Below are 64,948 nucleotides of genomic sequence, written 5' to 3'. Positions count from 1 at the left end.
GTCAGATTTTTCTTAATAGAGAAATAAGCCTTTATTCCCACCAGTTTATGCAGAATGAACTTCTCCGATGATATGCCAGATCTTGTCATGTAGTACCGCGCGCTTTACCTGCACCAATCTGCATAGACCAGAATCGAACGTTTAGATGATAGCAATTCATTCTTTCGAAGATGAGCCGTTATCTTTTCCGTTGTCAATCTTTGTAATTAAGACTAGTCTTACAAGGATCAGTAGTACCGCTTCTCTACTTATATAAATACAAGACAGTAATGGATCTTTCGGAAAAAGTGTCGCTTTATACCAGACCAAAGCATGATTGTACAAGTGATTAAACGTTCATACATCCAAACAATGTAAATTTTTATTTGAACCTCCGATTAGCTGCACTGGCTAGCTGCTGCTACACGGCTGCCAGTGCAACTGAGCACTCCCCAAGTCTCCACACTAAAATGAAGGATGAAGGATCTAACAGGATACAGGAACGTAGCCCCCTACCCTGTTGGAAGGTGATCTCGGCTAATCCAAGATTAATCACGAGATTAACTAAGAAGCTAAGTTTGGGTCCACCTGCCAGCTACCTATCCAACTACACAAGTCTTGCCGCGATCGGCGGCAACCCTAAGGTCACTTTAGGGACGGCCCCCTGTCCCACTGCACTATATAATAAGGGGTGACGCCCAAGCTAAACCTATCGACACTTTTATTCCCCAAATCGATCAATGAGAGCGCTGGAGGGCTCAGGAAGATCCGATTCCGTCTGGTCAACCTAGTGGCATTCAGATCGTTGTGTTTCTAAGGAAACCCTAATAAGTAGTTGTTGTTCTAGCTTAAATTGAAATAGCGGCGCTATTTTCAAGCTAATGCTAAGAAATTTAGCGGCACTAAAACACGATTTAGCGGCCGTAGCTCACGTAGCGGGAAAAAAGTAATAGTTTAGCATGGGGGCCAAGGGGGCTTAAGCCCCCCTCCCACTGGAGCAGCGTGGAGAGTGGGAAGTAGGAGGGGAGGGGGCAGGGGTTCGACCAAATATTGATGTAATTTCTTGCAACAGGTTAAGTATACGATATATCATATATATACATGATGTATGTATGGAATATATATACATATAATAAAATAATCATTCTAAAATCACTCATTTTCCTTTTCCACAAACACATGTTAAGCTATTTTGTCTCTCCAAATTACTCCACACAACCAATTTACCTCTTTGCATCCTATACAACATTAAGTGCGTGATTGGTTTGCTAGATATAGGGGGTGTTTGGTTGGAGCTACTAAACTTTAGTAGCTACTAAATGATTTAGTCACTTTTAGTAACTTCAGAGTTAGGGACTGTTTGGATCGTCTAGTAGCTACTAAATTTAGTAGCTTTTAGTCACTTTAGTAACTTTTTAACCAAACGATATGACTAAAAGCTACTAAAAGAGTTTTAGTCCTCTCTAGTAACTCTGGAGTTACTAAAAGTGACTAAATCATTTAGTAGCTACTAAAGTTTAGTAGCTCAAACCAAACACCCCCTTACTAGAGAGGACTAGAGTCTTTTTAGTAGCTTTTAGTCATAACGTTTGGTTAAAAAGTTCCTAAAGTAACTAAAAGCTACTAAATTTAGTAGCTACTAGGCGAACCAAACAGACCCATAGAGGAGCTTGGGCCATGAGGTGCAGGATTGATTAGTTGTATGCTTGTTTGAGCCTGGTCCGACTGATGCAAAAGTACTGCTCCGGCCTGGCTGCGCAGAAACGGAGTTCAATCTCGTTTCTGGCGAGCCTGGCTCGCGCGGCGCAAGCGCGCACGTCCACCTGTTGAGTTCCTTTGCGCTTTCAACTGAAAAGCTGCTCCATTCAGGCATCCAAACAATAGCATTGTTTGTAATGTTTCCGTCGGTTTGACCTACCAAACAACTAGCTCTTGTACCATCTACGCCTGGTTCTTGCGGGCTTGGTTGGCAAGTGCAAGCCTGGCTCAACTCCACCGGCAACCAATGGCGCCCTAAGTATCCATACATTTGCGTACTCATCTCAAACTTTCTAAGTCTGACATAGGGAACTCCTAAAAGAGATGAGCGGGCACTAAGTATTAGGTAACCATCCTTCGTGTTTCACCCAAATTGGATTTGTTAGTTCTAAAAGTTGACTGCTAAAAATAAATGTTCTGGAACCAAACAGGCTTAGCTTATAGCATGGTTAACTACTACCCTTGTTCCAAGGAAAAACTTGATGTTTTCTTTTGTCCTAAGTTAAATTGTCTTAAATTTGACAAATTAACGTGGATCCGGGAGCTCAAAGCCTGGATCCCGCCGTCGCCACCTCCGCTGCAGCGGCCTCCGCGACCTTGGCCAGGGGCACCGCAGCCACCACGAAGCTAGATCTCCTTGCTCCATTGTGCCAAGACCATCTACTGTGTGACGAGGATCCATTATATGGACCAGGCGCCATCAACGTGGTCGCCGGGATTGAAGATTTTGGGTTCTGTGGAGATTGAGGATTGGTGAGTTGGGGGCGGTTGTGGTGGAGAGAATGACGGGAGAGAGGAGAGGGCATGGGAGAACAACGCGCATAATGTAGGAGAGAGACGGGGTGCGAGCTTCCTTAAATGCCACGGGGACTCCGAGGCGCGCTGGTGGAGCTGTCCACCCATGAATATATTTATTAGTGGACAAATTTTTGGTCTAGAAATTGATTTTTTTTAGGAGTGAGAAAGAGCGTATCTAGTGCAGAGAGCTTCCGTTCTGTGCGAGGTTTGAGGAAGAGTGTCAGTGGCAAGTCTTACCTTCGCCTGTACAATGCGAGGAGACCACGACTCGAACCTGGGACCTTTCGGTCACAGGCGGTAAGACTCTACTGCTTGCACCAGGGGGCTGCTACAGTATCAGCGGGCCTGTTTGAATTTTCCTTTTTTTATTTTCGGTTACTTTTTGAAAAATCATAGTAAATCATAGAAAATCATAAAATGAAAAATCTAATTTTATTGGACTCCACATGAGTAGATATACACAGTGAATATATAATACGGTATGCTTTAGTACAATTTTTTTTGTAGCTTTAGATTAATTGGAAAATCCAATTTTGTCTGTAATTAATTAGAATTTATCTATAACTAAGTTATACATAGTCTAATGAGTATGAAATTTTTACTATAGTTCAAGCATACAATAATTAGCGTACCATAAAAATTTCACCATAATTGGACCATAGAAGCTGCAGCTATGAATTATTCCAATTAATTACAGACAAAATTAGATTTTCTAATTAATCTAAGGCTACAGTAAAAATTTTGTACTAAAGCATACCGTATTATATATTCACTATGTAGATCTACTCATGTGGAGTCCAATAAAATTAGATTTTTTATTTTATGATTTTTCTATGATTTACTGTGATTTTTCAAAGATTCACCGCCGCTGAAAACCGCCCAGGGGGTAAAATAGACGGTTTTAGAAAGTTCAGGGGGTAAAACAGACGGTTTCATAGTTGAGGGTGAAGTAGACCAAGTATGAAAGGTGGGGGGTTAAGTAGACTTTTTCCGAGTACAAATTATTAATTTGTATATTACCAAATTAGTATCATTAGAGTTATTACATAACATATTTTCATTGTATATCTATATTTCATTTCATAAATATAAAAAATTTTATCTATAAGCTTTGATAAATTTAAGATAGTTTGACTTAGGAAAAAAACTAAAAGATCAAGGTTTTTTTTTTGTGGTGGTGGGGGTGTCTGGAGGGAATATTAGGTAGCCAATCGTCCAATGGTTATATCATTACTTGGCTAAACTCAGCTAATAACCGTTAATAGATTCCCAAATTACTCTTTTGTGCTCCGACCGCTCCTTTGTTTACACACTATTTTAGTATTTTGTTAGACAAAGACAACCCAGCGTTTCAACCAGCTATTAGTTGATGGAACATACAACTTCTAGCTAGTACTTCACCATTATATATTAGCTACCAGACAGCTAACTAGTATTACGGAGTAGATGCTAATGGACATACCTGTTCCTGACACTCCAGACCCATGGTTTCCGGTTGTCCTGTTGAAACCGGCCGGAGGTCTACGGTGCCTGTCTCACCGGTTAATTAAGCAGGCACGTCACGAAGCAGCTGACCTCCATTTGCTGATTCCATCTCCTACCAACTCCTTGACCTTGTTGCCCGGTTGCTACCTCAGCACAGGCGTAGGTAACCTGTTCATCGTTTGACTCGTTTCAGACTTCGATCGGTTGCGATAGTTTTTTTTTCATTGATCCTGACCCTGAATTCAGAGTCCCCCATCGCGTTCAACGTCATGCATGCATGGCAAGTCAGATTCAGACAGTCAGACAGGGGCAAGTAAGCCGGCCTCGTTGATTTTTTTTTTAATTTTAACATTTTTTCGAACTTAATTTTAAATCTAACACTCTCGGATTTTTTTTTAAAACTAATACTTTTGGCCGCGTCTATTGCTATGGCGCGGCCAAATACCTATACCGCGCCATGCATGGCGGCGCGGCAGAGGGCTGACGTGGCGGCGACCGGAAGCGCTGGCCGCTGACGTGGCAGGGCTCTGCCGCGCCACCGAACTTGGCGCGGCAGTGCCGCGCCCTGATCGGTGGCGCGGCAGAGCCAGGTATAACCTCTGCCGTGGCTAGTCCCGCTGCCCGAGCAGCAAAACGGCCTCCGCTCATCCAAGCACGCCGCGCCACGAACGGCGGTAGCCCGGCCCTCCATTGCCCCGGCCGCCTCCCTCCCTCCTCGTCCTAATTCAAGATAATGACGCACATTTTATTTTCGTTTGAATGGTGGATAGGATATTATGAATGGGAGTTAATGTTAGTAGGAAAATTATGTTTGGGAACTATGGTGAAGATATTAGTATGAGTTTGTCAATGTTAATGTTAATTATTTAGTTAGAAGTATGTTTGTCATGTATATTTTTGTTGCTATAATTATTGTTTATAATATTTTAGTTGCATTACAAATGATTACATTTTGCATTAATTTGCGTTGTTTTGATTGGTGTTTAATTTGAACCGTTTTATTAGATGGAAGACATGTTTCGGGAGCAGTTATGGCGAAAACGGGGTCGTCCTAGAGAAATATACCCCGACGAGTCTAGCAAAGATGCTCCCGTCCCTCCTGAACTCCCTGTCCCTAATTGTGACTGTGGTCGTCCGACCGACGTGTTTCAATCGAGATATCCGGACACAGCGGCTCGTTGCTTCTACACGTGCAGTCGTTTTAATGTAAGTTATTATTTCTATATATTTTTCTTCTTCATTTGTATTACTAGGTTTTTAATATTGTGTTGAATTTTTGTTGTGTAGGCCCATGAGAGGTGCCTTTTCTTTCAGTGGATCGACGGTGCAGACAAGTTTGAACCCAGGTACCTCCTTTTCGACGATTGGTGAAGAGGGCGACATCCACGAGAGCACTTCGAGCGGTGGGTTCTAGCTCCCCCTAACCCCCCTCCAATGATGGCTAAGGAGAAGCACTTAGCCACAGTTAGACGACTCGAGCAACCTCCTCTGTGCTATTGCGGAGACCGAGCCGTGATAAACCCTGACAATACGTTGGAGTTTGTGTGTCCAAACAAGCATGAAGTAAGTGCAAAGTGTATGTGTTGAAATGTTGAGCTATATGTGTCATGTACTAATGTCATGTTATTTAGGTGTATTCAATGGCGAAGTGTCGTTTCAAGGAGTGGTTGTATGGTCATAAGAACAAATGGCCCGAAGAACCTCTAAAAGCAAAACAAAAGAAGAAAGAAAGGCTAATTTATAAAGCACCACCAGTCAAGTGCGAATGTGGTGTTAATTCTAACTATGGCCTAGTCCCTTTGGAGCTTGGAATAGGCCATTATTGTGGTCATATGGTTGAGTATGAAGAGGTTCATTATTTTTGTGGTAAACATGAAATCGTATTTTGTTTCTTTTGCTAAGACATATATGATATAATATTTCTTTTGAACAGAGCACTAGAAAATGCAGGTGGGAACGTTACGATGGTCAAGCTAAGTTCTTGGATGAACTGAAGAAGATGCAACTAATTGCAAGGAAGAGGGGATATGGACCTGACTACGTCAACCTATTCGTTAAACATCACAAAGAAAAGATGTGTGAGTTTGCTAGACAGCGCGGTATTTGTAACCCGATCGATGTTGGGCTTAATAAATGGGGATTGAAGAGACGGATGATGTTAGAGGAGGAGAGGGCAAGAAAGGAGGCAAGGGAGGAGACAAGAGTACAGATGCAGGTCTTGAACGAGCATGTTGCTACATTATGTGGCAATGAGTGCTTGAACGTCTATTTTCGTTGCCTGATTGTAAATGTAATATAATCACGTTGCTAACTGATTGCATTTTATACATGAATGGATTGGATACAGCGAGGAACATGCTGCAGAGGTGGCTCATGCAAGGTACGAGGAAAAGAAGTTAGATTAGCACAGAAAGCGAGCTGTTCGCACCGTTCAATTACCGATTGTGTTGTTTGATGAGAGGGGCGAGGATGAGGACGACACTACCAGACTTAGTGAGCTAATTGCTGTAGCAGAGGCGGGCTTGCAGACGGAGGAGGATGAGGACGATACTGGTAGACTGAGCGAGCTAATCGCTCTAGTAGAGGCGGGCTTGCAGGCGAAGGAGGATGAGGACGACACTGACAGACTGAGCGAGCTCATCGCTCTAGCAGAGGTGGGTTACAGGCGGAGGAGGATGATGACGCGTTCTTCACTCAGGCCGCAGCGGCCATAGATGAAGCGGAGGCTGCTTACTACAGGCGACAGGCAGGTCAGAGCAACGCAGGTGAGCCTAGCCACAGCAACAGGGTTGTGGTTGAGGATTGGTACTCGGACGATGAGTTGCTTACTCAGTATGTTTCTGACTGAGGGTTTTTGATTGCGCCGTCTGTTAGTTCCATGATTTATTAATGATCAATGTAGCCATGTAGTAGAAATTTTATTGTGTTGTCTTATGTTCCATTTAAACCAACGATGTATTGTACCCATGTATGATGTACTCGGATTACCCATGATCGATCTTAAGTGATCACATCTGTTTGTATCATGCGTTAAAAAATTCTAAAATGAACGTAATCACTTGTCGCGCCATAGCCCACGACGCGTCTGTGCTGTACAAAACTACAGAACTACAAGCGGAGGTGGGCTTACAGGCGGAGGTGTTGTACAAAACTACAAGTGTTGTACAAAATGAACATGAAGCAAATAAATGGACGATAAGTTGCCATACAACATTTTCATTGGTTTATGAGTCTACAAGTTTTCGACGATAATATTCATTCGACATAAGTTGGATGTAATGAACTAAGTCCCACGACGTAATGAACCTCGTCGTCCGATGCAAGAAGGGGGTCATCGTACTCCACATCAAGAAGGGGGACCAGCTGGTGTGGCGTGGGAGGGGCCATCCTGTTATAAAATGATAAACAAAGGGTTGAAGTATTCAAATTAACAATTTTCAGACTAACATTATGTAGCATTGCAAAATTTGAACTACTTATTATGCAATACGAACACAATATGAAATCACTTGCTGTCTTCTATACCGGCTAGCCTTGTGGCCAGATTGTTTGCAAACGGAGTAAAGTTTCCTGCCACGGGTCTCGTTGAAATCTCCCCCGCCGTACATGTCTTCGTCGTACCCTCTCATAGCATTCATGTCCCCCTTCAGTCGTTTCTTCTTCCTCCTACCCTTCCCTACCTTCATTAGATCCGGATGCGGCACGTAGTCATAACCATTATAAGGTGGCCACTCTGTTGGGTCAAGATATGGCTCGAAGCTCATCTCCCAAATACTAACGGTGTTCGAACAGAGATACAAGGGTGACATATATGGCAGATCCTCATAGTTGTACCCGCGAACCCTGCAGGCCGTGATCATATGAGAGCAAGGGGCATGCATGATCTGAGGGACGTTGTAACTGCACTCTACCTTTTCAAGATCAACTCGGTAGTTTCGTCCACCATAACGTTCGTCGCCCAGGCTTGTGCCACCCTTACCCCGTACACTAAAGATATGGCGGCGGGGTCCATACGGCTCGACGGTGTGCTGCTTGGCCAATTCCTCGGCCTCCTTCAAATGTTTAGCTCCGGCCTTTCCAAAAACGCCCCTGCTCAGCTATATTCCTCTACGCAAGCCCCCACCTCTTCACAAAATATTCGTTACACTTATGAAAGGAGAACTCAACAATTCCAGACACATGCAACGATCGAACTCCGATGAATACACGGTTGAAGGACTCCGAGGAGTTAGTGGTCATGATGCCATACCTGAACCCCCCCTTGTCATATGTTAACGCCCACTGAGCCTTCTATTCCATCTATGCCTCTAACCAGGCATTTCCCGCTGTATTTACCATCTTATCTAGTTCTCTCTTTGCCTCCTTGAACTGGTGCTCTATACGTACATAATATAGAGCCTTTACCTTATCACATACCTCCTGCTTCCACTGATGTCATAAAAAATTAGCTGCAAAGTGTCTCATGCACCATCTATATACTAGAGGCGAGAACCCATCTATATGCTCAGCTGCAGCATTAAGAAGCCCTACGTGACGGTCGGAGATCAAACATATAGTGCGAGTTGGACCAAGCACTTGCACACGTAGAAGCCGCATGAACCATGACCACGATTCATTGTTCTCTCCCTCTGCCAAAGCAAATGCCACGGGTACTATCTGGTCCTCAAGATCAACAGCGGCAGCCATTATCAAGGTGCCCCTGTACTTTCCTATCAGGAAAGTGCCATCAACAAGTATGACTGGCCGACAAAACTAGAATGCATGTTTTGTTTGCGCAAATGACTAGAACACATGATAGAAGACATGCCTCAATGGGTTCTGAAAAAACATCCCTCCGGTGTCCACAAACCATTTCAAGCCAGGGTTGTAACAATGCATTACACATAAGATGCGGGGCACCCTGTTGTACATTTCCTCTCAAGTACCCCATTGAATTGCCAGAGCAATTTGCTTAGCACACCAAGCCTTTCCGTACATCACATCGTACCTAACAAATCTAGATATGGACTATTGTAAAGAAGACACCGAGATGTCATTGTTGTCATCAACGAGCCCCAATATACGACGAGCAAGGTAACGTGTAGTGAGCTGCTAATGATTTTCCTTCCCCCCTATTGTCTAGGCAAGTGTGGGGTTCAATAACTTTAGTTATCCTCCACTTGCCATCACTCTGTCTTCTTTGTGCATTTAACCTCCACAGACAACCGTTTTTGCATATCAAGTGGTACCTCAACTCCTGGTCTGAATGAGTGATGGCATACGGTCTACGGTGGTGCACAGCATAGTCCTGAAGGAAGAGTTTCATCTCTGACATTGTGTTGAATATCATCCCCTTCCTATGGGTTTCTGTCTCATGGTTATACAATTAATTCCTACACATATGGAGACCGGTATCACAAACTGCCATATCCGTCATGCTGACATCCCTATAGTTTGGAACGTCCCTGAAAGGTATGTTTTTGGACTTTAGTTGCTCAAGCTCAGTCGCTGTGTAAGGTGGTGGTGGAACATACTATTGCGCTTCGTTAATTCTGGCCCATGAATCATAAGGGATATCATCTGCAGCCAAATCTGTGACTAGTCTACCCTGAGCATGGACACCTTGCAAAACCTCAATTGGTACTGGTAATGGCATAGTATGTACCGGTACTGGTATGGCATCAGCCATTGTTGCCATAGCATCTGTACCTCCTTGGTCATCATCAGAATCGTCTGAATCACTGCTAACTACTTCACTGATCCTATCCTCCTCCTCCTGCTCCTCCTCTTCTCGTTCGAACTCATTCACATCGAAGTCATTGCTTATACAACCTACTGCAGTTGAGTAAAACTGCTTCTGCGTCAACTAACCGTCCAAATCCATCTTATCCTGAGTTGCTTCCCCTTTGACCCTAAATTCTTTTTTATTGCCTCCAAAACCATCAATGGACGGGCTGTCTTGAACACCATGCATCCTATACCTATTCTCCACCACCACCTCAGCCATGGGCACATTGGAACATTGGAGAACCCTAGTGTAGCGGGACCAGTGAGCAGGGTCGCGCAAGGGCATGAGGACATAGTGTGCCCTAGTCTTCTCAGTATCAAATCTCCCCTTTAGTGTGAAATCTCCACCAAACTTTATATTTAAATGGACACAAAGGTCGTTGAAGCTAGAAGGTTCATCAAACTATTCCAATTCTTCTTCCATATCCTCAAACATACAATCCTCTCTCCTAACAATTCCTCCGTATAAAAACCTAACACAACAATTCATCTGCAGAAGCATGTAAAAAAACTTCATTAAATCGTCGAAATCATCGTACGTAATGTCCATACTAACATTAATATATTTCCTAACTATAACTATACTAACTAATCAAATATTAACACTATATAAGGCATACTATAACTGTACTAATTAAACTACCTAACTTTATTACCTATACTAACTTATTATATTACGTATACTAACTAAACTATCTAACTATACTAACTATACTTTAATAATTTTACTAACTTTATTAACTGTGCTAACTATATTAGTGGAGTACCTCGTTGCAGCGCGTAAGACCGGGCCGGGAGGCACGGGTGCAGGGCAGCCGCCGTGCGTGACCGGAGGTTCTGACCGGAGGGGGAGGCGCGTCGGCGTGCAGGTGCGGCGGCCGCACTCGGCGACCGGTGGCCTGGCTGCCTGGCTGGCGCGGGGGGGGCGGACGCGGCTGGCTTGTTGGCGCGGGCGGGCTGGCTGGCATGGGCGGACGCGGCCGCGGCAGACGGCGTGCACGGCGGCGGGAAGGCGCGGGCGAAGGCGGGCGCGGCGGCCAGCCTTGCTGCGCTACTCGGAGAACGGAGACTGCTTGGGCACGCGGGCCGCGGTGGAGGTTATACCCGGCTCTGCCGCGCCATGGATCAGGGCGCGGCATCGCCCTGCCACGTCAGCGGCCAGCGCTTCTGGTCGCCGCCACGTCAGCTCTCTGCCGCGCTAGCATGCATGGCGCGGCACAGACATTTAGCCGCGCCAGGGCAATAGGCGCGGCCAAAAGTGTTAGTTTAAAAAAAAGCGAGAGTGTTAGATTTAAAATTAAGTTCGAAAAAGGTTGGCTGGCGTGGGCGGACGCGGCCGCAGCAGACGGCGTGCACGGCGGCGGGAAGGCGCGGGCGCGGCGGCCAGCCTTGCTGCGCTACTCGGAGAACGGAGACTGCTCGGGCACGTGGGCTGCGGCGAAGGTTATACCTGGCTCTGCCGCGCCATGGATCAGGGCGCGACAGAGCCCTGCCACGTCAGCGGCCTACGCTTCTGGTCGCCGCCACGTCAGCCCTCTGCCGCGCTATCATGCATGGCGCGGCACAGGCATTTAGCCGCGCCAGGGCAATAGACGCGGCCAAAAGTGTTAGTTTAAAAAAACCGAGAGTGTTAGATTTAAAATTAAGTTCGAAAAAGTGTTAAAATTAAAAAAAAATTTGCCTCGTTCGGCGGGTACGAAGTTTAGCTTGTTCGGCTTCTTTTTTCAGCCGAAACAGTATTTTTCTCTCATAATATTTTAGTCATAACAATATTTTTCAGTGATTTTCAGCCAAGTTTCAGTATCCATGACCGGTTCTTCTGGGGCCCTGCTTCTTGTCCTTGTCTAGGCTCCAGGTTCAGGTTCAGGTTCAGAATTCAGAAAGACGGAGATACCGTGCCTCCTGCAAGATTTCTCCATGATGACTGTCTTTTTTCCAACGAACACGAAGGGGATTGACATGCCTTCTTGTTCTTGACAAGTTCGTTGGGTTGCCGGATCAAGCTGTAGACCGTGATCGGTCAATATAAGGGGCTCCGCGTAGGTGTGTGTTGATTTTGTGAGAACAGAACGCCCGGCCATGTTCTTTTCTGGTACGAAAAAGGTGAGATTTGACGGCTACTTGTATTGTCACATGGAGAAATGGCTCAAAAAATCAGCATTGGATGGTGATTTGGATTTTGGAGGGCCGTTCGGAAGGATCTGGTGGACCGTTCCAGGAAATGTCTGACAAGCAGTTGATAAGTCGACTGTGATTTTTTTGAGAGAAAAATATCTTTAGATAGCTGATAAGCCGATTGATAAGTTCAACCATACAGGCCCGACGTCTTTGACGAGCGTGGATTTTTCTTGTTTTTTCTCTGTCCTCGATGTAAATTCACCAACCAAAATTCTGGGGACGAAATGAAGGTCGAAAAAAAAAAACACATATTCCAAAGCTAAAGTAGTGGTGGGATCAGCTTGCTGTTGCAGCTGCGGCTGCAATTTCTCAACTGTCAGCCACTGCAGCTTTTTTTGTTTTTTAAGTGGAGCCAGCCACTGCAGCTGCTTCAACCAACGAGTGGAAGGAGAGAGCTTAACAGGCCGGCCCACTAATAATTCACTTGGAGGCCTATGACATCATCTTCAGCGCCAATCTTAAGGTGGCTCACAGAAGGTTTTGTCGACACTCAAAGATGGCCCAGTTACCAAATTGAGCCTTGATTTTCAGCGTGAACAGTTCGTGCCCATTTTAGATGGGAAAAAGTTCATCTGAGCTACTCGACTATTGCGTGAGACCGATTTACGCTCCTCAATTAGAAAATTAATTTTTATACTTTTTAACTCTTGAAATCGCCTGATTTACTAATCTCAGCGGTTTTGGCTGACGTGGTGATGTCATGTCAGCCACAAGGTGGGTAAATCGGATTTCACGATAGTTCGGGGTTCGGGGAGATCAATTAGACTTTATAAAAAATGTAGAAATAACCTTTTAAAAAAATTATCCAAGTAATTTTCTGGAATAAATATGCATTAACAAACACTCAATTCTGGTTTAGTATCAGAAAAATTGTTTTTATTTAGAAAAATATGAAACTAGTTTTATGTTTTTTTTCTAAAATCAAGCTCCATCTTTTGGTTCCTTGCTTAGAATTATCTGAATCTTATATGGTCTTATAAAAATTAGTAACTAGATCAAATATCAAACAGAGAATGAAAATCAAAACAGATTCTTGCAGACCACAACATGAATCCACCAATATGGTGAGGTCTGGCCGACCTCACCGCCGGTGGAACCCCTACGGCCCTACCCCTCGATCTCGCTTGCACTGTGGCTCAAATCTCAGCTGGTGTGCAGCAGCGGTGCTTTGATGAAGCTGCGCTGAAGACGAACGAGAAGCACTGGCAAAACAACTCACGTTCCGGGCTCATGTTATGTGGCCCACCTCCGCTTGGGCCTAAAATCAGCCATGTAGCTACATTCATATGCGTGATACAGACATACACATTCTACAACCTATCTGGCCAACAAGCAAATAGTCACATGAAGTTGCCCATTCTCTACCCGTATCAGGAATAGGAACGATGCACTTGACACCAAATTTCTACTTACAAATTATGTCGCACTATTATGAAATATGTCAGTCGCAAAAAAAAAAAACATTATGAAATATGTATTGAATGATACACATTGGAGCACATTTGAAGCAAACATGACAAACAATTCTGCTTAGAACATGCTGCAGGACAAAAATTACTCTTTTTTCAGTGCGGATGATCACAACTCATTATACATACAGAGATATAGCTGACATTAATACCCTAATAATAGTCATCAAAGACAAAGAACTAGACCGGACCCTAAATCGTCTGAAAAGAGGGAAGCAACGAACGCCTGATGCCTGAGGAGATCCTACAGGCTGCTAGGCCTCCCCCTCGTACGACGGGATGCATCTTCCGTTGCTTTTGCTCAACCATCTTTGCTGCCTCCTTGCCGTTGATCTTCTGAATGGTGTGTTGACGCTTGATCTTCTTGGCTTCTTCGTAACCCTCACGCAACTTGCGTTTTGTATCCTCCATCTTCTTGCTCTCGTCGACTGCGGGCTTCTTGGTCTCACTCATGTTCGGTGTCATCTTCGCTGCTGGAACATACACCTTCTTGTATGCCTCGGCGACAGGGACGGTAGGAAACATCTTCGCCGGCGGGATGTGCAGCTTCTTCTTGTGTACCTCGGCGGCGGGAAGCATCTTAGCAGGCTTTACGTGCAACTTCTCCTTGTGTTCTCGCGCGTTGCCATCAGCGATCACTGCAGAGATGCCCTGGTGTGGGATCCGATCATCAGCAGGGAGCTTGTCGAGCTCCTCCTTGACTGCTGTAGTTGTGGCGACGTTGGCCGGCCTCCACCCGCGCACGACGTCGCCTACGAGCCTGCGGATCCGGGGCGAGCCATGGTTCCCGAGGGCGTCAATGGCCCTTGTGAGGTCGGTGGACGACAGCGCGCTGTGCGGGACGGGCGCCACCCGCAGAGTCTCCAGCGCTTCCGCCATGGCCTCGTCCAGCGCGCCGCAGAGCTGCTCGGCCACGCCGTCGTCCGTGGCGCCGCGGAGCAGCTGGAGGATCCGGATCCTCACGTCCCGGAACGCGGCGCGCGGGTGGCCGCCTGCCTTCTCGATCGCGTCGTCGATAGCGCCGAAAGCGCCATAGAATGGCCTCCACCTTCGCAGGGGTATTCCGCTCTCTTCGTTGGCCATGGTGGCGGCGGATGCGAGCAAGCCGGCGTGTATCGTCGGCGGGCGGATGCGGGCAAGCCGGTGGGTAGGGTCGGCAGATGCGAGCAAACCGGCGGATGCGAGCAGTGGACGAGCAGATGCGGATGGAATTGGGAAATTGGTGCGTCTTGCTATATAGAACGCGCCGATCGAATCCGACTCAAGTTCCTCTGCATTCAAGAGTGAGCATGACGCGTTTCCGCGAGCACATCGAATTGGAGCAATCCGACACCGACTCTAGCTCGGCGACTCTGCGCGCGCTGCCGTCGACTTGTGGGAAGTGTTTTACCACCATGGGAACTGCTGGACGCTGCCAATGCTACGTGCGCCGCCGCTAGGCATGGCCGCCGTCACGCGCTTTCACGAGAGCAGCTCGGCTCGGCAATATTCCTGCTGTACTGACGCAAGCACCCCCACTAAGGTAACCTCCTGCTGCTCTCCAACCCTTTTCCCCTTCCCACAGAGCCACAGTTCGACGGAAAACCGTGCGCGCCGCCGTGAACGCTTACTGCTCCGTCGCCGCGCTGTGCGGCTCCGCCGCACATGGCCGGCCGGCCACGTGACGTCTCCAGCAAACCTCCTGGAACCCCCGGGTGTGCGAGATGCTAGGGATGCTCGCTATGCCGCTACCTACCGCCGGTGAGGCTATGCCCGGCCAAATCGATGGACACCCTTGGGCGCCGTGCTCTGTTTGTGTTCGTGAAGAGGAAGGTGGAGTGGGTTCTAGATGAGAAAGTGCAAGACAGAAAGAACGTGGGAGAGGGGTTGCAGTAATTTGAAAATAGATTGGTGTCACAATGCAAAAGTGCCTTTTAGTTTTTTTTCTGAAAAATGATCATATCGGCTGAAAAAATTACATAATAAATTATAGAAATATCAAAATGTAGCAATGTAATTTTTTGTAAACTTATATTGTTCAGATCTACAAAGTAGAAGTGTAAAATCACTGGTTTGATACTTTATATATTTTATGTATAATTAGATGTACGCATTCCTTAGTGTATTTTTTAAGACATTATTTCTTGTCTTCAATAAACCTAGAGTAATAAAATATAATAAAATACGCATGTCACACTTCACGCCTAGAAAAGTTCAATTTAAGTGCAACAAATAACGAAGAAAAGGTTTCAGATGAGGAATTTGCTACGGAAAAACAAACAACGAAGCCCAGTTTGGCCCAGTACCCATCGTCTGTCCATCCACCGCGCGCGCCATCTCGCACGACAGAATCCATCCAGCCGGCTTCTCCTATCTGACTATATCTCTATCGCATCGCGGCGCGGGAACACGATGCTCAATGATAACAACAATGTTCCATTCCATGTCGACACAAAGCGGCCAAAGATTCTGGTTCTCCGTTCCAAACCTTATCGAGACCTTCTCAATGGCCATGGATCGAACGCTGGCTCCAACTCTTTTAAAGCCCGCAGTGTGCTTGCTTGCCAACCATAGCCATCGAGCAGGGCTCATCCACAGACCGACGACAACCAGCTCATCACCCCCCGCAAGTCAAGCTAAGCGCGCAGCAATGGCGGCGGCGGCACCGGGGCGGCCACTGGCGGCGGACTTCGAGGCGCTGAGCTACATCAGCAGCCTGGTGGAGGCGTTCCAGGCGTTCGACTCCGACAGCGACGGGCTCGTGACGGCGCCGGAGCTGCGGGGCCTGCTGGCGTCGCTGGGCCTGGACAAGACCGAGGCCGAGGCGCGCGACATGCTGGCGCGCGCCGACGCCGACCGCGACGGCCGGCTCAGCGTCGAGGAGCTCCTGGACGTGATGAACGCCGGGGAGCTCGGGCTGGGCGCGCTCGGGGCGATGCTGCAGTCGGCGCTGCCCCAGCTCGAGGCCGCCGGGGCCGCGCTCGTCGGCGCGGACGAGCTCGCCAGGGTGCTCGGCGCCCTGGGCAACGCCAGCCCCGAGGACTGCGCGGCTATTGTTGAGTGCCTGGACAGCGACGGCGACGGCGCCATCACCATCGAGGAGTTCAGGCTGATGGCTGATCTGCTCTAGGTCCAGCTTGCAGCTAGCCTAGGCTGTGCACGTACCGCGTGGAACGCCATGTCAAAAATTTGCTGTGTGGATCGACCATCGACGTGGGGTTAGTTGTTCATCTATGTACCGAGATTGACAATAAATCAAACAGGGGAGCTACGCGATTCGTGTGTGTCTATGCCATCGACTTAAAAACTATGTGTGAATCTACCTCGTTGGTTTTTTTAAATCTACCTATCCAGATTCAACCTTTAAATCCTCGACTCCTCGACGCAGTTGCTCTTATTATTCGGAAAAAAAGAACTTAATCGACTATGTATATACAGAAATGGGAGAGCAATTGTGCAATTAGTTTCTTTGAAAAAAAACTAAAAATGAACTATGTATGAAAAAAATGGGGAGACGAATTGTGTAATAAGTTTCCTCATTTGAACTAGAGGAGACATGAGGATACCCGTTGGAGCTCCATCCCCATCCTTAGGCTTTGTTCGACTACACTCATATGATCATATCCACTCAATCCACATGAATTGGAGTGAAAAATAATTGATTTTGTTTCTCAATCCACTCTAGCACACATGGATTGGGGGTTACGAGTGTATCTATACAAGCCCTTACCAGAGATGAACGTGGCGCTGGGATTCGGACCAAAAACCTATAGCCTAATGTGTAGCTCCTCTAATCACTCCATGGCAAAAGTCACTTGTGTCATAAGGGCATATCAATTCCCCTCGTGTTCATTTTCTAGATTTTGAAATAAAATATTTAAGAGCCTAAATGAATTCAAATGAAAAATGTTTCAGATAGAAAGTTTTAGGTACCATCGAGTATTACAACTTCGGTTTTGGTTGTTTCACAATTCAAGGTCATTTGAAAATTGAGTTTTAAATTGTGAGAACTTCAAACATAATTTAAGGACCACAAATGATTTTAAATAAAAAAGGTCATCAATTAAAAAGTTATAGTTCTCATCAAGATCTACAACTTTGATTTTGGTTATTTTTTCATCCGAGGTTGTTTGTAAAATTTGAATTTCAAAATGATAGAACTTCAAATAGAAATTTGAGATCATAAATAATTTCTAACAAAAAAAGTTGTCAGCTACAAAGTTGTAGATCTCGTCGATGTCTACAACTTTGCTTCTGGTCATTTTTCTATCTGAGGTCGTTTGGACAATTCGAATAATTAAAAATCAAAATATAAGAACTTCACATAGAATTTTAGGAATATAAATGATTTCAAATGAAAATGTCATCAACTAAACATTAAAAGTGCATCTAGCCCCTTAGTGGGTTTTGGTGATTAAATGATAACACAATTAAAGGTCTAACAAATTTGCTAAGTGTTGAATACAAAATTGAGTATATTTCATACACGTGAAGATTGGTTATCTCAACAAGAAGGCAAACTTGATGGTATTCCACATAATGTTCAAATAAAGGCCAAAACTGTGTATTGTCGTATTGGAAGATTATAGAAACAACCTAGTTCAAGCAAAAGACAACAATGCAATTAGAGTTGATGAAATGGCTTCTCTTATCTAGGAGATCATGGATTCATGTGAGAGCAAGTATATTTCGCAAATGGCAAATGAGACATAAGTTGACGAATATGGATTGGTCTCATATAGGTGGCCTGCTTTGTATGAACAAGAATAGATCAATCATGGATGGATATTGATCAAACTTAAAGTATGAAGAGTGAACATGGACAACAATGGCATTATGAAGAAATAGCAATCCAAGGAAGTCAAGTATATTGATAGTGAAGTGTGTCAAGCCAAAATGTAGAGGATACAAGGAATCATGAATTGGCTTGACTATATATATTGATGTTGATCAAGATACGTGATCAAAAGAAGATGAGGCAAGTCATGGAAGGTTTATGGACAATAATTGGAGTATGACTTAGATATGGATAATGATTGCTATTGGACTTGAAATGAATGCTTAATGTCGGTTCAAGATATGATGTGACTTGAGGATAGCTTGATAGGGTGAAGATAGCAAGGAAAGGGGCTTCGAAGGACTGAGCAAAGGTGAAGCGCAAGTGAGGGCTTGGCACCGATGGACCATGACTGTAGTGAAGAAGAGAGTACTTGCATTGAGTTGAGGTACTAATCAAGTTATGATGAGTCATATTGTGTGGAGGATCAAATCATTGTTGAATCATAAGTGGAATTTGAAGCTATGAATGGAACTCACATGTGTTGAAATGGTTCAAGTCATAAGCTCAAGGTTGAATTACTCAAAGGATTGAGACAAAGATGGTTGCAACCTCTATTGAAAAGATATTGAGAAGATATGGCATATGAGGACATTGAAGACTCAAGTGGCTAAAATAGTTTTATCATTTTGATCTTGAATATAGGTATACCTTACTATCAAGGGGATGCAACACAAATAGTTAGACAAGTCTCAAGTGCTCAAACTAATTAACCAAACCTTGAGTGCTAACATAAGATAAACAATTGCACAACACTTGCACTTTCTAATATTGGTGCTTGTTCTTGGTTGGGTTGGATATCCCTTGGAATAAGCTTTTCGCAAAGTTCCAAGATCATCAAAATTCAAGTTCGAAGTAATAATTATGGCTTTCTTTGTGAGGCCTGCTGTGTTGTTATCTCTGGCTACTGAAGTTTAGCGTCCAGACTCTAAGTCCAATAGCAATCATTATATACCCATCCCACCGGCCATTTTTGGCCCTCCCCGCATGTGCCTAGCCCGCACGCATGCCCCGGCTCGGGTCCGCTAGCCACCTCCTCCATGGCCGAGCTCGCCTCCTCCATGGCCGCGTCCTCAATGGCCAAGCTCCCCTCCTCATGGCTGCCTCATACATGGCCGAGCTCACCTCCTCCATGGCCGGGCATTGGCAAGCTCTGAGCTCGCGGCCATGGTGGGGCTTGGCCTAAGCAGAGAACGAGATGGGGAAGAAGAAAGAGCTAGGGGCAAAAAGGACATTTCATCGCTGTTCTCTCTCCTCCTAAGTAAGAAATGAATATTTTATTGGGCGTGATGTCCAGGAGCAAATTTGATAATAATGTTGGTGACTACCAGTAAACTGCTCCATTTTGCATGTCCGCTAGCAAAGAGATGTCACTTTCAGTGTCCTATAGCAAATTTGCCTTATTCATTAGGGTCATAACTAGAAAATTGTTTTTTTATTTTCTTCTAAAAAACTTTAAACAAAAAAACTATCATCACCCACTTATATATACATATATCTATGTCCCAAGAAGAATGTTCCTATATGAATATATGTAGAATTGCCTCTCTTGGAATATATGTTTAGTTGGATGCCCTACAATCGATAGGTTCTGACCTTCAAATCCTAATTCCAATCGTCTTGTTAAACCAAGAAGAATCTCACTTGTTTAAAGGCTAGTGTGCTTTGGAGTAATAGGATTATATAGCTAGCTAGGTTGATTTGGTGCCTTTAATAAACTCTATGCAGTATCCATGCCAAAAGTCTCACTCTCTCATAAACACCAAAAGGAGTTCATATGTGATACCGATCATTGTCCGTGGACTTTTAGTACAAAGTAATCTGTAGGATAAGTTCGATAACTTCACCATACACCAAAAGTCTTTGGAGAAGTATTCACCAAACCAACTTTAGTAGCATTTGTTGGACTTGAGATGATAATCCCACTTCCATTATTGTGCAAAGATACTAGCCACCCATCAGAAGTTATAGAATCTACACGGAGCGCAGCTTTCTTGTATTATGTACCCAATATCTCATAACACTTGATCCTAAAATGGGCAGTCGATTTGTGTTTAATGAAATTCTTCATAGTTGTATGATCGATTGGACAAAAGGTGGTTGGGTCACTTTTTGATAGCTTAAACTATTGCTCAATAGACTTGTCTCAAGTTGGAGTGGGTAATAAAACATACTTTGTCAATAACATGTTGTATAGTTTTGACACCAGCAACCACAAGCTTCTTTAGTTAATATTCCTCCTAATTCATGGATACGTTCGAGTATGAAGAGCATTTAGCATTCTATCCTTTAGTGCTTCCACACTAGGAACCTAAGTGTTTTCGGATGCTCTTTCCCTTCATTCATACACATCTTGTGAGCATCCACAATAATAACCAGCATGCTCACAAGTACTTGACCCATCTTTCCCTATAGCGCATCATCCGACCTAGGTTACGGTCAACTTAATCTAGTGATGTGATATCATTGTCGATAAGAGATGTAGAACAAGCTTGGAATACCTTATGAAATTTTTATACCTCTCTAAGGGACACCACAAAGGTTCCTAGGTCTTGTTTATGAGTTGACGTTACATATGACCCGTTAGATGAAATAATGACCTAAAAACAAGCTTAAGATTTTCTAGTCCTATGGGAATCTATATTAGATCAATATTCGGTGCAATCTTATTGTCGATGTTTTTTACCAACAGATATTTGGTTCTTGGGGAACCCCGCTTGGTACGAAGAACAATCATAGATGAAGAATGTGATTTATAATGGTTCGGGCCTCTGGGAAGCAAGTAAAAGCCGTACATCCAGTTGCTACTCTTGTATTGCTTGTATTCATCGAGATTGCGATTACAATGTAGCTATGCCTATGAGAGAGTCGATCCTTACAATAGGGGATATTGCTAGCTATTTATATCCAGGATCAACTTGCCCTACAAGCTAAGAAGTTGTGCCCCAGTCGGAGACTTGGCGCAATTCGGAGATATCATTCCTTGAATAGGGTCGTCGTGGGCCTTTGGGTCGTCTCTTATCCGAAGTAGGTAGTTGGCAATATGGAAGTCGAGGTACCCAGAGGTATGGCATCGACATAAGCCCCTAAGCTTGTCTATAAAACACAACTTGGTCGTCTGCGAGTAATCGAGATTGTCTTAGTTGGGTGGTTTGTAGTCTGGGTACCAAGAGGTAGCCCGAGTTACCAATAGCGACTTCAATCCTGATATCACGTAGGCCGATAAAGGTGTGCTATTGGGAGATGAGCTTGATCCAGTGCCATCCTAGGGTCATCTTGTCTTGTCAATCCCATTTCACACGTAAGCCAGAGGTGCATAGTCGTCAATTAGTCGAAGCGCTGCGTCGGCTCGGTTTCCCAAGAGTGCGTGTGGTGGAGATTTAATTCCTTTTTTTAATGGAGATGGTGGTTGAGATTCCTAGAAAGGTGGCTTGGTCCCATTTAATCAGGCCTACTCATGATGAATGTGCAACCTCCATTCCCAAATTTCATAGCAAAGATGAGGAAGAAAACTGTTCTGTAAACGTCCCCACAAAGTGCCGCATCTGCTGCTCACGTAGTCACCTGGCCAATCGGCCATGGCATCGTCGTCGAGTAGTATGCCATCGCCACCACCGTTTGTGCCCACGTCTCCGTCCTCGACGTCCTCCGGAGCCCCAGCCTCAACGGCGGCATGGCCGCTGGCGATGACGTCGGTGGCTCCAGCCCAGGGGTCCTAGGAGGGGAAGCTAGGGTCGATGAAGTCATCGTGCTAGGACCTCTAGTTGGGCTCTCAACCTAGATGGCGTCGTCAGCACCGGAGGTGGCGATCGAGCTCTTCGACGAGGACGAGCCAAAAGGCCCAACCCTATCGATGGGCACTGCTCCTGCTACCCCGGTCATCTCCACCGCCTCCACCACCCTCGACGTCCTCGGCCCCTCCTCCTCTTGCACCGCTGGCCAGCCAGACACGAGCCGTGACGAGGAGAATGTGAGGAAGCTCTTCATCGAGCTGAATCGCGAGGCCATTGGCATCCCAGGGGATGGTGGCATTGTGATCCTCAGCAGTGATGATGAGGAAGAGGCCGAGGAGGTGAAGGACGAGCTCGCGGGTAGTGGGTCGCCATCCCTCGCATCTCATCAGCAAGCGCTCTAAGGAGCTTGGTGAAAATCAGAGGTGGTACCTGCTCCGTTCGCCTTAGATTAGGGTTCTAGTTTATCCACTTGTAAATCCATCTTAGTGAATTATCAATCAAATATCTAGTCCCCAATATGAAATGTTATTTTGTGTTTATCCATGTTTTTCAAACTGTTCCGCGCTCGAATCACCGCGAGTAGAGTCGCGACGTACTTTACACATGGACATAGTCCAAAGTTAGGATAACTTTAGCAGTGTCATCCTAATCACTGAGTTTACTCACAGCCCTGTGCTACAGACTAGCCGGGCTACTCTAGTTAGGTTGGAGCTTTACTCATAATTCAGGTACAAAATATCTTAAGTGCAAATTATTCACAGGGCTCCAAATTGCTAATTTTATTCTGAGAATACAAATTATTCACACTTGGCAGCTGGGCTACGCACATTACGGCTGCCAAGTGATTTTTTGGGGGATTGTGCATGCCAAGCGGTCATTTAACCCCTCGCCTTGCTTCGGTGGCAACCATTGCGCCTATTCTATTGCTTAGCATTTCCAAACTCTACACTGTGCCTTTTCGCACTTTCCTTTGCCCCCAAATCCCCACTTTCACCACCGCCATGGCCTCAAGCTCCGAACTCACCAGACACGATGCCACTGCTCACCAGGAAGAGGCTACCGCAACGGAGCCCTGGCCCTTAGTTCAACCAAAGGAGGAGCCCGAGGACCTAGCGGAGCTAGTGGAGATAGTGGTTATCGATCAACTAAACGAATACTAGGTCCCTTTGACAACATCAGAGACAAATTTGGAGACGCTGACGATGCGCGGTGTGCTTCTAGAAGGGTACGTGTGGACTGCCACCCAAGGTGAGAAACATCTGACCCCGAACACCTTCCAAATCACCACCTTTACTGCGCATTACGAGTGCAGATTTGGAGTGCCACCATCCAAGTGCTTGGAGCGAGTTTGTAGGCACTATTGGATCGAGATTGCTCAGATGCTACCAAACACTATTGCTATGTTGAGTGTCTTTACCATTCTGTGTGATGCGTGGCTTGGAATCGAGCTTATCTCGCCCTATGGTGCCACTTCTACTCGGGCATGTATCATGGTGCCAACTTGTTCATGGGGTCGGCTAGCTTCTCTCTTAGGAAGAAAGGAGAGTACATTGTGTTCCCGATTAAGTCCTCCTGGAAGGGCTTTGCAGAGAAGTGGTTTTACATTGATCTTTGATAGAAGAATGTTATCAAGGCTGATTACAGGATGCCTGTAACCAACGAGGCTTGGTACTCACCCCCCATCATGATTGAAAAGATGAGGGGCCACATCGAGCGTGTCCAGGCTCTCCGGGAGGCCAGATTGACTGTTGCACACATAGTCGAGACCTTCGCTCGGTGGAGGATTATTCCCTTGAAGCGCAGGGATTTGGCCTGCACCTACTTGGGGGTTATGCACCCGAATAGAGAGTCAAGAGAAGGTTAGATACCTCAGCCCAATCTTGCTCTCTACTCAGAAGCCTTAATCCTTTAGTGCTTAATTTTAACCTTGACTCGCATTTTCAGAAGTGTTAGAGGAGGAGATCTCTCGTTGGGTGAAGTACATCCTTGGCATGGACCGAGCGGACTGGGAGGGTGTCTCCTAGCCATATTGTGCTAAAAATCCTCCCCCCATGGTGACTAGCTTAAACTTCTCTAGGCCGTCTTCCTTAAACAGTCAGGTTAATTTTATTTCTTGTATCTGTTAGGTGGCCCCCAGAATTGGCATCGTCTCGGGGAGTGTTGCCTTGAGCCATGATGAAGGGGATGTCGTGGAAGCTCCCCAAGCCCTAGCCTCTAAGCCTGCTAGTGCCATGGACAAGCTGGCACATGAGATGGCAGAGATTGGGGCAAAATGTACCCAACAGCAGATGCTAGTCGGGGCAAAGTAGCTACAGGAGCAGGCTCCTCCCAAGAAGACCCCTATGCCCAAGCCACGGACAACTCTGGCAAAGAAGAAGATGGGAGATGCAGCCCGAGGGCCCACGAAGCCCAAGAGAGCACCAGCCACCCAATCGGCCCCTCAAGTGGAGAAGAGGAAGCTCCAATCGTAGGGGGAACCCGATCATGTCACCCTCCCCGAAAGCAAAAGAGCTAGGAGATAATCCAAGAGCCCTCCGCCTAGAGAGGGCACGAAGGCTGTGCGACTCAAGCTGGTGCTAGCGAGGAGCGCTCGATTAGAGACCCACCTCGTAGACATGACTAGGTATCCACTATGATCGTCTTTGGTAGGCTATTCGAGTCATTCTCTTATCTAGAATGTATCAAACGCACACGGGAGGTTTGTCTTCAGCAGGAAGCAGCAACCCCGACAACCAGCAACCTGACGACTAGGCGGGCACCGAAGCTTAAGTGCTCTGTCCCCTTTAAGCCATGAGTGAACTGAATTATGTGGTTATATGCTTGTCCCAAGTATCCTCTTGACATATGTGTCTTCTGGCAATGTTTCTAGGTTAGAAGAAGCCCCAAGCTTGTCAGCTAGAGGTGACGATTATGATGTAGCCCCGACCCCAGATAGGCCTAACCTAGAGTTGTTGACCTAGGTTAAGGTTCTAGGGAGCGAGGAGATGATTCCCGAAGATGACCCTTCCCAGATGAGCCCACTTATCGAGAGTTTGAAGGCCTGTCAAAGCTCGTGGAAGGGAGCTAGTGACAGGGCCAAGCATTACAAGGCAGTGGTGTCTCAACTGGAGGAAGAGGTGAAGACTCTTTGAGATGCAAATGAGGGTATGTAAATGACTTGCTTATATAAACATTTACCTTTGTTGTGGTGTTTGTCTCAAACCTTGCAATGTTTGTAGATCATGTCGCCTACACCGGGCGCCTGGAAGGTGAGAAGGCGACTCTAGAGCAGGAGATCAAAGAACTGCGGCGCAAGCTTGAGGTCTTCGAGTAGCATTGTATAGATGTTGAAGCAAAACTGGTAGAGGGAGCTCTCACTTCGGCTGGGCATGCCATCAGGATCCTCAAGAGCTACTTGCCTGGTCTTGATGTAGGCCTGATTTCTCATGGTTATAATTGTAATGGACGTATGGTCAGAAAGCTTTTTGACGAGAGCCATGCAGCGCTTCAGCCATTTGTAGAGAAGATGAACCTCTCGGTTAGTGATGAGGAAGGAGAGGAATGAAAATATTTACCTATTCCTGCAACACTGTGAGATGTATTATAATGCACTATTTTGTTTATTTTGCTAGTCCTACATAATTCTTCTTACTTTTGCCATTTGGACCGTCATCTTGCAAACAGTTAGACTTATAGCAGCCAAACTCGAGCGGTTTGCGTGTTGTATGCCGATGCTGCTTGCTAAATTAAGTTTAGCTTGAGTGAGAATTTTTTACATACTAGTGAATAGTAGTATGATAGCCCCCGACTCTTTATTTGGATATGAGTAACTTATCCGAATAAAGAGTAAAAGACTAGCCGAAGAAAATATTGGAATTGAACAGTCCCCGAGCATATATGCTCGGCAAAACAACTACCAACAGAGATATAGAAATAATGTAGTTATCCGGGTAGTATGCTGAGAAACAAAACACCAGGAACATGATTTATTATGCATAAAAGCATTGTAGCCGATCCATGTTCCATGTATTCGGGAGCATATCCCCGTCTATCTCTGCTAGTCGGTATGCGCCTGGTCGGGCTATATCAACTACAATATATGGACCCTACCAAGGAGGTGTTAATTTAGTTTTATCCTTTATGCGTTGGTCTTGTTTGAGTACCAGATCGTCGATGCTAAGCGCCCGGCCACATACATGCTGGCTATGATATTTTCTGAAGTGTTTGCTGATATTTTTCTACTCGGAATGCGGCTATGTCATGCTTTTCTTTGAGGAGTTCAAGGTCAGTGTACCGACAATTAGGTTGCTTTTCTTTAGAAAACATCGCTACTCAGGGCGAGTTTAGTCAGACTTCAGGGGGAAGGACAGCTTCAGCCCCATACACAAGGAAAAATGATGTTTCACCCGTGGCCCGGTTAGCTATAGTGCGCACTGCCCATAAAACTGTGGGGAGTTCTTTGATCCATTTTTTATCGTAGGTGCTAAGCCTATCAAAAATACATGTCTTGATCCCTTGCAAAATTATGTCGTTAGCACGCTCTACTTGATCGTTGGTCATCGGGTGATAGACTGAGGACCGATAATGCTTAATGGCATGCCTTTCACAAAAATTCTCATTTTTTTGCTGGTAAATTATGTACCATTATCTGAGAGTATTCGGTGTGGTACGCCAAAACGTAGTACAATGCTCCACAAAAATTTGACTGTATTCTCTTTGGTTATCCAACCTACTGGCTTGGCTTCAACCCATTTGGTGAAAGTATCGATCGCTACAATCAGAAATCTATAACCACCCTGGGCTCTTGGAAAAGAATCCAGGATGTCGATGCCCCACGTGGCGAATGGCCAAGACAAAGGGATCGTGTTTAACGCTTGAGCAGGCTAGTGAATCTACCATTTGAAAAACTAACAAGCTTCACATGTTCTAACCAACTCAGTGGCGTCTTCGAGCACTGTAGGCTAGTAAAACTCTTATCAAAAGTCTTTTCCGACCAGCATTTTGTGAGAGGCATAGGACCTATAGATTCCTCCATGGATGTCGTGGAGCAAACTAATGCCCTCAGTCTGGGTGATACACTTGAGAAGAACCCCATTTCGCCCTCGCTTACAGAGGGTACCATCTACCATTTGATAGCCTATGGCTTTATGGCTGGTTCGTTCTATATTCGTATAATTGACCAGAGTAGCCTAGTTTGTGAGGGACGTCCAGATTGGATCCATCCAGTTCTCCCCATTTCCAACTAGAGCGGCAGCACGAGCCGTATCGTCCAGCATAGACTTCCCAAGGAATTTGTTGAGTATTGCCTCGTCGCTCGACGGATCAAGCGTGGGGTTTGAACCCAACTTTGACATTGGGATAAAAGGGTTTTGTTAGCACTTCGACTAGGATGTCTCCTGGTAGGTGCTGTCATTCAGTTGCCCAGCTGGCGAGCTTGTCAGCATCCAAGTTTAGTTTTCTCAGGATGTATTGGACCTCGAGTCTGTCAAATTTAGATTCCAATCGCCTGTATGCCAATAAATATGCGGCCATGTTCTCGTTTATTGCTCGGTAATCCTTGTTGGTATGTTTAGCGACTACTTCTGAATCCCCTTTCACAAGTAGTCGTTTAACACCCAAGGATATGGCAATTTGTAAACCAGTTAATAGGCCCTCATACTCGGCAATATTGTTAGTTGGAGTTGGATCAGTAAAATCAATTTGAATTGTGTACCTCATGGCATTTCCTTCCAGAGAGATTAAGATGACACCAGCCCCTGCACCATTCTTGCATTTTGCTCCATCATAGAACATCCACAAGTGCTCGGGGTTTTGAGTCGCCTCCTCGAGTTCGGGATTTGTCCATTCTGCAACAAAATCAACTAGAGCCTGCCATTTGATCGCAGTTCTAGGCACAAACTCTATATTGTATTGTCCTAACTCGATTAACCATTGAGCGATTTTACCAACGTCATCTCAATATCAACAATGGTACCGAGTGGGTATCAAGAAACCACTTTGATCTTGTGACTTAAGAAATAATGCTTAAGCTTGCGAGAAGACATCAATAAGGCATAGATTAATTTTTGAATGTTTGGGTACCTGGATCGGGCATCGTGTAGTACTTCGCTCACAAAATACACGGGGTGTTCTTTTGTTGACTTCTCTGCCTGGCGCTCGACCACCATGACCACGCTGACAACTGTAGGAGTTGCTGCTACATAAAGGAGCATGGTTTCGCCATCTTTGGGAGGAACAAGTATAGGTAATTGTTTCAAGTATTGCTTGAACACCTGGAACGCTTCTTCGGCCTGTTCACTTCAAAGAAAACCATCATGCTTCTTTAATAATTTATAAAACGGCATACCTCATTCGCCTGACTTGGATACGAATCGACTTAGTGCTGCCATCATGCCAGCTAGCTTTTGGACTTCTTTCTTGTTGCATGGAGACTGCATGTCATCGATAACCTTGATCTTCTTTGGGTTAGCTTCGATGCCCTAATGAGACACTAAGTACCTGAGTAGCTTACCCGAGGAAATGCCAAAAGAACATTTGTCGAGGTTTAGCATCATCTTGTTCTTACGTAAGTTATTAAAAATTTCTTCTAGATCGGCAATCAAATCGCCTTTGAATTTGCTTTTAACAACAATGCTAACAATTTATGCTTCCACATTGCGGCCGATTTGGCCCTCAAGAACAATATGAACATATTTTTGATACGTAGAACTAGCATTCTTAAGGCCAAAAGGCATCTTAATATAACAATAAACGCCAAAATGAGTTACAAATGCAGTTTTTTCCTCATCGTCTATGCACATGCTAATTTGGTGATACCCCGAATAGGCATCTAGAAAACATAGCAATTCACGTCCAGAGATTGAATCTACAATTTGATCTATCCTCGGAAGGGAATATTCATCCTTAGGGAATGCTTTATTAAGATCAATGTAGTCCACGCACATCCTATCACGTGCCATTTGGCTTCTTGACCATGACGGGGTTTGCTAGCCACTCTGGGAAGGGGACCTCTCATATGAAACCGGCCTTCAGAAGTTGGTTGATTTCATCTCATATGGCGGCTCACTTCTTGGGTGTATAGCGTCTTTATTTTTGTCTGACTGCTCGGGCGCCAGCTGGTAGACCCAATTTGTGCTCGATTACCTCCCCGAGCATCCCGGGCATGTCAGACAGTTCCCAAGCGAATACATCTTTATTTGCCCAAAGGAAAGCAATGAGCTCAAGTAATGTTCGGATCTGTTCCAATGTCACGATTTCGCCGGGCCGTTGGAGGCCGAATCGAGTTGTCCAGTTATCGGGTGCTCTGTTGCGATTTTCCCTTAGATCAAGGGGGTGTCGTCGAGCCTGCCCAGATGTCCATGTGTACACCTCCCTTGATCATGGAGTGGTTACAGGGGTACTAGCCCGACTTGAGTCCTGGACAGCAACCAACCCGGGTGAACAAAAGAGATTAGCAGTGTTCTTCTGGCCACGAAGTCTTCGAAGCCCTTGGAGCCTGAGTAGCACCATAATTCTTGCGGGAACTCCACCTTCATGACATGCTCAAAGGCCTATGAGTTTTGAAGGAAAACTCCTCGATCTTTCGTGCAATGTCGAAGCGGATGTTAGATGTCCCAGCATATATGGTAGCTCTAGCCGTGCGCAAGAATGGTCGACCCAAAATACTGGGTGTCGTTTCGTCGTGCCTGGTGTTTTAGTATCGCAAAATCAGATGCCATGCGAGAGTCCCACACTAGGACTTCGACATCATCAGCGATTCCCTCAAAGTGGTGAGTTGACCGGTCTGCAAATCTGATGCGCATATTTGTCTTCAGCAACAGCGCGAATTGTAACACATTTTCGCAGACAGACATAGGGATAATGTTGACCGCTGCACCAAGATCACAAACAACTTCCAAAATGTGATGACCGATTGAAACTATGATGATATGACGGTCGGGATCTCCTTTCTTAACTGGCCAGGAGATGTCTTGCCACCCCTTGATGACCGCCTCCCGGTAGAATTTTGTTTTCACTATCTCAATGGAATCAACGTCATCGAGACTGGCCCAGGTTAACTCGAGATGAGTGTCTTCGCGGGTATGGAGGGTTGAAAGAGAATCTTCTCTTATTCCCATTAATATTGAAACGCATGTTGGCTGATGCTACATAGATTGAAGCCACTACGGTGTGAAAAAAGGTCGACCCAAAATAATGGGCGCTTTTGGACCACGACCGATATTCAGGATCACAAAATCTGTTGTTATGTAGCTGCCACCAACTATAAGGCAGATGTCATCTAGAATCCCCTCAATTCGTTAAGTTGTCTGATCTGGCAGTACCACACGTATATCTAGATCAGTTAAGGCCCCGAGTTGTAATACGTCATCATAGACTGACAAAGGTATGACGTTCATGCCCATGCCCACATCATAGATAGCCTTCAGCTTGAGGGCCGATGGTGATCGGGGTCATTGGTCGGCCAGGATCTCCCTTCTTGATGGGCCAAGAATCGTCCCACCACCTGCCGGTGGGATGCTCTACATAGTAGTCTGGCTTTGCTATGTCAATGATCATAACTTCATCTGTCCTCTTACGATGACATCAAGGCATGTGGTCTGCCGGTGATTTGGATCCACTAGCACCCCGTTTAGTAAAGACTAGAGGGCTCTCAACAACCTCTTGGTCAGGTTCCTCATAATCGAGTGTCATAAGCTGAACCTCGAGATTGATCTAGAGAGATTGCCCAGATAGAGTTGTGACTTCTCTGACGGTCCTGAGGGATTCCGGACTCTTGACCCCGATTAGCTTGAAGTTTAGATCTCAGGTATGCTCAAAAACCCATCCACCAAAGTAGATGGCCGACGGCACATCGCAGAGAAAAGCTTTGATCTAGGAGTCCTTGGTGAGATCACCCATGACAACAGGTAGTGCTACAATGACGTCAGAGCACGTCGGTTTTGCGTACCAAACATTGTTGATGATTGTCATGATCAGTCTTCGCCCAAGATCCCCCTACCTAGCGCACCTCTGTCGGTGTTTTTTACCGGCAGATATTTGGTTCTTGGGGAACCCCGCTTGGTGCGAAGAACAATCACAGATGGAGATGAGATTTATACTGGTTCGAGCCCCCGGGAAGCGAGTTAAAGCCGTACGTCCAGTTGCTACTCTTGTATTGCTTGTATTCAGCGAGATTGCGATTACAATGTAGCTATGCCTATGAGAGAGTTGATCCTTACAGCAGGAGGATATTGCTAGCTATTTATATCCGGGATCAACTTGCCCTACAAGCTAAGAAGTCATGCCCTAGTCGGAGACTTGGCGCAATTAGGAGATATCCTTCCTTGAATAGGGTCGTCGTGGGCCTTCGGGTCGTCTCTGATCTAGAGTAGGTAGTCGGCAATATGGAAGTGGGGGTACCCAGGGGTATGGCATCGACACTTATGATATTACTTACTTCATAAACCAAGTAAGCAACACTCCTCCGAGGAGATGTATGGATCTTCCGCTATAGAAAGGGGAAGGACTGGAACAATCCTTTTGAGGAGCCCAGGCCCAGTCTCTCTACCCAACTAGTGCCAGTGTAGTGGCATGTTAAACCCCACCCCACCATGAGGCCACTTATAAATAACCATCGCATATATATATAGTGCCAAAGGGCATGAGGACAAGGGACTCTCTCCCAACCACTCTTGTTCAATTGTGTGTTATCAAACCCTAGTTTACATCGTCTCTCCTCCACTCTTCCCCTTAACCTCTTCAGGATTCTCTATACCAACATTGACCTACTTTAGTCAAGATCAATACAATCTTTTGTGAGGTTTAATGAGTGGAGCTAGATCAATACATGACCCATGTAGCTAATTCCATAGCCGGAATTTAGTCATGACGAGCACATAATTCAATAGAATATTTTTGAGAATAGCCTGATGATTAGAAGCATCTCTGCGAAAGTTAGTAAAAGAATATTAGTGAAATTTGTTTGATGGTTATCTATATAAGTCTAGTACTACCTCTGTCCAAAAACAATAATAAATCCCGCTTTTCAAAAAAAATCACAGATTTGATTAAGTTTACAGAAAATAGTATCAGCATCTATATCTATGAATATGTTTATTATGAAAATGTATCACATCATAAATATTAATGTTTTTATATATTTGGTTAAACTTGAAACTGTTTGATAAATAGAGTATTAAGTATTGCATATTAATTTAATAAATAGTTTTTTATGAAATTTTAATAAATAGATTGGACCAACTAGAAATTAGTAAATTAAAAACAATGGCAGATTTTGTTTTGCACAGTAAATTTGAGATGAGATAACTATGCAATGCTTTGGGGTGTTCTTTACTCCATTGATCGGAGACAAGCAGGAAAAAGTGGATTTTTTTAAAAAAAAATGAGAGGCGGCAATGCAAAGAGCATGCTGACGGCCTACACGTGCCTCCTGTGTGATTTCGAGGGCACGCCGCATCTCAAACACAGTGAACCCAGTGCTGCAACCAAAGTTCAAACGTGCTCTTTTGTGCGCGCTTTTCGATTTGCCCGTGCGACCAATGTGAACCGGAGTACCGAACGGAGCAGCGCCCCGGCGCGGCATACATACAGCGTCGTCATTGACTCTCCGGCCGTCGTCTTTTCCTCCGCTGAAATCGATGCCTTCCGCACGTGCCGGCCGGACTCGATCGCCGAATCTAGCTACGCCGCTGGTTACTGGAGGTCAGGTCGGCCGGTCACGTCTGCGTCTGCGCGCGTGTGGCCACATGTTCCCCGTGCATGCATGCGGGCGTACTACCCGCGAGTTTCCCCGGGCGTGCAGGCCAGCACGATCCCGCGCAACCACTGCACCAATTGCTGTCGCGTCGCGGTCACGGCCGCCGGAAAGCGATAGTGCGCCGACGGGCGGTGCCCCAGCCCCGGAACCATAGACACGCCCGGAGTGGAAATGGCCCCGAAACGGACCAGGCAGCGCCTGCAGACGCACAAAGGCGAAGCTGGTGTTGGCTGAATGGCCCAGACGCACGAGAAATGCGTGCGGACTGGGTAGGCAGTTGGGAGTTGGGATTGGGAGGAGGAAAGATGCCGCCAACTTTAGCCTGTTCGCTTGCTCGTAAACGATCGTAAATTTTCAGTCAGGAACCATGTTTTTCTCTCACACCAAACCAGCCAGCAGTAAATAATCCACGATACGATACGGCCTCCCGAACAGGCTGCTTGCCACGAGGCCTATCCACCCAGTCAACTCATGGTCACGGAGAGCACCGGCCGGATCCATGTCGTCCTTCCACAGGAGATGCGCTCTCGACGCGACGACGACGAAGGCAAGAGAGAGACATGTCGGACAAGTACGCGCACGGCTGTCGACGGCGACGACACGACGACGGCTGCCGTAAGCTCCAGTGCCGACCAATTAATAATAATAGTAGTGTCCGGCGACCCCTCGGCCGTCGCCACACGATTAACGCGCGCGCAGCTAATCAAGCGACGGTTGGGGACGCCTTTATTTCAGCTTTTCTTCTTCTTTATGGCCGCGTGGTGAATGCGTTCCTTGTGGCCTTATGGGGTGATGGATGGAGAGGCGACTTCTGGTACCCCTCGGCCGCACGTCGCTGGCCGGACCGTTCCTACTTCGAAGTCGCCGCGAACTTTGGCGTCCTGCGTGCGTTCGTGCGTGCCAGCTGAACGGTGAGTGATGGACCGGACAGGGTCGGACAAGAGGGCGCTGTGGCGTACAAGCGTGCGTGCAGCGTCGACCGGAGGGCACACCGGCCGCTGGCCTTGTCCAAGACTTGCTTGCCTGCGTGCCAGGATAGCCGGCGGATCGGAGAGGGCTCGCTGGTAAGACTGGGCGGCGGCGGCGTGCTCATGCTATGCTTCTGATGGCGCCGGGAACGAACGACGGCTGCCGACGAGACATACACGGTGTGCCCAATGCAAGGAATGAGGGAGGAAGAGGATAAGGATAGCATGGCTGCCCTACCACAGACTTGTACGTCGCTCCGGCCTCCGGCGGACTTCTGCACGCTTCTCCAAGCTGCTGCCCAGTGTGGAAGTTACGTGTGCTGCCGCTGCACGCCTGCACCCGCACGAAACACGAGTCACGGAAAATCGGAAAGAAACTGCATTTTTCCTCGGCGCTCGCTTGTTTACAGACAGATAAGTTGGAGACCGAGCTTCAGCTCGGATGGCAAAGGCTTGCGGTGTGCAGCCTGCCCACCGCGGTTCAAACGGGGTGTTCACCGGGATTTATTCTCCAGCCTCTCTCTCGCGCTCGCTTTGGAGCCACAAAGTGATCCCTAGTGTGTGTGGTGGGGGATGCAATCTTCTAATCTGTGTAGTTATAGGTCTAATAGTGCACATGTAATGTATGTGAGGTGTGTGGTTGTAGCGTGGTATAGGCTTTTCCTGTCCTCGTCGTGCGACCTCCGATCCTCGATGGGAAACGATACCAACCAACGTCGGACCCTCCAAACCGTGGAGCCACTCCAGGCTGGAAATGCCGGCCGGGCGGCGGAACGAAACGGCCCGAAACCGACCAAGCAGCGCCAACCCAAGTGGTAGAGTAGCTTATCCAGATCCAGATGGAGATCTCAGCAGCTGCATCTTTCTCAAATGCAGACAACGACGACTCAACTGCTAGAGTAGCTAGCTTATCCGGTTTCCGTCAATCTAGCCAGTGGTTAGTCAGCTGGTTATATACCTGAGCAGACAACAGACACGCCCTCCTACCCTACCATATGGTAGGCCACCGGCGGCCACGGCAGAAGTTGATCCGAAACAGTGAGACGCCACCACTGCCAGTGCCAGCTTTGTCGCCACGGCGAGGCCAGCAGCAGCAGAGGCATCTCCTTTTGGCACAGCACAGCATTTGCCCAAAACCGAGACGTCTGCTCGCGACGTTGCGTTTGCATCGACGGGTTGGGCAGGACCGCAGGAGCGCAGGCCAGGCACAGCGCCGGGGATGGATGGCATGGCTCATGGCTGGTCCCGGGAAACGAGGCCGGAACCGTGCCATTTCCATCAGAATTATTGCGGGAGCAGCACGACCCCGAACCAGACCTAAGCCTTGTTTAGTTCCATGAATTTGGATTTTGGAGTTACCGTAGCACGTTCGTTTTTATTTGGCAAATAGTGTTCAAACATAGACTAATTAGGCTCAAAACGTTCGTCTCGCAATTTCCCACCAAACTGTGTAATTAGTTTTTCTTTTCATCTACATTTAATGCTCCATGCACGAACCACAAACATTCGATGTGACAGATACTACAGCAACTTTTTGAAAGTTGGAGTGGAACTAAACAAGGGCTAACCCCGGCCGGCCCTGCTCTGGTCATTTCCACCACGAGCTAAAGGTGCAGAAGACAAGCAGACGTGCAGCTGCTCGGGTGTGAAGGCACGCATGGCTCCTACTCAGGCCACGGTGGTGTTTAAAGTATAGGGAGATGTATCAGGAGTTCAGGACGTTACGGGTTTGATAGCAATAATAAAATAAATTATAGAAATACTCGAATTTATTAATCCTAATTAACACGTCATTAGTATAGTTTACTGTAGCACCAGTTGTCAAATCATGGACTAATTAGACTTAAAAAAACCGTTCTCGTAAATTAGTCGTAATCCATGTAATTAATTATTTTTTAGTCTATATTTAATAATCTATATATATGTTTAAACCTGTGATGTGATAAGAAGTAAGAGCGGGTTTAGTTCCAGGAAGTTGAAATTTTGGGTTACTGTAGCACTTTCGTTTTTATTTGGCAATTAGTGTTCAAACATGGACTAATTAGGCTCAAAACGTTCGTCTCGCAATTTCTCATCAAACTGTGCAATTAGTTTTTTTCGTCTACATTTAATGCTTCATACACGGGCCGCAAACATTCGATGTGATAGATACTGTAACACTTTTTGGAATTTTGGGTGGAACTAAACACACGCTAAACTCTAGCAGCGGAGAGGAGGTAGACAAGGCCACAGCTTTCGCTGCTGCGCGACGCGCACACGGCGCTAAGCTACGTGTACGAACCAGACGTCACATGTAGTACTGTACGTCCGTACCTCTGTTGCTGAGCCAGAAAATATATACATTTCCTGTAAAATATCAAACCAGATTCTTGATAAAATGTATATTCAAATATGCTTATATTCCATCGTATTAAATATATATGGTTATATTCTTGAAATACATTTTATAGTATTCAAGTCATAAATGTGGATAATGCTTCTCTTTTATAAACTTAGCAAGTAGAATGTTTGACTTGAACGAAATAAACCATTACAATTATATTATTTTTGGGACGAAGGGAACACATACCAACTGTTGGTAGCTAGGATGGATAATGGAGTGCAAAACATAGATTATTAGTCCTCGTAGAAATCATTTGCTGTCATTAGACGTTTCGACCGAAATTGGACAAAACTAGTAAAATAGTTTACGCCAAGCATGAATGGAATGCATTCCCTTGTGTTAGGCGTGTGTTGTTTTATATCATGCCTTGTTGCGCGTGTATGTGTACCATATGTTAAGTTCCGACAGCGTCAATGAATTATGAGTGCATTGTATAGTACTCAATCCATCCCAAATTATAAGACGTTTGACTTTTTTGACATCAAGTTTGACCACTCGTCTTATTCAAAAAATTGTGTAAAATATCACTTCTTTTGTCGTGGCTTGGTTTATTAATCAAAGTTCTTCAAAAATGACTTAAATTTGACTATATTTGTACAAATTTTTTGAATAAGACAAGTGGTCAAACTTGGAGCCAAAAAAGTCAAACGTCTTATAATTTGGGATTGATGGAGTATATCGCAGTGGTTCAAAGTCATAATCATGGCCTGTATGCAATAAAGTTTACTTACTTGCGTACATGACAGTGTGATCCTAATTAATTGAGAAAAGATATGTGGTTGGTTACATATGGTGCAACTAATGTGAAAAACATACAACACCTTACGATTTCTTTATGTTGTCACCTTCCGAATTGAAATATAATACTCCTTCTATCTCCGAATAAATAAATTCTTAGAGTTGTCTTAAGTCAACGTCAAAATTTATGACATCAAATTAGTATCATTATATATATATATATATATATATATATATATATATCGTAGAATATATTTTTATAATGCTACTTTTTCTATAACGTCAGTCAAACTTGACATGGATTCTAGAAATTGATTTATTTAGAGATGGAGGGAGTAGGAATTAGTGATTGGTTTCCACTTTATTTTTAGAAACACAGTACAGATGTAGACTCACATACAAGCAAATACAGTCACCATAAAAGAATGAAGTCGTTAAATTCTAAAATAAATTAAAAAAATACGAGTACGAACATCAAATCAAGAACTAATTAAGCAGCGGATCCGAGCATGGCTCAGTGGCTTCCCATAAATATAATGACCAAAAACAGTGGAAAGTTCCTCAAGTCCCGTCGGTCCCAAGGCATGTAGCATCAATGACCTGCAACAATGCAACAACTAATAAAATTTAAGTGAAGATTTTTACGAAGCATGTAGTACATATATTAAACACACATAGGTGCAATGCAAAAAAAAGATGAAAAACAAACATAGAATAATTGACAAATCTATGACAACTAGATAGAGATCGTAGAGTTTGTATTATGTTACGAAATGAATAGTGAGTGAAGATAACCAATTTTGATTACCAGGACCCCAACAAGAAAAGGGGCTGAGCACCAAGTACCCTGCAAAAGTGTACTACTACCGTAGAGTACATGCAAGTGCCACTGGATTAGTACTACTGGAATGCTGACGGTGGTCGCAACAACAGACGCTACGCCACATGCGACGCAATCTATCAGGGGCGTTGTCACAGGCGAGCGGAACTAGCTCCTCTAATCCCGAAGAATAAATAAAAAAATAAAACTAGTCCTAGCTTAGTACTAGCAGCACTAATCCTGTGGGCGGGCCCGTTCCCACGCTAATAAGTCTGTTCGCTAGTTGATTTCTGGACTGATAAGTTTAGTTGATGCTAATTTAGAGTTTGTTTGGAACGCAGGAATTTCACAGGAATTGCACAGAAATTTTACAGAAATCAGTTCAATTTCACAAGAAAAACGCAGGAACGAGAAAAACATCTCGCATTCCAAATATGCCCTTATTATAAGAAAAAAATACTATACCTTAACCAGCTCAGGCCGAAATCAAAGAAGGAATAGGCCGAATAATGTAGTGTCAGAGGGGTCAAGTGGTTTTTTACATTGATTCCGCCACGAGCCGAATTGAATCGGAAAGAAAGGTGCCACCACTGCCAGCAGCAGCAGCAGCAGCTATCACAGCACCCGAGCCCCAGACGACGCGCGGAAAAATCAGCCGCTGCCGCTGCCGTCGCCTCGTAATTTAATCCCCGCCATTCCTCTGCCTCCTACCATTTTGCCGCTGCGCTGCCCCTCCAGCACCCGAGCTCAGCCTGCTCTGCTCAGCACCTCAGCGGCCCATCGCTTCATCAGTTTCAGTCGCCATGGACCGCGGCGGCCACGCGCTGCGGGCGGCGCTGCTGCTGCTGCTCACGCTGCCGACGATCCCCGTGCCAGCGGCCTGCCCGGCGACGACGGCGGCGTTCCTGGAGGAGGACGCGATCCTGGGCGCCGTGGGCAGCGCGATGCGCGGCGGCGGCAGCAAGGGCCCCGCGAACGCGAGCACGAGGCCGCCGAGGGGCGGCGCCGGGAGGCAGCACAATCGCTACGACGTGGGGTCGTGGAAGGAGGAGATCGCGGGGCTGGCGGGGCGGCCCGAGCTGGCGGCGTGGCTGCGCGCGGTGCGGCGGCAGATCCACGAGCGGCCCGAGCTGGCGTACGAGGAGGTGGAGACCAGCCGCCTGGTCCGCGACGAGCTGGACGCGCTGGGCGTCGGGTTCCGCCACCCCGTCGCGCGCACGGGCGTCGTCGCCACGCTCGGCACCGGCCGCCCGCCCGTCGTCGCGCTCCGCGCCGACATGGACGCGCTGCCCATCCAGGTACGCCGTGTACATGGACGTGTTGTTCGTGCTACTCGCTTTCATGCGTCCACCATGCTGGGGCCTTCTTGCTTAATTGGCCCCTAGTAACTCGTCGAAGAACTACTCTTTTCAATTTTTCTTCCTTCGATTTCAAATTTTGAGGCGTGCTAACAAAAGAAACTACTGCTAGTGCATAGGATAGCAGAACTTGATCCAGGCGCGGGAAATTCTTATCTCACGATTCAAACGATCCCCACGAAATCTCCGCACGATTCAGCTCATGCGTTTACTAACACGCCGCCCTCTGAGCCGAGGATTATCCGGAGAGCACGGACTCGCAGAGTGCGTCCACTCCAGCCACTTGGTTAGTGGATGAGAATGGTGCACTATAGTTAATTAATTAAATATTCAAATAAATCTGCACAGTGGCAATGCATGACAACACTGTGCTTTAGTTAGCAACACACCATGGTTACTTTATCCTTTTTTTTTTCTTCTCCCTTACCATTATTTGGTTTATTAAAAAAAAGAAGAAGGCTTCACTCTGCTTAGTAGGCTCATAGGCTGCCCCAGATTGGATGCGTAGGGTGGATTTGCAGAAGCGCGTAGGCGTAGGGCTGTTCCTCCGTGTTCCTCTGCTTTGGGGTCGGTTGGTTGCGCCGCGTACGTAGGCCACCTGGAGGGCAGCACACGGATGTCTCATGCTTCCGGTCTCGTGAAAAATGTGATCATCCATCCTTTAGCCTGGGCCTACCTACAGTGGTCCAGGTCCATCAGCCAGCCCACTTGGTTACTGCTCCAGTGGTCCTCGCGATAAAACAATCTCGTGCTCGTGCAAACACAGACACCGCACGATGCAATGGAGACAGACACGACGTGACGACAGAGGGCATGCTGCCTGTTGAGCTCGTCAGTCCGAGTCTTCAGACTGTTTGGCTGGGGCTGAAACGATCGTATACGATTGTGGATTATTACAGCTACTGGTTTGATGTGAGAGAAAAATATTCTTCTGACTGGAAATTTACGATCGTTTACGACCAAACGAACATGCTGCTTCATGCTCAGGCTCAGCAGCTGTGGTCACGGGTCACCGAATCTCGGAGAGATCATTCACGGCCACCGCACGCCCATCACTGACACAGACACAGAGAGAAAAAGAAAGGGCTTTCTGGTTTCTTGCCCGAAATGGCATCAGTCGTTGGTAAACCCACACAGATTTCGCCGCGGGACAGTCGATCCGCCTGACTGCCCAGAACAGAACGGGCAGTTTTTCATCTTTTACGCCCAAAAGCTCGAGGACGACGAGGCCGCTTTCTCACGATCGCCGGTTGTCCGCTCATGCGCGTTTGGCACAGCAATGGGAGTGCTGACTGGAAAGTGGGAGCATCCATCTGCCCGTTCCATCCAGGCTCGGCCTCGGCATGGAAGATATCAGTTGCCTGACGACGCGTCCGTGCCGTGCGTGTGTGTGGTTGTTGCAGGAGGCGGTGGAGTGGGAGCACAAGAGCCGGGTCCCCGGGAAGATGCACGCGTGCGGGCACGACGCGCATGTGGCCATGCTCCTCGGCGCCGCCAGCATCCTCAAGTCTCGCGAGCACCAACTCAAGGTACGACGACCTACGGCGCCACGCCACACCCTCTTTTCAGTTTCAGACCCTCTAATCGTACTTGTTTAATACAATTGATATTAGTGCCTTTTTCATATAAACTTTGTCAAATTTAAAATGTTTTTTCTCACCAAAAAAATAAAATGGTTTGACTTAGCACGACACCAAAATTGCTTCTTTTCTTGGACATACGGAGAATAATATCCTTCCATTCACTTAATCAGCACCAGCTGCAGTATGGAGGGAGTATATATCTCCTGCCTTTCAGACATCCAGAGACGCTCGTTCGTAGACGTAGCTTTCGTCCATGTGGACGCCACTCTACTACTCTTGCGTGCAAGGGACCCTGTTACGTGCTCTGCATCCCGCCCATCCCATCTCAGCATTCTTTCTTTCTTTCTACATGAAAACGTGGGCCTTGTTTAGATGACTCCAAATTCCAAGTTTTTTCACTCTCTCTCCATCACATCAATTTTTAGCCGCTTGCATGGAGCATTAAATGTAGGTAAAAAAAATAACTAATTGTACAGTTTAGTTGGAAATCACGAGATGAATCTTTTGAGCTTAGTTGGTCCACGATTGGACAATATTTACCAAATAAGACGAAAGTGTTACTATTCATCGGGTTGAAATTTTCTTCAATCTAAACAAGGCCGTGATCTGAATTTGGGTCGCTAGATTTCGCTTTTGGGTGGGGGATGGCTAAAGCAGTGGGCAAAATGATAGTTTAAGACGAGCACCCAAAGTGCAGAAATGATGTGCCACCACAGTCTGATATCGGGGATGATCCATAGCCCATTGTTGTGGCAGTGGCATCATGCAAATGTCAGCGTCATGAGTCGTACCGGTAAGCACTAGTTCTAATTCTTTTGAGATCTCAATTCTTTTCCCCGCGTGCTCCTGAACACTCGCAATGATCAGCGCACACTGTCACTGATGCGTGTGCCCTGCTCTCGCGGCTGCAGCCACTCCGTCCGTGTTCTAGTAACTTGCACCTTTTATTTAGGCTTTATTAGTGCCGCATCAAGGAAAAAGTTGTTCCATCTGCACAGCGTTTGTTTCTTTCAATTGTTGCAGTTGTGCTGTTGGGCATTGGCACGACACTCCTTGGTTCAGTCCTTTTGAAGCATCGGATGCTAGTGCCTCCTGATCAGTGATGAGTGTGGTCTTGGCATTTCTTACTGTGACCTCCGAAAAGAATCGGTGGAGAAACTCCTTTGTGCCACGCTTTTAGGGCCGGTTTGTTTCTCCAGTGCTAGGACAAGATCCTAAAACAGGAACTAAATAGTAGTCTCTAATAGTATTTATTTGAATGGACTAGAGGGAATTAAAGGGCATTAAAGCTACTGAACAAAGACTAAAATACCCTTGATGTAGAGTGGGGACAGGGAGGGGTGGGGACTGGAGAGGGGCATGGAGTGTCAATTTGGCCCCATAAGTCCCAATAAGCCTCACCTTAAGGGACTTCTGCCTTTTAGTCTCTAGTCCCTGTTTTAAGGTCCGTTTGGTTGGGCTTTTGGCTTTGGTTTTTGGCTCCAAAAGCTAAAAGCCCAACCAAAACGGCTGCTTTTGGAGGCTGCTTTTCCGTAGTATATTTTTGAAAGCTGGTTTGATCCTGCTTTTGGCTTTTGGCTTTATGCTTTTGGTGGAATAAAAAGCTCCTTCATAGTTGTTTCAAGAGAGATAAAGATATAAGGTATATTTTATACTTGTTTAACTAAATAGCTTTCAGCTTTTCTACAGCTCACAGCCCACAGCAGCTTTTCCACAGCTCACAGCCCACAGCAGCTTTTTCCCACAGCCACAGCTCAACCAAACGCACCCTTAGTTCCTCCTACTTGATTAAAAGGAGTTAAAATTTAATCTCTAGTCCCTATTCTCATATAAACAAACATGGCCTTAGGCTTTTGCCAGCATTGACATGAGCTAGATACTAACCTACAAGGACTGTGAAAGTCAGATGCTGATATTTTGACTGGCTGGTCCCTGGGAAGGGAGAGTTGCCTGTTTCTGTACCTCCAGAGCTGTCTCTTCAGTCTTCACCAACCTCCAGATGCTGATATTTTTGTTTGGTATATAGTTTATTTTTTTGAAACTGTACAGATAGGAGGAAAAAAACATGGTCAGGGTAATTGGTCTAATCCAATTTCTACGTTTCAGTATTGAAGTTGGTGCAGAAAATACTCCTAGGTGCAGTGCAGCAGCTCCTAGGCTGAGCTTACTGACTGGCGTTTCGTTACACGTTTCAGGGCACAGTGAAGCTCCTGTTCCAGCCGGCGGAGGAGTCAGGGTGCGGCGCGAAGCGGATGATCGAGGACGGCGCGCTGGAGGGCGTGGAGGCCATCTTCGCCGTGCACGTCTCGCACCAGCACCCGACGTCCGTGATCGGGTCCCGGACGGGGGCTCTCCTCGCCGGCTGCGGCTTCTTCAAGGCCGTCATACGCGGCGGCGGCGGCAACGATCCGCGCCGGGCCGACCCCGTCCTGGCCGCGGCGTCCACCATCATCAGCCTGCAGAGCATCGTCTCCCGCGAGGCGGACCCGCTGGACTCGCAGGTGGTCTCGGTGGCACTGGTGAACGGCAGCGAGGTCCGGCAGGCGGAGGAGCTGGTGCTGGGCGGCACGTTCCGCGCCTTCTCGAACGCGAGCTTCGACCAGCTGCGTCGCCGGATCGAGGAGGTGATCACGGCGCAGTCGCGGGTGCACGGGTGCGCGGCGTCCGTGGACTTCTTCGGGGACCAGAGCTTCTACCCGCCGACGGTGAACGACGCGCGCATGTACGGCCACGTGCGGCGCGTGGCGTCGCAGCTGCTGGGCGGCGCCGCCTACCGCGACGTGCCGCCCATGATGGGCGCCGAGGACTTCTCCTTCTACTCGCAGGCGGTGCCCGCCGGGTTCTACTACATCGGGGTGCGCAACGAGACGCTGGGGTCCGTGCACACGGGACACTCCCCGTACTTCATGATCGATGAGGACGTGCTCCCCACCGGCGCCGCCGTCCACGCCGCCATCGCCGAGAGGTTCCTCGCTGACCACGCCTCCCTCATGGGCGGCGCCTCCGACGATGACACGGCCGACCAGGAGCTGTAGACCAGCCCGGCTAGTGGTGGGTCTGCCCGGCCGCCCGGCCGACGTCGGGCGCGGACACGGGTGGTTTTGGGGCGCCCTCGCGCACGGCGGGAACTGAACTGGTGGGGATTTGGCCGATCGCTCGGGCGTCAGAGTGTGGGCCTGGTGACGGAACACGGGCTCGGGCTGGTTTAGTTTTTGTGGCCAATGGGCTCTTGCCTCTCGGTGGTCGACCGATCCCGCGGGCGTGACGTGCCGGCGGTTCGGGTTTTTCCCCGTGCGTTTGGGCGAGCAAGGAACCATTCCCTATCATAAAAGAAAAAGATCAAGGAACCATACGTGACGGACGGGCTGGAAAAGTGTAGCATGCTGGTGCTGATGCAAAATATTAGGCTGCTCTACGTACGTGTTTTTGCCCCTTTTTTGGGGATGTCTTGGAAAACTGATGAGATGTAGCTGCCTTTTGATAGCAGGATCTCTGTTGCTGCCATGCATGTTTCTGATGCTATGCATGCCTGTTGGGACGCGTATGATTTACTGGGCCTGGGTGATAAACTGGGACGGAGAAAGGAGAGCTGACAACGTATTGGGCCCAAAGTGTTCGCGCGCGCAAACCAACGACCCATCAACTAACCATTGTCCTCGTGTAGCTTGTTTTTGCTCACTGTGGTGCTCCTCCTCGGGATCCGGATCTGGGTGTTCCACCACACCCAGGCCTCGACGAAAAACTCGCGAGTTGTTGGCTCGTTCAGTTCTATGTGTCTTGATTTAATTTTTTGAGGAGCTAAGCTAGTATTTTAGCTTGTTAAACTAATAAGCTAGCTCAAGGGCTTGCAAGCTAGCTCACGAGCTAAACAAGCCAAGTATTTCATGGTCCAACAACCTAAACTAGAAACAATTAGACTTGATTTTATTCTATATGCATTAGATTGGAGTCTACGGTATGTATGTGCTATGTACACATTTATTATTTATTTGTCTTGATGTATGTATAAAACAAATTAGTAGCTATTGATTTATACATTGGTTGCTGTTAACAAGCTGGCTTGCGAGCTAAATGAGACTAGGCAAGCTAGAGTTTTAGCTCGTTTACTTAACCAAGCCAAGCTCGTCAAGGTAAGCGTACTACGCTTCCATTCCATGCCTTCGCCGTTCTGTTGAACTCAATAACAAGCCCGACACTGTCTGTTCGACTGAATGCTTCAATGGCTGAGAGTGTACTATCGCGAATTGGACCCCAATACTGGTGCCCGTGCCTCTGCCGGAGGATCCTCCACGCTGAGGGCAACAGCACGGCTTTCACAGTTTCAGTGCCTGCCTCCTTGCCACATCTAGCAGTAGCAGGCATACATTTCTTCAAATCGGTTCTTTCATTATCACAGAGCAGTGTTTTTGTAAGATGGTGAGCACCTCTTCTCCCAGGACGTCCTCTCATCCAACAGTGCCGTCCACTTTTTGAGATCGTCTAGCCTTGCTACTTTCAGAATTCTGACCAATATCTGATCTTCAGTGGTTCGACAAATTTTCAAATGGCCAGTAATAAATAATAACTTGTCTCTGCGTTCTCACTACTATATTGCCTTGATTTATGTTTTGTAGTAAATTGGTCTTAGCAAATTGCTCTTTTCTGATAGCAGACTAGACATTTTTATGAAGAGCGGATCAGTGGAAAAGCGATATAGGTTGGTCTCTAATTGTTAGGAGTCTGAATTTACTAACCGTGAGTCCGTGACAAACTACAACATGGTTTCTTGCCTACCAGAGAGAAGGAAAAGTGGTGAGATAGGAGACTATGCAGTTGCAGTGATGAGCCACCAAAGTGAAACCATGAATAATAATATAATATGCACTTGTTATGTTGTGAGCCACCAAAGACAAGACAATGAGTGGGCATTGATTTTCGTTTGATGTCTTCTTTGGTTAATGCACAATTGATGATACAGGTGTACATTACTGAAATTTATATGCTTTTTTTTTCTTTGCAAACATCCGCTTATTATAAATTGTGCATCATATACACTTGATCGAATCAGCATGTCAGTTTGGTGTAGACAGAGATGTCCTTGAAGATGGTTTCCAAGAACAAGACAGAGGTCTTTTCATGTAATCGCTATGTTTTATTACTCAGAAAATGTGATGTTTGAAAACTTGGAACCAGTGTTATGGTTTTACATTGAAGCAGAGCAAAGACAAGATTCTCGGTGCGTAAATAATACTTCATATAGCATTGCCTTAGAGCCTTTGAACCAACTCACATGAGGCCATGAGCTTCTGATTGTTGGAGTATTGAATTTGATAGAAGCTGAGGGCTTGGGTACCATGAACAATATATGATGACTGCTACTCTTTGTGTGTAATTATTTATTATTGGATTATTATTTCTATAGTAGAATCATCATTGAATTTGGTCTCGCAAAAAAAAAAAAGAATCTTCATTGAATTTAATATATTTTTCACAATTTATGATAGGATCTGTCTTGGTTAAAAAAATCATTGTCGGGTAAAGTCAAGCAGTATATCTGATGTTCTGTAGGAAGAGGAAGTGTAGATTATGCTATGTAGAAAGAGATGAAGATCTTTGCTAGGATAAGTTCTTAATTTTTAACTCTGCAGTCCGTCCTGCTATAGTCGAGTAGTCTACCTTGTATGGACAGCTGTTATCTCTGTTTTTAGATGGTGTTCATGTAAAGCAGCTTTGCTACAATTCAGGAACATGTACTTGTGAGGCTCTTCAAATCCTTCAGATTGTGTTGTTTTGTTTTATTATTTTGTGACGTCCCAAGCTTATAGTAATTCCGTAGTTCAGGCAGTGGCGGCCCAGGAGTTTAAGCTTGGTTATTCGAAATATAAAGGGGTGTAAAAAAAACTTTTTTCGAGAACCAAAAAATCGAAAACTTTTTTTCATGTGGATTCCTGTTTTTGGACATGGAAAACTAGTTTTGACATGGATTCCTGTTTTGAAAACTGATTTCTTTTTGCGCGGATTCATTTTGTTTTCCACGGATTCCTGTTTTTCCAAGTGGAGTCTTGAAACAATAGTAGCTTTTGGCCTTAATGGCAGTGGCCACAATGGCTGTTATTACAGAGTTCCCTCATAAAATAGTGGTTAACAAAACTTCACAGTCAGGAGGGATTTAGTACAATCATCATCAGGAATTGTTGAAAACAGCGGTACAATAGTGGTTACAAAACACCAGTTATACCCTTCACTTAGGGCCTTTACAACACTATTACGTGGCAGGCGCTGAAGGGAAGTTAAGTCCGTTTTATTGTCCGGGTGGAACTTAGCCCGAGCGCTTACGGACGTATTGACTAGGCCACAAGCACCGATGCCCCTGGCCTGCCCCAAAAGTGCTGAACGATTACTACTCCGTCCGTATGTTCAGCGTTGTGGTAGATGAGCGCCAAAATAGGTTGCTGAGGTTTCAAACTCATTAAGGGTTTATAAGAAACCTTTCCATTGTAGATCAGTAGATGCTTGATGATGTAGGATATATTCTGTCTTTAAGAATCTATCTAAGCCACTTTGTCCATGCCCTTAGACTTCACACGGTCAGAAAGGACAAAATAGCTAAAGAAATCCTGGAACAATAGAAAAAACAAGAATTAGGACTGATTGATATGACAAGCAGTGACAAAATGTGATTTATCTTCTGAACAATATCCTTGTCATCTTCTGAAAAAAATTCAATGGTGCCGTTTGCTGCTCTAGTGGGTTTGAAAGAGTTGAAGAAATCCTACAACAAAATAGTCGTTTAGGAATCATATAAGCAGTTTCGAATCAGAGGTCCAAGAGTTTACAGAATTTGGGGTTTAAGAAGAGGAGCTTTTAACAGTCCCCACCCCTAAGTAGATAATAGATCTCTAGAAACCTATTCAGAGGTAATATGTAGAGCAGTTTCTAGTGTGTGTATATATGCCACATATATGTACCTTGGCAACATCCAACATTTTTACATTTTCCTGATGATTGGCGTCAAGCTGATGTATGACCCGCGCCATCCACGTTATTTTCTCTGTCATTCCTCGAGTCTTCTCTACAAGATGTTGGATTAGCATGCGTTGCTGAACAATCAGGTTATCCGGTGACTCAGTGTCTTCCACTTCTTTTGAAATTCCTAAATGACTGATACATACAAATAAACATAAGGGCGTACCCAGTGCAGAGAGCTCCCGCTCTGTGTAGGGTCTGGGGAAGGGTGTCAGTGGCAAGCCTTACCCTCGCCTGTGCAATGCGAGAGACGGCGACTCGAGCCCGAGACCTTCCGGTCACAGGCGGTAAGACTCTACCGCTTGCACCAGGCCCGCCCTTCATACATACAAATAAACATGTTAAGAAAAATCATAATCTACCTGAAAAATTGATCAACAATATGCATTATGAATACTAACCTTGTACCATGGTGCTGCTGCAACACTGCATCCTCCTCAGTGTCCCCCATGCACTCAATGGGACCATCTTTTCCGCTCACTGTACCAAATTGACAGAACAATGACCTTGAAAATTTGCTGAAATCATATAAATTGTCTTGGAGTAGTATTTATTCAATACGTCGTTCCTCCAGATGACGGAACAAAGTATGAAGGTAACCTACAGCTTGCTTAATAAAGTTTTGCAGGGCCATCCTGAGCCAAGCTTGCTGGACACCGATCCCTGCAGCCCCGTACCCGCACAGTGGTACACAGGCGCGCTGCGGCGTTGGGACCTCCCCCCGCACACTGCACCCCGCAGAGTTGATGGTGGATCCTGAAACAGAACAAAGGGAGGGCTAATTTATACTTAGAAGGCTAAAAATCTTACGCTGTATTACTGATAGCATAAAGAACATAAATAACGATATCAACTCAAAGTGCTCGAGCAATATGTATTGAAGCCTTGAAATTGCATTAAAAAGGGACAACAATTGTGATATATCTATGAAAAATAAATGAATACAATACGTGTCATTCATTCCTCGGGCCTTTGTGGGGCAAATCTATCATCTAATTTTAAGCCTGGCGCTTCAGAATCTTTTTTAATCTTCTATTCATGCAAACAAATCCCGCTCATGTCATTCATTTTCACCATCACAGATCCAAGTGATTCTATTTTGAACTAACATTCACAGTCACCGAATATTCCAAAAATCAAAATTGAACAACTAGATGTGCGGTACTATTCTGTAGTCACCTTGGACAAATGAGCTATGAGGTGTGCAGCTTGTGTTGTACGCCTGGCCGCCTGGCTGCAGGACTAAAGGAGGCAAGGAGCGTGGAGCCGGGGCGGACTGCCGGCTGTAGAAGAACAACAGGCGGAGTGACCGGGCGTCGGCGTGGCGGCCGCGACTCGACGGGTAGGCCTGAAGAAGGGGCCACCGCCGGCCAGCTGGGGCGGGGTCGCCTCTCGCCTTGAGCTGTCGACGCGTGCAGCTGGGGCGCGGTCGCGCGGACGTGCTGTCGCCGTCGCTTTCTCACCCCGAGGAGCCGCGCTGCTGCGTAGCGAGTAGCGGCCGTCCGACTCCCAGCCCCTGCCGACTCCGACTAGCAAGCGCCGAGCGGGATGCGGGATGCGGGAGGCGGCCAAAGACAAGGCCGGAGTCGGTGCTAGGGTTGTGATGGGCTGACTTGGGCTGTCGCGGGGGAGGGGACTGGCCATATGGGTCTTTCACGGGCTGCTGAAGACCTGCTCCTAGGAAATTTGGGCCACGTCCCGGGCTCGCAGCCTCATAGTCGCAGGTTGCAGACTTGCGCCTCAGCCTCAGAGTCGCAGGTTGCAGAAGTTGGGCTTTTATTGGGCCGCATGTTGGGGAGAGAAATTAGTAGGAGAGTGTATGTTTTGAGGTGAATTCTTAACAGGGTATTTATATTAGCTTTAGTTTTTTTTCTTCTAAAACACATACATGTATATATACACTATATATATGAAAAAAATCCATCTATCTATATATATACTATAAAAGAGCAAAGGAATTAGAAAATAATTTGTTACCCAAAAGCTTTCTACCCACCCCTATCCTCCATCGTTGGATGTATTTTGAATTTGCACCCGACATTGATCGGTACACAAAAATAATAGTCGAACCTGTGAGGCACGATAGAAGGTACGAAACACGCGTGTCTGCCAGTACGTATGCTCCGTCTCCCCGTGTTTTTATCACCGTCCCCACCCCTACCCGCCTGTTGCACCCAATATGAACGCCCACAGTACCGTTGACGCCCAGAGGCACGTGTGGGAGCTTTATCGTGTTTGTCTGGTATGAGAGTTGATGACACCCACAACACTGTAGGGAAAAATATCGGCGCCTACAACACTGCATGCGTTCTGGCATGCCAGGGAGGTCGTAGGGTACTGTACAGTAGGTGTACAGGGTACGTTCCTCGGTATTGCGGTTGACTTTGAGTGACCTGCCTTACTTTCTCTGTCAGTTTCCTGGTCCCTACCGAGCGAGCATCCCCGGTCGGTTGGTCCCAGTCGGCTCTGATTGTGTCAGCCAGAGAGGAGTTGTAAGCAGGGGTTCGGCGCATCCCTGGTTGGAGAAGCGGGTTGGAGTCGGAAGTGGTGTTGGGCCAGGCCGTCTGGAGGCGGGCTGGAGACCGAAGCGAGCGCTCCGGTCGGAGAGGTGGACCGGAGTCGGAAGCGGGCGCCGTTCCTCCTCGTCCAGGCCTCGGAGATTGGATCATCCTTCTGGCTGTCGTCTAGGTATTTGGGCCAGCCCGTGAGTTGCGCGTTTGCTCGCAACGTTGTCCGTTGGGCTGTGTCTTTATTGGGAAGCCGGTCCATGAGGGACCTGGGTTCATGAACCCGACATGTTGTATGTTATTGATATGGCCAATTTTCCCTTGTAATAAATGTTGTTGCCTTTCTGCACATCAGTCACGAAATAGAATGTCTGAATTGTATAGGTTTTTGGCAGATCAAGTCAGAAGGGCTAAGGGCATGCAAAAATAAATGTTGTTCCTAGGTTACCTGATCACATGGATTTTGGTAATCTAATAACAGTTCATCTCCATAGTTGGTATAACTCCAAATGTCCAGAAGGGTTAGCTAAAGCAATAGTGTAGTTGTGACTGGCACATTTATCTTTCTCAATGTTGGGCTTTAATCAAGAGTTTCGGTTTGGCAATCTTTTTTAGAAATTATGATTATCTCACACTTGAGGATATAATATTTGCACAATTGCTCCGTACTGATTGTCTAATATTGCGTAATTGCTCCGTACTGATTGTCTAATATTGCGTACTAGCCTTTATTGTTTGTGGAACCGGGAAACTTTCAGCCTGTACAGACTCATGTTACTAATAACAAGCTTGGTTTAGGTTCTGGCTCAGAACCAAAAGTTGAGGATGATGTTGAAACAAAACCACAAGCCAAAGGTGAGCTAATGATGCGCATTTTCTATTAATCTTGGTTTGTTCTTTTTAGTCCACAACATTGCCAACTCCACAATTTCTTTGACTTACTTAATTTCTGTTGCGTAGCTTAGAAAGGCTACTTTTTCATAGATACCTAAGTCTCCTTGCATCCCTTTTTGTGGAAAATGATTTAGTAAATAATAGAAAGGGCGGTTTCTTTCTTTCTTTAGCCTTTAGGAATCTTTATCTATCTATCTATATACTTTTATTAGGTGTCTCATTGTCTGATGGGTACTCACCTAACTGTTTCAAAGTTATAGTGTTGCAACTGGAGATACTATCAAAGAAAAGGGAAAAATCAGTTGCAAAGAGGATAAGAAAGGTGCAAAAAGAGGAGGAGCCCTCCAAAGAGAAGGGATTTAAGATGTTTTTTCAAGAAATTTTGGCCCCATAATGTGTGAGGCAGAAACTTCAGAAATGATATTTTAGCTATTGAGCTTGGCTGATACAACAAATATACAACTTGCTAAATGCTTAACAAGTTTTGCAACTGGTTCTGTCATTTGACATCCCAATTGCGTCGTTCACCAAAATGTTACCATCCAACTGATTAAATAAACTTTAATTGCTCCACTAAAAACTGTATACCATGGTCTGACCATGGGGATTAGGCTGAGGAGAGGAGATCCTTCTCCGGTGGTCCCTACAAACCAAAACCAGCCAGCACGACCACAAGTGCCAGCGAGGAGCCGAGGAGTGGCACCTGGGCATGCCACGTGTGCACCCGGCATCACCATAGCCCAAAGTAACCAATGGGAGGAGACCCCTTATCCGCTGCTCTTATCCTCCGTCTGTGGCCTCCGCTCAGCTGCGCGTAGATAACGAACTCTCCCGCCCTCACAAGACGCCCTTCACGACACGCCCCACCAGACGGAAAAGGCAACAGCAACACCGCCGTGGCGACGACGACGATGGCAGCCTCGCTCCAAGCCGCGGCCACCCTGATGCAGCCGGCCAAGATCGGCGGCCGGGCGCACTCCGCCTCGCTGCCGTCCCGCCCGTCGTCGCACCTCGCCAGGGCGTTCGGCGTCGACGCCGGCGCCGCCAGGATCACGTGCTCCCTCCAGTCCGACTTCAGGGACGTCGCCAGCAAGTGTGTCGACGCCGCCAAGCTCGCCGGCTTCGCGCTCGCCACCTCGGCGCTCCTCGTCTCGGTAAGCACGCATTATCAGCAAGCTTGCCAGCTGCCTGCTCCTCAAGATCGATCGAAGTTGATGTCAATGACACGTGTGTGTGTGTGTGTGCTGTGTGAAGGGCGCGAGCGCGGAGGGCACGCCCAAGAGGCTGACCTACGACGAGATCCAGAGCAAGACGTACCTGGAGGTGAAGGGCACGGGCACGGCGAACCAGTGCCCAACCATCGACGGCGGCGTGGAGGCGTTCCCGTTCAAGGCCGGCAAGTACCAGTTGAAGAAGCTGTGCCTGGAGCCGACTTCCTTCACCGTCAAGGCGGAGGGCATCGCCAAGAACGCGCCGCCCGAGTTCCAGAAGACCAAGCTCATGACCCGCCTCACCTACACGCTGGACGAGATCGAGGGCCCGCTCGAGGTCGGCTCCGACGGCACCCTCAAGTTCGAGGAGAAGGACGGCATCGACTACGCCGCCGTCACCGTGCAGCTCCCGGGAGGCGAGCGCGTGCCCTTCCTCTTCACCGTCAAGCAGCTCGTCGCCACCGGCAAGCCCGAGAGCTTCGGCGGGCCCTTCCTCGTGCCCAGCTACCGTGGCTCCTCCTTCCTCGACCCCAAGGGCCGTGGTGGCTCCACCGGGTACGACAACGCCGTCGCGCTCCCCGCCGGAGGCAGAGGCGACGAGGAGGAGCTCCAGAAAGAGAACATCAAGAACACCGCCTCGTCGACCGGCAACATCACGTTGAGCGTCACCAAGAGCAACCCGGAGACCGGCGAGGTCATCGGCGTCTTCGAGAGCGTGCAGCCGTCGGACACTGACCTTGGGGCCAAGGTGCCCAAGGATGTCAAGATCCAGGGGATCTGGTACGCGCAGCTCGAGTGATTGGTTCTTTCTAACTGCTAGGCGCCGGACCGTCATGGATCGGACCTTGGGAAAGTGTACCATGGAGAACTTTTGAGAGCAGAGGAGGGATCGTGTATGTACCTATTAATGCAAATTCGGGCTGTTGGTTTTTAATTTCAGTTTGAGTTTCTTCTTTCTTGTGTTCTCATGAACTCCCCTGTGCAGACACAGAGCTACGAGGCTGTTTGATGATACCAGAGATTAATTGTTAGTTATAAAAATGTCATAGAAAAAGTTAGCTAATAAGCTCGCACTAGCTTAGCACAAGAGCTAATAGTCCATTGCTATAAACGTATGAACCTATTAGCCAAGTATCTAAACACACATGGGCTGATGGTTAGCTATCTAATTTTTAACTAAGGCGAACAACTAGATTGAGGCATTTAGTTGATCTAAACATGCACTAAGCCTAAAGCACCAAAAAATTCAACCGCAAAGACCTAACCACTTGAGCCTAAGGGCCTGTCTGCATCCATTGTAATTATAATAATCAACTAAATGTGATTGTGATCCAAACAAGTTGGATTATATGGTAGATTATTATAATCAAAACCCAAGATTTAGACATTCGTCTCCGCACAAAACATTTAGATGTTCTTCTTGACAAAACATTTAGATGTTCTTCTCGACAACCTCTGCAGGAGCATATTTTTTTAGATAAAGGGAGTTTATATCATCAAGCAAATGAAAAAAGTCTCGGTCTCTACATTAGACGATGTAATGAGATAGTCATCAAGGGCCTTTGTTTTTCCTTCTCAAAAGGTTTCTTGTATTGAGTCTATCCCTAATGAGGAGCCAAAAGAAAAACTTGTGTTTGCCCAGATTGCTTGAGGACCATAACCAAGAGAAAAGGGGTGAGGCTTCCATGGTCCCTAACAGCAAGGAGTAAAGCTTTTTTGCTTCTAAATTGAGCTGATCCCCAAGAGTATTGCCAGACATCAGACTCTTTCTCATCCCACTGTCTATCTTGGATAATGGACTGTACTTCTTCTAGTTGACTGGCGGCCTGTGTGGAAAGGGGCAGACTGAAAATCCTGCTAACTTCTTAATCTAGAAATACCTGACCGAGCAATTTAGTTTTCTAGCAAAGGAGAAGAGCTGGGGGAAGGTGACTTTTAGGGAGGGACCAGTCCATTGATCTGATCAGAAAAGGATTGAGTTTGCCTTTGTTTGGAGTGTAAGTTGTGAGACCCTGGAACTTGCCAAAAAGTTTCATGATTCCTTCCATCAAAAGGATCCAACTGGCTCCTGGCTTGTGGTGGGGTTTGATTGTTGGCATACGACTTCGATCAAGTTAGTTTCACCCAAGGACTATCTGCATTGTTATAGGATTTATCCAAGAATTTGAGTAAAAGGGCACTATTTTGACTTCTCATGTCTATAAATCCCCAAGCCCCTTCACTTTTTTGCGTACAGGTAGATTCCCAGGCAGCCAAACAGGAACCTCTTCTGTTAATGTGTCCCCCACTCCAAATGCAATGCTTGTTTGTCTATTTGCTTGATGATTTGGGAGGGGGTGGCAATTGTAGGTTGAGCAGGGATGAAAACAACAAAAAGGATGAGCCTTCCAACAAAAAGGTTGGCAGGGCTGAAAACACAGAGTTCACAAAAAGGATGAGCCTTCCACGGTAGGATAAGAACTTGCTTACACCAACCAACCTTCCTTCTATCTTGGACGGTAAGGAGTGAAATTGTCGGTGTTTCGAACCGCCGACTAATAAATTTGTGTTTGCGCGTCTGACCTGGATGGTGTGCTCGGAGGACACAAGGGTTTATACTGGTTCGAGCGAAATGTCTCTACGTCCAGTTTGAGGCTGCTTGTGTTACCGACACTTGTTTGTAGTAGGGGTTACAAACGGGCGAGAGAGGGAGAAGGTCCCAAGTCTCTGATGGAAGGATCGAATGGAGTTGAGTCGAGTTGAACTGAGTCCCCCCCCGTGGGGCGTCCTGCTTCCCCTTTTATAGGTGAAGGGGAAGGTGCAGGTTACATGAGAGAGAGAAAGAGAGAGAGAGAGAGAGAGAGAAGCGAGGAGGAAGAGGGCCTCCGGGGCCGCATCGTCCTTCATCCCCGCTATGTGGGTCCCGCTGGTCCTATAGATGATGATGAGGATGGCTCCACGTCGTGACCCTGTTCGCCACTGGCGCTACACGCGGGCGTCGTCAGCAAGAGTGGCGCCCCATTCCATCCCGGCGGACAGCATGGTCAACAGGTACCCCTAACGGAAGTCGTGCGAGGGAGGGGGGGGGGGGGTTAAGCAGCACAGTGTTGGCCTGTTCGACGTTGTCAGCGACATGAGCTCCCAAGTATGGCCCGTCGTGGCCACGGGTCACGTCAAGACATGTCTACTCTCTTTCTGGAGTCAGAAGTTTGATCCCGGGTCCGTACTCTTATACCCGTAGTGGTTGGGGACGGTGCGGACCCCTATTGGGCCTATGCTCCCGCCTGAGACTGAATCTATTCCCTTAGGGTCGGGCGAGGCGGAATCCCCCTCAAGGGGTCGAGCGAGGTGGGCTCCCGCCTCGAGGTCGGGCGAGATGGAGCCCGTGCCCTCGGGGTCGGGCGAGTTAATTATTCGTGGCCATTAGCCTCCTTCTTCCGGGTATCCCTAATATTGATACCCGATAGTAGCCCCCGAGCCTACGGAGTAGTAGGATACTCCTTTGAAGGTTTTTTAGACGGAATGACTCTGAGGGCTTTGATCTCCCTTTACGGCCCGCGGGATGTCTTAGTAGGGTTGCGATTCCTTTCTATTGCGATCGGACTCTTTGGGAGTGAAAGGATCAAGATGCCCAAGAGGGGGGCGGGGTGAATTGGGCTAATTCTAAAATTCTTTGCAATAATTAAACCCTACAGTTAGCCTAATTAACCCCTTGTGCCTAGAAAGTGTTTCTATTGATCTACCGCATAAAAGTATAGCAACCTATGTTCCAATCCTACTCTAGCATGGCAATTTTATGAAAGTAAATGACAAGAATTGAATTGCTCAAAGTAAATGCTCAAAGTAAAGAGAGAAGGAGAAACGCGGCGATATTTTGCCGAGATATCGGAGAGTCGCCACTCCCCACTAGTCCTTGTTAGAGCACTCGCGCAAGGGTGTAGCTCCCCCTTGATCCGTGCAAGGATCAAGTGCTCTCTACGAGTTGATTCTTTGACACTCCATCACGGTGAATCACCCACAACCGCTCACAACTTGAGTTGGGTCATCCACAAGCTCCGCCGGATGATCACCAAGCTCCCAATCACCACCAAGCCGTTTAGGTGATGGCGATCACCAAGAGTAACAAGCACGAACTCTTACTTAACAACGACAAGCCTAATGAGAAGGGTGGATGCACACTTTGCTACTCTTGCTTTCACTAATGAGGGCTCTCTTTGGGATTCTCAAATCTCAATCACCTCACTAGGACCTTGCTCTTCTTGGCACTCTCAACGGTGTTTCTCAGCTGCTGGAATGAGCAAAAAGTACCTCCTCACATGAATGGAGGAAGTATTTATACACCAGTGTTCAAAACGAACCGTTATGTGCCTCTGCGGGGTGACTGGATGCTCCAGTCTTGTTGACCGGACGCTCCGGTCAGTTCTCCCTAAACTCTAGTGTTTAAGTTGTGACCAGACGCTGGACAATGTCCAATCAGCACTGACCGGACGCGTCCGGTCACGATTTTCCCTCTCTGGAACCTTACTGGAGTCGACCGGACGCTGGCACCCAGCGTCCGGTCGCTCACCTCTCAGCATCCGGTCGCATCAGACAAAATCACCTTGATCAAATGAACTGACCGGACTCTGCGCCAGCGTCCGGTCACACCGGAACCAGCTTCCGGTCAGCATTTAACCCTCCATTCACTTCCAACTCTCAATCATACATGAATGAAGTTTGCTCCAATGGATCTAAGGACTTTTTAGGAGCTACCTAGTGCTAGATTTAGCAAGTGTGCACCACACCTAACCCACTAGACTCACCTAGGTCAAGCTACCCATCCATACCCCCCTTAGTAGTATGGCCAAAGGAAAGACAAAGTCCTAAACTACTCTAAGTGTCTCTTCAACTCCAAACGACACTTAGAACTAGTCCATCCTTAACCTTGTCGTCCATCCTTTGAAAATCGAAACGATTTCCATTGTAGGGGAATGACCACCATGATAGCCCAATCGATCTCCATTACCGTGACCTAACTTAATTGCCTCTGCAAAACACACGTTAGTCACAGTAATCATGTATTGTCATTAATCACCGAAACCCAACTAGGGGCCTAGATGCTCTCAATCTCCCCATTTTTGGTGATTGATGACAATACCACCTCGAGTATGTGAAAGAGTTGAGGTTTTTAACATGCTTGGATCATATAAGCTCTTGACAATAAGAACAAAAGAGTTAGGCAAGCTTATATGACCCAAGCCAACATGATGTACTCAATAGATATGAAATAAGCATGAGTACAAGTAATAAAGCTCATTTGCATCGGAGTAAAACACGGAAGCAAAGCAAATGAGCATAACACAAGTGATATGACATATAAATAATTCAAAGTAGAGAGCACACATGTCACATATCACACAAATATCATGATCACATTAATATCACGATTACGATCACACTTAAGTAGTTCAATGCATAATAGTAAACATGAATGCATAATGTATCACACATAAAACTCCAAATGTAATAGATAAGCTATAAGCTAATAGATAGACTCTCCCTAAATGTATCGCTCCCCCTAAGGCTAACATACTCGATCCCTCCCCCCCTTTGGCGCCAAACACCAAAACCTAAGGGTCGGTCGGCGGGGCTACAGCGGACGAGTCGGGCGCTGAGGTACGAGGAGCGAGCTGGAACTATGTGCCATCATCATCTGATCCTGAGCTCTGAGCAGTCTGACCCTCTATAGCTAGAAGCGATGCTGAAGCAGTCTGGGTCAGATCAATAACCAGAGCTGCCTGCTCTGATGATGCAACTGACGAAGGGAGCGTCTCTGTAGTCCTAGTAATAGGTGCAACTATGGAAGGACCTAGGACATGTAGCTCTGGCGGAGTAGGCTGCCCTGTCAACTCACTAAATGAAGCACCAAGGCTCCTAGAAACTAGGGTGAGCACTGACGACCTCTGAGGTGGAGTGAAGCCCGTATGAAGAGGTGTGAACTACGGGGCTGGCACTGGCAATGCAAACCACTGGGACACCTGCTTTGTAGGTGAAAGAAACTGTGGCGCTGGCGGTCCCTGACTCTAAAGCCCACTGGGCTGGAAAGCTGGAGTCATAGAAGTGGTGGCAGGCTGATCAAGCTAGGGTGAAGGCTGTGGCGGTGGAGCCCCAATAGCTGTCACAACATGCTGCATAAACCCAAGTAGCTGTTGCTGCATGAGAAGCTGCTGTTGATGCACCCCAGCTTCACTGCCACTACCCTATGAATCAAGAATGTAATCCAGTAGGTATATGATAGCTGCCTATGACCCCTGAACCCCTCTACAATAGTATCTTCCATCTTTGATAGATGGAGATCCCCATCCCAAATGTCAAACACAGTCTGCTGCATCAGAGAGTTTAGTAGCCATAGCTGTATGCGAGTCAAGCCCTCGCGATACTCCATCCTCGGAAGTAGGGTCCTCCTTATAATAGCATCCAGTACTCTAGCAGTAGGAGTGAGATCACTGGGTGTCCTACTCGACCCCTTGCCGAAAGGCTCTGTGTAGCAATGGTGAACTAGATCTATAGGGGGCACAAGACCGCTATGAGGGCATCTGGGAGGCGCTGTATGTCCATAGCAAACCTCATGTATCCGGATGGGTTGCTCCTAAAGCTTGAGTATCTCTCTAACCCTAGAGCTCATCAGCCTGTAATCTCTGCCTCTGAATGCAAAGTGTATAAATCTGTGCAACAGGTCAATCTAGAGTGTAGCATAGAACTCATGGTCCCAAGATAGAACATATAAGCCTGTCCGTCTGAGTAAGTCTGTCAGCCCTAGCAAGTAAGATAGGTAAGGGCGAATATGCTCTCCTACTGCTGCTACAATGGACCCAATGTTGCACACCCTCTGAGATCTGAATACTGCCCCACTGTTAAGATATGCATTATAAAAATCTTTCTGTAGTGATGTGTAGAAACCCTCTGAAGCTCGGTTATCTCTCCTCGGTGGGAACCACTGCTCAAAGTCCACAAATATGAGCTACTGCACTTGCTTGGCCATGGTGGCCCTCAAATCTAGATGAGTCACTAGAGGCGGACCTTGTGGTCTAGGAGGCGAACGAAAACCCCTCCGCTATGTCTCTAGCCTCAGTGTGACTGGAGCATGGGTACGACTAGAGCGGTGTAACAGTGGCTGAGGTGCCTGCTCTGTCTCCTCGGCCTGCTCTCCCTCCTAAGTCTGCTCTGTTGGCTATGCCTGCTGCTGTGGCACCCCCTGAGACTGACTCTCATCAATAGTGACACACCGTCCTCCAACCATGATAGTCCTAGCTAGACCACCATGACGGCGCTCAACCTACTCAAGTGCAGCCCTCTATGTTGGTGAAAGCTGATCTGCAATAACAACACCACTCCTAGCACCTCCTCTCTCAGCGCGCTCTGTGGCCTCTACAACTGCGGCTGCTCTCACTGTATCTGCATCAGGGTACTTGCGCTTCTTCATCGCCTTGCCTTTTGCATCTATAGGATGGAGAGGCGGGGGGCTCGGATCCTCATCACCGGGACCTCCTCCGACATTCTTGACATGAGGCATCTGATGGATCTAAAAAGAACAACTGCCGCTGATAAAGATCAACTGCCAATAGTCACTTTTGAGGCTTGGCCTCGATCCGTACTCATGAGCTTGGCCCCGAGTTGACTGACAACTACCACTAAGACCTCAGAAACACCGACTCGCTGCACGATGGAATAGATCAGATATATGAATAATTACATTAAATCTAGAGATACAAAACCCTAAGAAGCAAGCAATTAGGTACGAAATTAGAATCGAGGGCTTGCTACCTGACGAACCAGCAAACCGAAGAACAAGGAACGGATCACGGAGAACCACTGGGTCGGTACTAAAGCTAGGGTTCCGGTGAAGCTTTGCGGCGTGGATCGGCGGTGCACTGTGGTGAAAAGGCGCGGTGAGTAGTGGCTAGGGCACCGGCGGTGCTTCTTGTTGGCATAGAGGCAGCTCTAGTGAAGGGCTCGGGCATGGCAGCGTAGGCAAGGCACGGCGGCGCAGGGCTGTGTAGCATGGCGGCGCAGGCTTGGTGGCGAGCAGGGCGTGCGGCGGCGCGTGGGCTCAATAAGGAGTGGTGTGGCGGCGCTGGCGCGTCGATGGTGCGTAGCCGAGGTGCGAGCAAGGGAGCTGCGCAGGATGGGGCGGTGTGGAGTACGGCGCGACTAGGGTTCGATGATGTCGGCGTGGATGTGGGGCTAGGTCAAGGCGGCATTGCGGTTATATGAGGTGGCCCATCATGACAGATATGGAAACGGAGAAAAGAGTTGGAATCCCACATGTTATCTACTGACCGAACGCTGCCACCCAGAGTCCGGTCGATTCTAGAGAGGTCCAAAACCCCTGGAATCACGACCGGACGCGTCCGATGAACCCCGACCGGACGCAGACAGTGTTCGGTCCTCACTGCCTTGACCGCCTTCATTTGACCGGACGCTGAACCACCATCTGACCAGACGCTGAACAGCAGAGTCCGGTCACTCCATCGTAGCAGGTTCACCTCCTGTGAACTGACAGGACGCTGGACATCAGAGTCCGGTGCAGTGTCTGGTCACTCTTTTTCTAGCAAATCTTCAAAGTCCTTCGTGCTGCCTATTCTCAATCAAGTCCCAACTTCAATAAGATCCAAATAAACACCAATTGGGACTGATGTGAGTGACCTCTCTCAAACCCTCAAAATTTTCAAAATATTTTGCCTTAAGCTATAATTCTTTTTAAGAAAATAGGTAATAAGAGGGCAATTGAAGATAAATGACAAAGCAACATTCATGCATATGCAATGCAATACTTGAAAGTAAATCTAGTTGCTTGTCAAGTTTGATCCAAGGTTAAGCTTCTTCACATGCTTTACGGCGGTTATCTTAACCATGTTAGACAAGCCCTAAGTGCATTACCATAAAGTAAACATGTTGTATATTACAATGCAATGCAAGGGACAACACAAACTCATTTTCTAGTGAAGTTACTAAAATAAAAAACATTGAGCTCATTCCGCAATCGACAAAAAGTCGCCTCATCTAGCGGTTTAGTGAAGATATCCGCCAATTGATCCTCGGTCCTTACACCTTCTAATGAAATATCATTCTTTGCAATGTGATCTCTAAGAAAGTGATGGCGGATATCTATGTGCTTGGTGCGAGAGTGTTGAACCAGATTATTTGCAAATTTTACCGGACTTTCATTGTCGCACAAAAGAGATACTTTTTCTAGAACTACACCATAGTCTAGCAAAGTTTATTTCATATAAAGTATTTGTGCACAACAAGCACCCGCGGCAATGTATTCCGCTTCGATGGTGGATAAAGCCACACTATTTTGTTTCTTAGAGGACCAAGACACAAGTGATCTACCAAGCAAATGGCATCCTCCGGATGTGTTTTTTCTATCAACTTTGCAACCGGCATAATCCGAATCAGAATAGCCAACTAATTCAAATATAGCTCCTTTGGGATACCAAAGGCTAATGCTTGGTGTGTGCTTAAGATACCTAAGGATTCTTTTAACGGCAATCAAATGAGTTTCCTTAGGATTAGCTTAAAATCTAGCACATATACACACACTAAACATGATGTCGGGCCTAGATGTGGTTAAATATAACAAGCTACCAATCATAGAGCGGTAGAGAGTTTGATCAACCGTGTTACCTCCCTTATCTAGGTTGAGATGTCCATTAGTTGGCATTGGTGTCTTGATTGGCTTACATTCATCCATCTTGAATCTCTTGAGAAGATCATTTGTATATTTCTCTTGAGAGATGAAAATCCCTTCTCTCATTTGCTTGACTTGAAAACCAAGAAAGAATGTAAGCTCTCCAATCATTGACATCTTGAACTCCTTCGACATCAATTCACCAAACTCTTTGTAAGAATCTTTATTTGATGATCGAAAGATGATATCATTAACATACACTTGGCAAATGAAGATATGTCCATCAAGCTTCTTGGTGAATAGTGTGGTGTCGACCTTCCCAATGGTGAAGCCCTTCTCAATGAGAAAGTTCCAAAGGCGCTCATACCAAGCTCTTGGGGCTTGCTTAAGCCCATATAATGCCTTGGACAACCTATAAACATGATTAGGATATCTAGGGTCTTCAAACCCAGGAGGTTGATCAACATAGACTAGTTCATTAATAAAGCCATTTAAAAATGCACTTTTCACATCCATTTAATATAGTTTCATTTCATGATGTGATGCATATGCAAGGAGGATACGAATGGCTTTTAGTCTTGCAACTGGTGCAAAGGTCTCTCCAAAATCCAAACCTTCAACTTGAAAGAACCCATTTGCAACTAGTCTTGCCTTGTTCCTCACAACAACGCCTTGATCAACTTGCTTGTTGTGGAACACCCACTTTGTTCCAATGACTCTTGTGCCTTGTGGTCGCTCTTCAAGAGTCCAAACTTCATTGCGGGTGAAGTTGTTCAACTCTTCATGCATGGTGTTTCTCCAATCCGGATCTTGAAGAGCTTCTTCTACCTTAGTAGGCTCAAAGCAAGAGACAAAAGAGTGATGTTCAATAAATGAAGCAAGCTTTTGAGATCGAGTCATTACTCCCTTTAATGGACTCCTTATGATGAGATCTTGTGGATGAGCTTGGAGTAGAGGTGAATTTCTTCTATCAACCACTTGAGGGGGAGCTTGTGGAGCATCAACATCATGTGCTTGTGTCACCATTTGCTCATGGGAGACATGAGTGTCTTCATTTTCTACTCTCCCATCTTTATCACCATCTTGTGGCACATTTGATGAAGAAGGTGGATTGATCACTTGCACATCATCTTCATCATCATTAGGCTTGATGTCTCCAACCAGAATATTCTTCATGGCCTCCCTCAATGGTTCATCACCTACATCATCAAGATTCTCATGTGCTCCTTGGGAGCCGTTAGATTCATCAAATTCCACATCATATGTTTCTTCAACCAAGCCGGTAGCATGATTAAATACTCTATATGCTTTGGACTTTGATGAGTAACCAAGAAGAAAACCAATATCACAACGTCTTTGAAACTTCCCTAGGTGTTGCCGCTTCTTGTAGATGTAGCATTTGTAGCCAAACACCCTAAAGAAGGAGACGTCCGGCTTCTTTCCATTGAGCAACTCATAAGGTGTCTTACCAAGAAACTTTTGAAGGAATAGGTGGTTGGATGTATAGCATGCGGTGTTGATAGCTTTCACCCATAGAGCTTTGGGAGTGTTGTACTCATTAAGCATTGTTCTTGCTAGTGTGATCAATGTCTGGTTCTTTCTCTCAACTACACCATTTTATTGAGGAGTATATGTTGCGGAGACCTCATGCTTGATCCCAACTTCATCACAATAGGCTTCTATGTTTGTGTTGTCAAATTCTTTCCCATTGTCGCTTCTTATCTTCTTGAGCTTCACTTCAAACTCATTTTGTGCTCTCTTGGCAAACTTCTTGAAGCATGATGTAACTTTGGATTTGTCATGAAGGAAGAATACCCATGTGTACCTTAAATAGTCATCAACAATCACAAGACAATAAAGATTTTCTCCCAAACTCTTGTATGTTGTTGGTCCAAATAAGTCCATGTGAAGGAGTTCTAGCACTCTTGTGGTTGACATGAAAGCTTTTGTTGGATGAGTATTTGCAACTTGCTTGACGGCTTGACATGCACTACAAAGCTTGTCCTTTTCAAACTTCACATCCTTCAACCCTCTCACCAAATCATTCTTCATTAGCTTCTTGAGTGAGCTCATCCCAACATGAGCAAGTCTTCTATGCCATAGCCACCCAAGTGTTGTTTTGGTGAATAGACAAGTCTTCAAGTTAGCATCTTCGGAGGTGAAATCCACTAGATATAGGTTGTTGTATCTAAATCCTTTGAATATCACTTGATCATCATCCTTCTTAGATACAATAACTTCCTTCTCAGTAAACAAGCATTGGAATCCAAGATCACACAATTGTCCAACATATAGCAAGTTGAAGCTCAATGAAGCAACATATAGCACATTTGAGATAGAATGATCATTTGATATTGCCACTTTGCCCAATCCTTTAACCTTGCCCTTTGAATTATCTCGAAATGTGATTTTTTCTTGTCCATCTACTTCTTCATCTAGTGAGGTGAACATACAAGAATCACCGGTCATATGTTGTGTGAAACCACTATCAATAACCCAATGACTTCCACCGGTCTTGTAGTTCACCTACACATAAGAGATCAAGCTTTAGGAACCCAAACTTGTTGAGGGCCCTTCACCTTCTCAACAAGTGACTTTGCTACCCAAATTTTCTTAGGCCTATTCTTGTTGGGAGGTCCTAAGTAGTACTCATGAAGATAGCAAATATTCAAGAAATGGTTTTTATTGATAAATCCAACAAGTGGTTCCATACTAGAAGATTCTTTCAAGTGGTATCACATCTACACATGGCATCAATCATGCAAGACGATGGTTCCACAAGTGATCCTCAACTTTAAGTGATCATCAAATGAAGAATGCATCCCTCACCCACAAGAGCTCAAGTGTATCAAATGGATGACCCGTGCTATCACATAGGGGGAGGTGTCACACAAATTGATATCAAGATCAAAGATCCTATGTGTGGTATCTCAAGAAGCCCTACACAAGATACAAGTGGTACAAGTTAAAAGTGGTATCTTCAAGTGGTGTCATTCCAACAATCAAGTGATGTCCATAAAAAACGCAAGATTCAAGCCTAAACCATCTACCCCAAATGCATACCTTTGCATCAATGAGAAACACACCTTTTATGGAAATTGATGACAAAGG

General features: G+C 46.5%; 4 protein-coding genes and 1 long non-coding RNA gene across 6 annotated transcripts; 3 read left to right on the top strand and 2 right to left on the bottom strand.

The window, feature by feature from the left end:
* Positions 1 to 13,547: 13,547 nt before the first annotated feature.
* Positions 13,548 to 14,651, bottom strand: LOC136529866 (uncharacterized). The gene has a single exon (XM_066522921.1). It carries the CDS (start codon positions 14,514 to 14,516, stop codon positions 13,626 to 13,628), a length of 891 nt encoding a protein of 296 aa, XP_066379018.1. The 5' UTR covers positions 14,517 to 14,651; the 3' UTR covers positions 13,548 to 13,625.
* A 1,322-nt stretch (positions 14,652 to 15,973) lies between these two features.
* On the top strand, positions 15,974 to 16,700 carry LOC136528683 (probable calcium-binding protein CML29). Its single transcript, XM_066521648.1, has one exon. It carries the CDS (start codon positions 16,063 to 16,065, stop codon positions 16,540 to 16,542), a length of 480 nt encoding a protein of 159 aa, XP_066377745.1. The 5' UTR covers positions 15,974 to 16,062; the 3' UTR covers positions 16,543 to 16,700.
* Positions 16,701 to 38,220: 21,520 nt separating this feature from the next.
* LOC136527592 (IAA-amino acid hydrolase ILR1-like 6) lies at positions 38,221 to 44,246 on the top strand. The gene is made up of 3 exons (XM_066520375.1): positions 38,221 to 38,925; positions 40,389 to 40,514; positions 42,764 to 44,246. The coding sequence occupies exons 1-3, from the start codon at positions 38,431 to 38,433 to the stop codon at positions 43,601 to 43,603; spliced, it is 1,461 nt and encodes a 486-aa protein (XP_066376472.1). The 5' UTR covers positions 38,221 to 38,430; the 3' UTR covers positions 43,604 to 44,246.
* Positions 44,247 to 46,556: 2,310 nt separating this feature from the next.
* On the bottom strand, positions 46,557 to 49,123 carry LOC136529438 (uncharacterized). Of its 2 annotated transcripts, XR_010777288.1 has the most exons (6): positions 48,753 to 49,123; positions 48,178 to 48,329; positions 47,975 to 48,053; positions 47,740 to 47,891; positions 47,516 to 47,619; positions 46,557 to 47,319 (listed from the first exon to the last, which is right to left on the bottom strand). It is a non-coding gene; the product is annotated as an uncharacterized lncRNA (long non-coding RNA). The 2 variants fall into 2 exon arrangements; XR_010777287.1 differs by having other exon boundaries at positions 47,516 to 47,891.
* Positions 49,124 to 51,809: 2,686 nt separating this feature from the next.
* On the top strand, positions 51,810 to 53,138 carry LOC136527743 (oxygen-evolving enhancer protein 1, chloroplastic-like). The gene is made up of 2 exons (XM_066520561.1): positions 51,810 to 52,128; positions 52,229 to 53,138. Exons 1-2 carry the CDS (start codon positions 51,886 to 51,888, stop codon positions 52,982 to 52,984), a joined length of 999 nt encoding a protein of 332 aa, XP_066376658.1. The 5' UTR covers positions 51,810 to 51,885; the 3' UTR covers positions 52,985 to 53,138.
* The last annotated feature ends 11,810 nt before the right edge of the window (positions 53,139 to 64,948 follow it).

The sequence above is a fragment of the Miscanthus floridulus genome, chromosome 19, assembly GCF_019320115.1.
Source record: "Miscanthus floridulus cultivar M001 chromosome 19, ASM1932011v1, whole genome shotgun sequence".
Lineage (NCBI taxonomy): Eukaryota > Viridiplantae > Streptophyta > Magnoliopsida > Poales > Poaceae > Miscanthus > Miscanthus floridulus.
This window is presented reverse-complemented; position numbering and strand designations above follow the sequence as displayed.

Coding starts and splice junctions, on each gene's coding strand:
- LOC136527592 (XM_066520375.1), top strand. CDS start 38,431: ATGGACCGCGGCGGCCACGCGCTGCGGGCGGCGCTGCTGCTGCTGCTC. Junction 38,926..40,388: donor TGGACGCGCTGCCCATCCAG/GTACGCCGTGTA, acceptor TGGTTGTTGCAG/GAGGCGGTGGAGTGGGAGCA. Junction 40,515..42,763: donor CTCGCGAGCACCAACTCAAG/GTACGACGACCT, acceptor TACACGTTTCAG/GGCACAGTGAAGCTCCTGTT.
- LOC136529866 (XM_066522921.1), bottom strand. CDS start 14,516: ATGGCCAACGAAGAGAGCGGAATACCCCTGCGAAGGTGGAGGCCATTC.
- LOC136528683 (XM_066521648.1), top strand. CDS start 16,063: ATGGCGGCGGCGGCACCGGGGCGGCCACTGGCGGCGGACTTCGAGGCG.
- LOC136527743 (XM_066520561.1), top strand. CDS start 51,886: ATGGCAGCCTCGCTCCAAGCCGCGGCCACCCTGATGCAGCCGGCCAAG. Junction 52,129..52,228: donor CCTCGGCGCTCCTCGTCTCG/GTAAGCACGCAT, acceptor TGCTGTGTGAAG/GGCGCGAGCGCGGAGGGCAC.